The following is a 72,089-nucleotide window of genomic DNA, read 5'->3' as shown; positions in this document are numbered from 1 at the left end:
AAGATTGACTTGAGATCTGGGTATCATCAGTTGAGAGTCCGTGATCAGGACGTAGCCAAGACTGCATTCCGTACTCGCTATGGGCATTACGAGTTCCTAGTGATGCCATTTGGTTTGACTTATGCACCGGCTATATTCATGAATCTGATGAACCGTGTCTTCAGGGAGTATTTGGACAAGTTTGTCGTGGTCTTCATTGACGAAATCTTGGTGTATTCGCGTAATATGGAAGAGCATGTTTCTCACTTACGGTTGGTACTGCAGACACTTCGAGATGAGCAATTGTACGCCAAGCTGAGCAAGTGTGAGTTCTGGATGGATAGAGTGGTCTTTCTTGGCCATATCATATCCAGGGAAGGGATTTCTGTTGATCCAAGCAAGATTGAAGCGGCACTTAATTGGTCGCGTCCGACGACGGTTGCTGAGATCCGTAGTTTTCTGGGTCTAGCAGGGTATTATCGTCGCTTCATTCTGAACTTCTCTCAGTTAGCTCGACCGTTGACGCAGCTTACCCGCAAGGGTGTGGATTTTGAGTGGTCCTCCGAGTGTGAGGAGAATTTCCTTGAGCTTCGACGGCGGTTGACTTCTGCGCCGGTGTTAGCATTACCGTCAGGATCTGGAGGGTATGTAGTTTACACGGATGCTTCTCTTCAGGGGTTAGGTTGTGTCCTGACTCAGAATGGACATGTAATCGCATATGCTTCTAGACAGCTGAAGCTTCACGAGGACAACTACCCAATCCATGATTTGGAGTTAGCAGCCATTGTGTTTGCTTTGAAGATCTGGCGTCATTATCTGTATGGCGAGAAATTTGAGATCTTCACCGACCATAAGAGTCTCAAGTATTTGTTCACTCAGGCAGAATTGAACATGAGACAGAGACGTTGGATGGACTTGCTTAAGGACTATGATTGCGAGATTAAGTACCATCCGGGAGCTGCTAATCTCACCGCTGATGCCTTGAGTCGCAAGGTGCGACAATCTGCACTTCAGACTTGTTCGATGTCTAGTGCGATCAGTGACTGTTGTACTTCAGGTTATACCTTCAAGCATAAGAAAGGTATGCAGAGTATCCAGATGTTTGCGATATTATCTGAGCCAGCCTTGTACTCGCGGCTCCGAGATGCTCAGATGTCTGATTCGAAGACCCAGCGTTTAGCTCGTCTAGCTAACGAGGGTAGCTCGTCTGGATTTCATTATCAGTCAGATGGCCTTCTGTGTTTGTCTGGTAGGCTTGTGATTCCACAGGATGAAGAGTTGCGAGAGGAGATTTTATCTCAGGCACATCGCACTAAGTTGAGTATTCATCCTGGGAGCAACAAGATGTACAAGGATCTACGTACTCATTTCTGGTGGAAGGGAATGAAACGCAGTGTTTATCAGTTTGTTTCGAGATGTTTGGTGTGTCAACAGGTCAAGGCAGAGCACCGACGACCTGGAGGATTGCTTCACAGTCTGCCTATTCCTGAATGGAAATGGGAGTTTATCACTATGGACTTTGTGACCCAATTGCCGGTATCCCCGAGGAACTGTGATGCTATCTGGGTTGTGGTGGACCGACTCACCAAGTCAGCGCATTTCATTGCCTATAGCCGAGAGTACTCTGTGGATCGCATGGCTCGGTTGTACATTCAGGAGATCGTTCGACTTCATGGAGTGCCTATGAGCATTGTCAGCGATCGGGACCCCAGGTTTACTTCAAGGTTCTGGGGGAGTGTTCAGCGTGCGATGGGTACTACTCTCAGTTTGAGTACAGCCTATCATCCGGAGACTGATGGTCAGTCAGAGCGCACCATCCGTACGTTAGAGGATATGCTTAGAGCGTGCGTCATGGATTTCGGTTCAGCCTGGCAGGATCATTTGCCGTTGATCGAGTTCGCTTACAACAACAGCTATCACACTAGTATTGGGATGGCACCTTTTGAGGCGTTGTATGGGCGACGTTGTCGTACTCCACTCTTCTGGGAAGAAGTGGGGGAGAGACAGGCTGAGGGACCGGAGTTTATCCAGCAGGCAATAGACATTGTTGATCAGATCAAGAAACGGATTAAGACTGCACAGGATCGTCAGGCCAGCTATGCTAATATTAAGCGTAGGCCTTTGCAGTTCGAGGTCGGGGAGAAAGTGTTTCTGAGAGTGTCACCTTTCCGCAAGATTCTCAGATTTGGCCTTAAGGGCAAGTTGTCTCCCAGATTTATCGGTCCGTTTGAGATCTTGGAGAGTATTGGCGATTTGTCTTATCGACTAGCATTGCCACCGCATCTATCCAGCATTCACGACGTGTTCCACGTATCTCTTGCGACGGTATGTGGCGGATGAATCTCATATTCTGCAGCGATCTGAGGTTCAGGTAGACAAGGATTTGACTTATGTTGAGAAACCTCTTCGCATCCTTGATTATAAGGATAAGGTTTTACGGAACAAAGTCATTCCTTTGGTTTTAGTTCAGTGGCAGCGCCGAGGCACTGAGGAAGCTACTTGGGAGCTTGAGGACAGGATGCGTAAAGACCATCCTGAGTTGTTTTGATTTCATTCTTTAAGTTGTATTCAGTTGCAAACTCTGTAAGCGTTTGATTTGAATAAAGAATGTTTCTGATTTCTGTATTTGCATTCGGTACTTAAGATCTGATTTCGAGGACGAAATATCTTAAGTGGGGGAGAATGTAGTAGCCCGTGCCCTAATTGAGTAATTAAAGGATTAATGCTAATTAATTGAATTAGGCATCGGACGGATCGGAAGCTCCGAAGGCACGATCGGAAGCTCCGATGAGCGATCGGAGGCACCGATGTTATTACGTCATGCATGACGTGTGGTTGGATCGGAAGCTCCGATCAGGACCGGAGGCTCCGATCACCCCTATCCGGAGTCAACAAGTGATATTTTGACACGTGGCAGATCAGGATCTTCGGAATCTCCGATGACAGGATCGGACGTTCCGATCGAGGTTCGGACGTTCCGATCAAGGATCGGAAGTTCCGATCGTTGTCTATAAATAGAAGGCCGAGACTTCACTTTCATTTGCCAATTCCGAGTTCTCCTTTCCTTTCTAGTCCTTTTGGAGCTGTTCTAGTCTTCTTGGGCTTGGTCCGGAGGTTGGCGAGGCGTTCGGTAGTCGTAGCGGAGTTGTGCCCAAGTTCTGGAGGCATCGACATCAAAGGGCTAACGACGGACGAAGGTATAGCTTTTGCTTCCTATAAATATTTAGGAGTATGCAATAGCTTAGTTAAGGCTTTTAGAGCACTTTAATGATAGTAGTATCATTTGGCAGTGTAGAGCAGACTATAGGCGTGGACCTAGAGTTGGTAGAGCTTTCACTGTTTTGAGGTACGAAAGTACTGTTCGAGATATCCTGACTGAGTATGCATGTATTATATGACTGCATGATTTATATGCCATGATATTATGCTGCATTCATTTGCCTCTTGCTGTATCTCCTTCGAGATGTCTGTTAGTAGGGTTGTACCCTATCCTGTTAGTGGATGGACTTCCATCGATTTGGGTCCGGCGTTTCCACGGTTATCTCGGTATGGGAGCCACCTTCTGAAGCGACGGCACAACGTGCTACATACCAGGGCCCGGTCTGTCTCTGTTATCTGATCCTTGACCTCGAGTCTATAGGGAGTTCACTTTGCATGCATGTATACTCATACTCTCGCACTGAGCGTTTTATGCTCACGTCTCGTACTCTGTATTTTCTGGACACCCTATTCCATGGGGCAGGTTTGCGATTGGACGAGGAGGGTGGATCCAGGAGGGGCTAGTCAGTGGTTGGCCAGCTGGAGCTTCGTCTAAGTTTTATTACTATTGTTTGGGTTTATACAGCTATTCGATTTGGTTGTATATTATCGGATAAATCACAGATTCCTTTACTTGGGATTGTATAATGTTATTGGTTTCCGCAGTTTTATTCTGATATCTGTTTTAATTAAGTTAATTGCATGCATAAGTTCTGTTTAGTAGGTGATCCGGGTAAGGGTCGCTACACTGCCAAATGATACTACTATCATTAAAGTGTTCTAAAAGCCTTAACTAAGCTATTGCATACTCCTAAATATTTATAGGAAGCAAAAGCTATACCTTCGTCCGTCGTTAGCCCTTTGATGTCGATGCCTCCAGAACTTGGGCACAACTCCGCTACGACTACCGAACGCCTCGACGACCTCCGGACCAAGCCTAAGAAGACTAGAACAGCTCCAAAAGGACTAGAATGGAAAGGAGAACTCGGAATTGGCAAATGAAAGTGAAGCCTCGGCCTTCTATTTATAGACAACGATCGGAACTTCCGATCCTTGATCGGAACGTCCGAACCTTGATCGGAACGTCCGATCCTGCGATCGGAGCTTTCGAAGATCCTGATCTGCCACGTGTCAAAATATCACTTGTTGTCTCCGGATAGGGGTGATCGGAGCTTCCGGTCCTGATCGGAGCTTCCGATCTTGCCACACATCATGCCTGACGTAATATCGATCGGAGCTTCCGATCCTGTTCGGAGCTTCCGATCCTGATCGGAGCTTCCGAACTCACCTTCGGAGCTTCCTAACTCTACCCAAGTTATTATGATTAATTCCTTAATTACTGATTTTGGTTACGGGTTACTACATTCTCCCCCACTTAAGATATTTCGTCCTCGAAATCAGATCTTAAGTACCGAATGCAAATACAGAAATCAGAAACATTCTTTATTCAAATCAAATGTTTACAGAGTTTGAAACTGAATACAACTTAAAGAATGAAATCAAAACAACTCATGATGGTCTTTACGCATCCTGTCCTCAAGTTCCCAAGTAGCTTCCTCAGTGCCTCGGCGCTGCCACTGAACTAAAACCAAAGGAATGACTTTGTTCCGTAAAACCTTATCCTTATAATCCAGGATACGAAGAGGTTTCTCAACATAAGTCAAATCCTTGTCTACCTGAACCTCAGACCGCTGCAGAATATGAGATTCATCTGCCACATACCGTCGCTACAGAGATACGTGGAACACGTCGTGAATACTGGATAGATGCGGTGGCAAAGCTAGTCGATAAGCCAAATCGCCAATGCTCTCCAAGATCTCAAACGGACCGATAAATCTGGGAGACAACTTGCCCTTAAGGCCAAATCTGAAATCTTGCGGAAAGGTGACACTCTCAGAAACACTTTCTCCCCGACCTCGAACTGCAAGGGCCTACGCTTGATATTAGCATAGCTGGCCTGACGATCCTGTGCAGTCTTAATCCATTTCTTGATTTGATCAACAATGTCTATCGCCTGCTGGATAAACTCCGGTCCCTCAGCCTATCTCTCCCCCACTTCTTCCCAGAAGAGTGGAGTACGACAACGTCGCCCATACAACGCCTCAAAAGGTGCCATCCCAATACTAGTATGATAGCTGTTGTTGTAAGAGAACTCGATCAACGGCAAATGATCCTGCCAGGATGAACCAAAGTCCATGACGCACGCTCTAAGCATATCCTCCAAAGTACGGATAGTGCGCTCTGACTGACCATCAGTCTCTGGATGATAGGCTGTACTCAAACTGAGAGTAGTACCCATCGCACGCTGAACACTCCCCTAGAATCTAGACGTAAACCTGGGGTCCCGATCGCTGACAATGCTCACAGGCACTCCATGAAGTCGAACGATCTCCTGAATGTACATCCGTGCCATGCGATCCAAAGAGTACTCTCGGCTATAGGCAATGAAATGCGCTGACTTGGTGAGTCGGTCCACCACAACCCAGATAGCATCACAGTTCCTCGGGGATACCGGCAAATGGGTCACAAAGTCCATTGTGATAAACTCCCATTTCCATTCAGGAATAGGCAGACTGTGAAGCAATCCTCCAGGTCGTCGATGCTCTGCCTTGACCTGTTGACATACCAAACATCTCGAAACAAACTGATAAACACTTTGTTTCATTCCCTTCCACCAGAAACGAGTACGTAGATCCTTGTACATCTTGTTTCTCCCAGGATGAATACTCAACTTAGTGCGATGCGCCTGAGACAAAATCTCCTCTCGCAACTCTTCATCCTGCGGAATCACAAGCCTACCAGACAAACACAGAAAGCCATCTGACTGATAATGAAATCCAGGCGAGCTACCCTCGTTAGCTAGACGAGCTAAACACTGGGTCTTCGAATCAGACATCTGAGCATCTCGGATCCGCGAATACAAGGTTGGCTCAGATAATATTGCAAACATCTGGATACTCTGCATACCTTTCTTATGCTTGATGGTATAACCTGAAGTACAACAATCACTGATCGCACTAGACATCGAACAAGTCTGAAGTGCGGATAGTCGCACCTTGAGACTCAAAGCATCAGCGGTGAGATTAGCAGCCCCCGGATGGTACTTAATCTCGCAATCATAGTCTTTAAGCAAGTCCATCCAACGTCTCTGCCTCATGTTCAACTCCACCTGAGTGAACAAATACTTGAGACTCTTATGGTCGGTGAAGATCTCAAATTTCTCGCCATACAGATAATGACGCCAGATCTTCAAAGCGAACACAATGGCTGCTAACTCCAAATCATGGACTGGGTAGTTGTCCTCGTGAAGCTTCAGCTGTCTAGAAGCGTATGCGATCACATGCCCATTCTGAGTCAGGACACAACCTAACCCCTGAAGAGAAGCATCCGTGTATACCACATACCCTCCAGATCCTGACGGTAATGCCAACACCGGCGCAGAAGTCAACCGCCGTCGAAGCTCACAGAAATTCTCCACACACTCAGAAGACCACTCAAAATCCACACCCTTGCGGGTAAGCTGCGTCAACGGTCGAGCTAACTGAGAGAAGTTCAGAATGAAGCGACGATAATACACTGCTAGACCCAGAAAACTACGGATCTCAGCAACTGTCGTCGGACGCGACCAATTAAGTACCGCTTCAATCTTGCTTGGATCAACAGAAATCCCCTCCCTGGATATGATATGGCCAAGAAAGACCACTCTATCCATCCAAAACTGACACTTACTCAGCTTAGCGTACAACTGCTCATCTCGAAGATTCTGCAGTACCAACCGCAAGTGAGAGACATGCTCTTCCGTATTACGCGAATACACCAAGATGTCGTCAATGAATACCACGAAAAACTTGTCCAAATACTCCCTGAAGACACGGTTCATCAAATCCATGAATATAGCCAGCGCATTAGTCAAACCAAATGGCATCACTAGGAACTCGTAATGCCCATAGCGAGTACGGAATGCAGTATTGGCTACGTCCTGATCACGGACTCTCAACTGATGATACACAGATCTCATGTCAATCTTGGAGTAAACTGATGTGCCCTGCAGCTGGTCAAACAAGTCATCAATACGAGGTAACGGATACTTGTTCTTCACAGTGACTCGATTCAGCTGCCTATAGTCAATTCACAGCCGCATCGACCCATCCTTCTTCTTCACGAAGAGAACAGGAGCTCCCCAAGAAGATACACTAGGACGAATGTACCCCTTGTCCAAAAGATCCTGTAGCTGATTCTTCAACTCACGCATCTCTGACGGAGCCAGACAATACGGTGCTCTAGAAATAGGCGAGGTACCCGGTATCAACTCTATGCCAAACTCGACTTCCCTAGAAGGAGGAAAACTCGGAATCTCATCAGGAAACATATCTGGAAATTCATCCACAACAGGAATGCTCTCTATCCCAATACTCTCAGCGGACAAATCAACTGCATAGATAAGGTAGCCTTCCCCGCCAGACTCTAGAGATCGACAGGCTCTCAAAGCTGATACCAAAGGCATCGGGGGTCGCGCTCCCTCACCATAGAAAAACCAGCTCTCACTCCCCTCCGGATGAAAGCGTACTAATCTCTGATAGCAGTCCACTGAAGCTCGATAGATAGTCAACATATCTATTCCTAGAATGCAATCAAAATCGTCCATCGCCAGGACCATGAGATTCACTAACAGAATGTTCCCTTCGAACTCTAAAGGGCAACCCATCACTAGACGCTTAGCCAAAGCAGATTGGCCCGTCGGAGTAGAAACAGACATCACTACATCTAGTGCAATGCATGGTAACTTATGCCTCTTAACAAAACGTGCAGAAATGAAGGAATGAGATGCACCAGTGTCAATAAGTACAAGAGCAGGTATACCATAAAACAAAAATGTACCTGCGATAATTTCTCATTCTCCACCACAGCCTGATCATGTCTCATGGCAAACACCTGGCCAGAAGCTCGTGGCCTCAAATGAGAACTCCCAGCAGACTGTCCTTGCGACCTCTGCTGTACGGTGGCCTGAGAACCCGATCCTGAACCAGTTCCAGAACCGCCTCCCCCAGAAAGTGGACAATCTCTCTGGATATGACCAGTCTCTACACAATGGAAACAAGCTCCAGAAGCTCTGCGGCACTTGTCGGATGGATGGTTCTTCCCATAGTGATCACACTTGTCCTTCTTACCGAAATGGACAACACCTCCAGAACCAGAGAAAGAAGAAGATCCAGACTTTTTAAAAGTTTGGGCATGGGGACCCAAAGAACTAGCAGGCCTCGACTGAGGGAAAGACCTTTTCCGCTGAATGCTGTCCTCCGCCTGGTGACAACGGCTCACCAAACCCTCGTAGGACATGTCGTCGCCAACCGCCACACGGTCATGGATCTCAGGGGTAAGGCCCTGAAGAAACAGATTATACTTCATCTCTGAGCTATCAGCAATCTCGGGGCAATAGGATAGCAGATCAAAGAACCTCTGCTGATACTCATCGATAGACATGGCTCCCTGTCGCAGACTCAGTAGCTCGCCTGCCTTTGACTAACGGAGTGCAGGAGGAAAATACCGCTTTTGGAAAGCTGTGCGGAACTCGGCCCAGGTGGCCACTCCTCTCGCCGCAACAAAAGGTGCAGAAGTAAACCTCCACCACCTGCGCGCACGCCCATCTAGAAGATAGCCAAAGGTCTCCACCTTCTGCTCCTCGGTGCATTGGAAAGTCTGAAAAGTCATCTCCATGCGGTCTAACCAGTTCTCCGCATCCTCCGGAGACTTACCTCCAACTAAGGGTTTAGGACCCATAGCTAAGAATCGATGCACAGTGAAACGCTCGTCGTCATGATGACGATGACGCCGTTCTCGACGAGGCTCCCGGTCGGCATCACCCCAACGCCCACCAACACTGCCATGAGAACTCCGGTCGTCATTATTTTCCATCTACAAAAATACCTCAAGATGAGACTAAATCCCAAGAATTCTTTTGCATGCTCTGATACCATAAATGTAGTGACCCTTACCCGGATCACCTACTAAACAGAACTTATGCATGCAATTAACTTAATTAAACAGATATCAGAATAAAACTGCGAAAACCAAAAATAATATACAATCCCAAGTAAAGGAATCTGTAATTTATCCAATAATATACAACCAAATCGAATAGCTGTATAAACCCAAACAACAGTAATAAAACCTAGACGAAGCTCCAGCTGTCCAACCACTGACTAGCCCTTCCTGGATCCACCCTCCTCGTCCAATCGCAAACCTGCCCCATGGAATAGGGTGTCCAGAAAATACAGAGTACGAGACGTGAGCATAAAACGCTCAGTGCGAGAGTATGAGTATACATGCATGCAAAGTGAACTCCCTATATACTCGAGGTCAAGGATCAGATAACAGAGACAGACCGGACCCTGGTATGTAGCACGCTGTGCCGTCGCTTCAGGAGGTGGCTCCCATACCGAGATAATCGTGGATACGCTGGACCCAAATCGATGGAAGTCCAGAGATACAGCAAGATGCAAATGAATGCAGCATAATATCATGGCATATAAATCATGCAGTCACATAATACATGCATACTCAGTCAGGATATCTCGAACAGTACTTTTGTACCTCAAAACGGTGCAAGCTCTACCAACTCTAGGTCCACGCCTATAGTCTGCTCTACACTGCCAAATGATACTACTATCATTAAAGTGCTCTAAAAGCCTTAACTAAGCTATTGCATACTCCTAAATATTTATAGGAAGCAAAAGCTATACCTTCGTCCGTCGTTAGCCCTTTGATGTCGATGCCTCCAGAACATGGGCACAACTCCGCTACGACTACCGAATGCCTCGCCGACCTTCGGACCAAGCCTAAGAAGACTAGAACAGCTCCAAAAGGACTAGAATGGAAAGGAGAACTCGGAATTGGCAAATGAAAGTGAAGCATCGGCCTTCTATTTATAGACAACGATTGGAACTTCCGATCCTTGATCGGAACGTCCGAACCTTGATCGGAACGTCCGATCCTGCCATCGGAGCTTCCGAAGATCCTGATCTGCCACATGTCAAAATATCACTTGTTGTCTTCGGATAGGGGTGATCGGAGCTTCCGGTCCTGATCGGAGCTTCCGATCTTGCCACACGTCATGCCTGACGTAATATCGATCGGAGCTTCCGATCCTGTTCGGAGCTTCCGATCCTGATCGGAGCTTCCGAACTCATCTTCGGAGCTTCCGGACTCTACCCAAGTTATTATGATTAATTCCTTAATTACTGATTTTGGTTACGGGTTACTACACCCGGCTTGCATTAGAGTTTGGCGGGGAAGGTTACCTTATTTACGCCATCGATGCATCCTTGGAGGGACCAGACATCCAGGAGATACCCGTAGTCCGTTAGTTTCCCGATGTGTTTTCGGAGGAGATTCCAGGCTTACCACCAGTGAGGGAGATCGAGTTTGGCAACGAGTTACTGCCAGGGACAACACCGATTTCTAGAGCTCCGTATCGATTAGCACCCACTGAGATGAGAGAGCTTCAGAAGTAGATTCAGGTTCTTCTTGATAAGGGCAACATTTGGCCTAGTGTTTTACCGTGGGGAGCCCCAGTCCTTTTTGTTAAGAAGAAACATGGGTCGATGCGTCTTTGCATAGACTATCGACAACTTAACTAAGCGATGGTGAAGAATAAGTTTCCCCTTCCGCGGATAATAATTTGTTCGATCATTTACAGGGTAGTTCTGTTTATTCAAAGATTGATCTGCGGTCGAGATATCATCAGTTGAGGGTTAGAGAGGAGGATATCTCCAAGACAACATTTCGTACGCGGTATGGTCACTACGAGTTCTTAGTAATGCCGTTTGGGTTGATCAATGCTCCAGCAGCCTTCATGGATTTGATGAACTAAGTATTTCGCGATTTTTTTGGATAAGTTCGTGGTAGTGTTCATCGATGATATCATGGTGTATTTGAAAGAGTGGGTGCCCGGTGAGCCAACTTGTGGCTAAGGGCTTTGATGACTCTTTGTATAAACAATCTTTTGTTTAATATAATTTACACTTTTATTAATGGCAATGACTTTATCTTTCTTCATATTGTTATATTGTGATATACTATTGTTGTTTTGATAAAGACCTTGAATATACTATAGTGTATGTAAGATGTGGTAGAACATGGGGATGTTTATCATGAAACACATCTTATAGTCACTGTATATTCTAAACTGTTCCTAGTCGATTGAGCCGTCCGATAATAAGGATAAGGATCGCTCGAGTATGAGACTAGCATTTGCGATGCAGAGTACCACGTTTCATTGGTAGGGAACATAGAGATGTTCGAAGCATGCAAATGGATATTCATATGATGAATGATCGAACTACCCTATCCGGACTTTCCAAGTGGTTATCACTTATCGAGTGGATAAAGTCCGCGGTTTTGGTTGTACACCATTAGTCCTTACTACTTGAGACATCATTGAGACTCTATATGCTAGTACTGTTGTAGTGACCCTTACCCGGATCACCTACTAAACAGAACTTAGGCATGCAATTAATTTAATAAAACAGATATCAGAATAAAACTGCGGAAACCAATAACATTATACAATCCCAAGTAAAGGAATCTGTAATTATCCAATATTATACAACCAAATCGAATAGCTGTATAAACCCAAACAACAGTAATAAAACCTAGACGAAGCTCCTGCGGGCCAACCACTGACTAGCCCCTCCTGGATCCACCCTCCTCGTCCAATCGCAAACCTGCCCCATGGAATAGGGTGTCCAGAAAATACAGAGTACGAGACGTGAGCATAAAACGCTCAGTGCGAGAGTATGAGTATACATGCATGCAAAGTGAACTCCCTATAGACTCGAGGTCAATGATCAGATAACAGAGACAGACCGGGCCCTGGTATGTAGCACGCTGTGCCGTCGCTTCAGGAGGTGGCTCCCATACCGAGATAACCGTGGAAACGCCGGACCCAAATCGATGGAAGTCCATCCACTAACAGGATAGGGTACAACCCTACTAACAGACATCTCGAAGGAGATACAGCAAGATGCAAATGAATGCAGCATAATATCATGGCATATAAATCATGCAGTCATATAATACATGCACACTCAGTCAGGATATCTCGAACAGTACTTTCGTACCTCAAAACAGTGAAAGCTCTACCAACTCTAGGTCCATGCCTATAGTCTGCTCTACACTGCCAAATGATACTACTATCATTAAAGTGCTCTAAAAGCCTTAACTAAGCTATTGCATACTCCTAAATATTTATAGGGAGCAAAAGCTATACCTTCGTCCGTCGTTAGCCCTTTGATGTCGATGCCTCCAGAACTTGGGCACGACTCCGCTACGACTACCGAACGCCTCTCCGACCTCCGGACCAAGCCTAAGAAGACTAGAACAGCTCCAAAAGGACTAGAAAGGAAAGGAGAACTCGGAATTGGCAAATGAAAGTGAAGTCTTGGCCTTCTATTTATAGACAACGATCGAAACTTCCGATCCTTGATCGGAACGTCCGAACCTCGATCGGAACGTCCGATCCTGCCATCGGAGCTTCCGAAGATCCTGATCTGCCACGTGTCAAAATATCACTTGATGACTCCGGATAGGGGTGATCGGAGCCTCCGGTCCTGATCGGAGCTTCCGATCCAACCACACGTCATGCCTGACGTAATAACATCGGTGCCTCCGATCGCTCATCAGAGCTTCCGATCCTGTTCGGAGCTTCCGATCGTGCCTTCGGAGCTTCCGATCCGTCCAATCCCCAATTTATTTAATTAGCATTAATCCTTTAATTACTCAATTAGGGTTCGGGCTACTACATTCTCCCCCACTTAAGATATTTCGTCCTCGAAATCAGATCTTAAGTACCGAATGCAAATACAGAAATCAGAAACATTCTTTATTCAATCAAACGTTTACAGACTTTGCAACTGAATACAACTTAAAGAATGAAATCAAAACAACTCAGGATGGTCTTTACGCATCCTGTCCTCAAGCTCCCAAGTAGCTTCTTCAGTGCCTCGGCGCTGCCACTGGACTAAAACCAAAGGAATGACTTTGTTCCGTAAAACCTTATCCTTATAATCCAGGATACGAAGAGGTTTCTCAACATATGTCAAATCCTTGTCTACCTGAACCTCAGATCGCTGCAGAATATGAGATTCATCTGCCACATATCGTCGCAACAGAGATATGTGGAACACGTCGTGAATACTGGATAGATGGGGTGGCAATGCTAGTCGATAAGCCAAATCGCCAATACTCTCCAAGATCTCAAACGGACCGATAAATCTGGGAGACAACTTGCCCTTAAGGCCAAATCTGAGAATCTTGCGGAAAGGTGACACTCTCAGAAACACTTTCTCCCCGACCTCGAACTGCAAAGGCCTACGCTTAATATTAGCATAGCTGGCCTGACGATCCTGTGCAGTCTTAATCTGTTTCTTGATCTGATCAACAATGTCTATCGCCTGCTGGATAAACTCCGGTCCTTCAGCCTGTCTCTCCCCCACTTCTTCCCAGAAGAGTGGAGTACGACAACGTCGCCCATACAACGCTTCAAAAGGTGCCATCCCAATACTAGTGTGATAGCTGTTGTTGTAAGCGAACTCGATCAACGGTAAATGATCCTGCCAGGCTGAACCAAAATCCAAGACGCACGCTCTAAGCATATCCTCTAACGTACGGATAGTGCGCTCTGACTGACCATCAGTCTCTGGATGATAGGCTGTACTCAAACTGAGAGTAGTACCCATCGCACGCTGAACACTCCCCCAGAATCTAGAAGTAAACCTGGGGTCCCGATCGCTGACAATGCTCACAGGCACTACATGAAGTCGGACGATCTCCTGAATGTACATCCGTGCCATGCGATCCACAGAGTACTCTCGGCTATAGGCAATGAAATGCGCTGACTTGGTGAGTCGGTCCACCACAACCCAGATAGCATCACAGTTCCTCGGGGATACCGGCAAATGGGTCACAAAGTCCATAGTGATAAACTCCCATTTCCATTCAGGAAAATAGGCAGACTGTGAAGCAAACCTCCAGGTCGTCGGTGCTCTGCCTTGACCTGTTGACACACCAAACATCTCGAAACAAACTGATAAACACTGCGTTTCATTCCCTTCCACCAGAAACGAGTACGTAGATCCTTGTACATCTTGTTGCTCCCAGGATGAATACTCAACTTAGTGCGATGTGCTTGAGACAAAATCTCCTCTCGCAACTCTTCATCCTGTGGAATCACAAGCCTACCAGACAAACACAGAAAGCCGTCTGACTGATAATGAAATCCAGACGAGCTACCCTCGTTAGCTAGACGAGCTAAACGCTGGGTCTTTGAATCAGACATCTGAGCATCTCGGATCCGCGAATACAAGGCTGGCTCAGATAATATCGCAAACATTTGGATACTCTGCATACCTTTCTTATGCTTGAAGGTATAACCTGAAGTACAACAGTCACTGATCGCACTAGACATCGAACAAGTCTGAAGTGCGGATAGTCGCACCTTGCGACTCAAAGCATCAGCGGTGAGATTAGCAGCTCCCGGATGGTACTTAATCTCGCAATCATAGTCCTTAAGCAAGTCCATCCAACGTCTCTGTCTCATGTTAAATTCTGCCTGAGTGAACAAATAATTGAGACTCTTATGGTCGGTGAAGATCTCAACTTTCTCGCCATAAAGATAATGACGCCAGATCTTCAAAGCGAACACAATGGCTGCTAACTCCAAATCATGGACTGGGTAGTTGTCCTCGTGAAGCTTCAGCTGTCTAGAAGCGTATGAGATCACATGCCCATTCTGAGTCAGGACACAACCTAACCCCTGAAGGGAAGTATCCGTGTAAACTACATACCCTCCAGATCCTGACGGTAATGATAACACCGGCGCAGAAGTCAACCGCCGTCGAAGCTCACGGAAATTCTCCTCACACTCGGAGGACCACTCAAAATCCACACCCTTGCGGGTAAGCTGCGTCAACGGTCGAGCTAACTGAGAGAAGTTCAGAATGAAGCGACGATAATACCCTGCTAGACCCAGAAAACTACGGATCTCAGCAACTGTCGTCGGACGCGACCAATTAAGTACCGCTTCAATCTTGCTTGGATCAACAGAAATCCCCTCCCTGGATATGATATGGCCAAGAAAGACCACTCTATCCATCCAGAACTCACACTTGCTCAGCTTGGCGTACAATTGCTCATCTCGAAGAGTCTGCAGTACCAACCGCAAGTGAGAAACATGCTCTTCCGTATTACGCGAATAAACCAGGATGTCGTCAATGAAGACCACGACAAACTTGTCCAAATACTCCCTGAAGATACGGTTCATCAGATCCATGAATATAGCCGGCGCATTAGTCAAACCAAATGGCATCACTAGGAACTCGTAATGCCCATAGCGAGTACGGAATGCAGTCTTGGCTACGTCCTGATCACGGACTCTCAACTGATGATACCCAGATCTCAAGTCAATCTTGGAGTAAATTGACGTGCCCTGCAGCTGATCAAACAAGTCATCAATGCAAGGTAACGGATACTTGTTCTTCACAGTAACTCGATTCAGCTGCCGATAGTCAATGCACAGCCGCATCGACCCATCCTTCTTCTTTACGAAGAGAACAGGAGCTCCCCAAGGAGATACACTAGGACGAATGTACCCCTTGTCCAAAAGATCCTGTAGCTGATTCTTTAACTCACGCATCTCTGACGGAGCCAGACGATACGGTGCTCTAGAAATAGGCGAAGTACCCGGCATCAACTCTATGCCAAACTCGACTTCCCTAGTAGGAGGAAAACCCGGAATCTCATCAGGAAACACATCTGGAAATTCATCCACAACAGGAATGCTCTCTATCCCAATACTCTCAGCGGACAAATCAACTGCATAGATAAGGTAGCCTTCCCCGCCAGACTCTAGAGCTCGACAGGCTCTCAAAGCTGATACCAAAGGCATCGGGGGTCGCGCTCCCTCACCATAGAAAAACCAACTCTCACTCCCTTCCGGATGAAAGCGTACTAATCTCTGATAGCAGTCCACTGAAGCTCGATAGGTAGTCAGCACATCTATTCCCAGAATGCAATCAAAGTCGTCCATCGCCAGGACCATGAGATTCGCCAACAGAACGTTCCCTTCGAACTCTAAAGGGCAACCCATCACTAGACGCTTAGCCAAAGCAGAATGGCCCGTCGGAGTAGAAACAGACATCACTACGTCTAGTGCAATGCATGGTAATTTATGCCTCTTAACAAAACGTGCAGAAATGAAGGAATGAGATGCACCAGTGTCAATAAGTACAAGAGCAGGTATACCATAAAGCATAAATGTACCTGCGATGACTTTCTCATTCTCCTCCACAGCCTGATCATGTCTCAGGGCAAACACCTGGCCAGAAGCTCGTTGCCTCAAATGAGAACTCCCAGCAGACTGTCCCTGCGACCTCTGCTGTACGGTAGCCTGAGAACCCGATCCTGAACCAGAACCAGAACCGCCTCCCCCAGACTGTGGACAATCCCTCCGGATATGACCAGTCTCTCCACAACGGAAACAAGCTCCAGAAGCTCTGCGGCACTTGTCGGATGGATGGTTCTTCCCACAGTGATCACACTTGTCCTTCTTACCGAAACGGACAACACCTCCAGAACCAGAGGAAGAAGAAGATCCAGACTTCTTGAAAGTTTGGGCACGGGGACCTAAAGAACTAGCAGGTCTCGACTGAGAGAAAGACCTATTCCGCCGAATGCTGTCCTCTGCCTGATGACAACGGCTCACCAAACCCTCGTAGGACATGTCGTCGCCAACCGCCACACGGTCATGGATCTCAGGGTTAAGGCCCTGAAGGAACAGATTATACTTCATCTCTGAGCTATCAGCAATCTCGGGGCAATAGGATAGCAGATCAAAGAACCTCTGATGATACTAATCGATAGACATGGCTCCCTGTCGCAGACTCAGTAGCTCGCCTGCCTTCGACTGTCGGAGTGCAGGAGGAAAATACCGCTTTTGGAAAGCTGTGCGAAACTCGGCCCAGGTGGCCATTCCTCTCGCCGCAAGAAAAGGTGTAGAAGTAAACCTCCACCACCTGCGCGCACGCCCATCCAGAAGATAGCCAAGGGTCTTCACCTTCTGCTCATCGGTGCATTGGAAAGTCTGAAAAGTCGTCTCCATGCGGTCTAACCAGTTCTCCGCATCCTCCGGAGACTCACCTCCAACTAAGGGCTTGGGACCCATAGCTAAGAATCGACGCACAGTGAAACGCTCGTCGTCATGGTGACGATGACGCCGTTCTCGACGAGGCTCCCGGTCGGCATCACCCCAACGCCCACCAACACTGCCATGAGAACTCTGGTCGTCACGATTTGACATCTACAAAAATACCTCAAGATGAGACTAAATCCCAAGAAATCTTTTGCATGCTCTGATACCATAAATGTAGTGACCCTTACCCGGATCACCTACTAAACAGAACTTAGGCATGCAATTAACTTAATAAAACAGATATCAGAATAAAACTGCGGAAACCAATAACATTATACAATCCCAAGTAAAGGAATCTGTAATTATCCAATATTATACAACCAAATAGAATAGCTGTATAAACCAAAACAACAGTAATAAAACCTAGACGAAGCTCCAGCTGGCCAACCACTGACTAGCCCCTCCTGGATCCACCCTCCTCGTCCAATCGCAAACCTGCCCCATGGAATAGGGTGTCCAGAAAATACAGAGTACGAGACGTGAGCATAAAACGCTCAGTGCGAGAGTATGAGTATACATGCATGCAAAGTGAACTCCCTATAGACTCGAGGTCAAGGATCAGATAACAGAGACAGACCGGGCCCTGGTATGTAGCACGCTGTGCCGTCGCTTCAGGAGGTGGCTCCCATACCGAGATAACCGTGGAAACGCCGGACCCAAATCGATGGAAGTCCATCCACTAACAGGATAGGGTACAACCCTACTAACAGACATCTCGAAGGAGATACAGCAAGATGCAAATGAATGCAGCATAATATCATGGCATATAAATCATGCAGTCATATAATACATGCACACTCAGTCAGGATATCTCGAACAGTACTTTCGTACCTCAAAACAGTGAAAGCTCTACCAACTCTAGGTCCATGCCTATAGTCTGCTCTACACTGCCAAATGATACTACTATCATTAAAGTGCTCTAAAAGCCTTAACTAAGCTATTGCATACTCCTAAATATTTATAGGGAGCAAAAGCTATACCTTCGTCCGTCGTTAGCCCTTTGATGTCGATGCCTCCAGAACTTGGGCACGACTCCGCTACGACTACCGAACGCCTCTCCGACCTCCGGACCAAGCCTAAGAAGACTAGAACAGCTCCAAAAGGACTAGAAAGGAAAGGAGAACTCGGAATTGGCAAATGAAAGTGAAGTCTCGGCCTTCTATTTATAGACAACGATTGGAACTTCCGATCCTTGATCGGAACGTCCGAACCTCGATCGGATCGTCCGATCCTGCCATCGGAGCTTCCGAAGATCCTGATCTGCCACGTGTCAAAATATCACTTGATGACTCCGGATAGGGGTGATCGGAGCCTCCGGTCCTGATCGGAGCTTCCGATCCAACCACACGTCATGCCTGACGTAATAACATCGGTGCCTCCGATCGCTCATCGGAGCTTCCGATCCTGTTCGTAGCTTCCGATCGTGCCTTCGGAGCTTCCGATCCGTCCAATCCCCAATTTATTTAATTAGCATTAATCCTTTAATTACTCAATTAGGGTTCGGGCTACTACAACTGTGCTTTGACTCGTTTACCGACTCTATTGGGGTCATCAGGTGTCGGGATTGGGTACAGTTACAACACATATAGGAGTCGATGCTTTGTTGTCAAGGATTCACCACATACTTGCGAGTGTGGATATCCTATGCGATCTGAGGATATATTAGTGTGACGAATCTCTGGCCAGAGTACATGATGTGTTTTAAGAAATGGTTTCTTAGTAGCACATGCGATGTCACTATTTGATCTTCAAGATGTATTGCATAGTTATCGAATCTCGAGCGACTCTCGACATACCAATGGTTGTTGATTCGATCGGGATATATGGATGAAGGGATCGTACTGTACGCTAACCAAAATCTATTGGTTCTTGTAGGCACTATCAGTGATACCTAGGGAATCATGGGGCGATGTTGCTAGACGCTCTTACCATGATTCGATGGGCAAGTCGGAAATTGTTGTTCCGAGTCACAAGGAGTTGTGAGCCCACGGCTAGCTGTATCCCTGAACCATTGAGGGTCACACAGTGTAATGGATTTTTAATCCCCGTTGAGATAGTTAAATTTAAAGAGTTAAATTTAATGAACAAAGAAGTTGGACTTCTTATTTAAGAGTAGAGGAGTAAGATTTCTTAAAATGACATAGGGATGGCCATTTTTGGAAATCACTGAATTCGGATTCAGAAAAATTTATCTTGACTTTAAAAGGTGCAGAAATGGTTTCTGTGCACATTGGTGAAATCGGTTTATCAATCGGAGTCACGATGAATTTTATATTAATTTCTGAACATGCGGGCTTTGCTTGTCGGGCTTGAACTTATGACTAATGGGCCCTAAGCTGTTAGTGGCCTACATTATGAATAAGTTATTGCAGTACAAAAATTACACACAACAGGTCACAAGGATTTTTCGAAAACCCTAGTTAATTTTCAAAAGGTGGCCGTCCCCCCCTCTCCCTCTACTCGAGAAAAATCCAGCCTGTGATTTTGAATTACAGTCTGGTTTAACGGATCAAATTCGTTAATTCTCTTCGTAGAAACTTCTGATAGATTTTCTAGTGCAATCTATCAGAGGGATTAAATATCCGTTCGTGGACCTGATTGAAGAACAGTTCGTCCATCAGTTCCAGGGATATACAACAAGAGCAGAGAAATCTGTTGGTGTCCAAAATCTCGATTCGAGATTAAAGGTAAAAATTTTATAATTGTTATTTAATTTTTACACACACAATTTAATCGTAAGGTTGATACCTATTATGGAATCGTTCCATACAAAATTTTTAAACTTCCGCTGCACCGGGTATCAATCCTAATTGATCTGATCGCCGTGTTCTCCAACAGTATTCTCACAGTATTGACAGGCATGTTTTCCATCTCCGTACAATATTGCAGATATTAAGAGAGAGGCAGTTGTATGCTAAGTTGAACAAGTGTGATTTCTGGATTGACCGAGTTGTTTTCCTTGGTCATGTGATTTCACGAGACGGTGTTTCAGTTTATCCTAGTAAGACTGAAGCCATTTTGAATTGGTCGCGTTCGAAAAGAGTTTCAGAGATTCGTAGTTTCCTTGGGATGGCAGGCTACAATCGAATATTCGTGAAGAACTTTTCTCAGATTGCTAAGCCTTTGACACAGCTGACGATGAAGTTGGCGAGCGTAAAGTCGAAGGTCCACAGATGATTCAGCAGATGACCGATGCAGTGGAGATGATCCATAAGAGGATAAGGCAGCCCAGGATCGACACGCTAGCTACGCTAAAACTCACCGCACACCGTTACATTTTGAGGTAGGAGAACATGAGTTCCTGCGAGTGTCGCCTTTTCTTAAGGTGATGAGATTTGGACTCAAGGGCAAGTTGTGGCTGAGATTTATCGGTCCGTTCAAGATTCTTGAGAAAGTTGGAGGTGTGGCTTGATTTTCCACCGTATCTTTCCAGTATCCATGATGTGAAAGAATGGGTGCCCGGTGAGCCAACTTGTGGCTAAGGGCTTTGATGACTCTATGTATAAACAATCTTTTTTTTAATATAATTTACTATTTTATAATGGCTTTTACTTTATCTTTTATCATATTATTATGTTGTGACATATTATAAGATGTTTAGATGAAGACCTTGAATATACTTTAGTTTATGTAAGATGTGGTGGCACATGGGGATGGCTATCATGAAACACATCTTATAGTCACTGTATATTCTAAACAGTTCCTAGTCGATTGAGCCGTCCGTTAAAAGGGATAAGGATCACTCGAGATTGAGACTAGAATTTGCGATGCCGAGTACCACGTTTCATTGGTATGGAACATAGAGATGTTCAAAGCATGCAAATGGATATTCATACGATGAACGATCGAACTACCCTATCCGGACTTTCCAAGTGGTTATCACTTATCGAGTGGATAAAGTTCGCGGTTTTGGTTGTACACCATTAGTCCTTACTACTTGAAACATCATTGAGACTCTATATGCTAGTACTGTACTTTGACTCGTTTACCGACTCTATTGGGGTCATCAGGTGTCGGGATTGGGTACAGTTACGACACATATAGGAGTCGATGCTTTGTTGTCAAGGATTCACCACATACTTGCGAGTGTGGATATCCTATGCAATCTGAGGAGATATTAGTGTGACGAATCTCTGGCCAGAGTACACGATGTGTTTTAAGAAATGGTTTCTTAGTAGCACATGCGATGTCACTATTTGATCTTCAAGATGCATTGCATAGTTATCGAATCTCGAACGACTCTCGATTTACCAATGGTTGTTGATTCGATCGGGATATATGGATGAAGGGACCGTACTGTACGCTAACCAAAATCTATTGGTTCTTGCAGGCACTATTAGTGATACCTAGGGAATCATGGGGCGATGTTGCTAGGCGCTCATACCATGATTCGATGGGCAAGTCGGAAATTGTTGTTTCGAGTCACAAGGAGTTGTGAGCCCACCGCTAGTTGTATCCCTGAACCATTGAGGGTCACACAAGTAATGGATTTTTAATCCCCGTTGAGATAGTTAAATTTAAATAATTAAATTAAATGAACAAAGAAGTAGGACTTCTTATATCAGAGTAGAAGAGTAAGATTTTCTAAAATGACATAGGGATGGGCATTTTTGGAAATCACTGAATTCGGATTCAGAAAATTTATCTTGACTTTAAAAGATGCAGAAATGGTTTCTGTGCACATTGGTGAAATTGATTTATCAATCTGAGTCACGATGAATTTTATATTAATTTCTAAACATGCGGGCTTTGATTGTCAAGCTTGAACTTATGACTAATGGGCCCTAAGCTATTAGCAGCCCACATTATAAATAAGTTATTGCAGTATAGAAATTAGACAACAGAGGCATAATTTTCGAAATTAACTAGGGTTTTCGAGACCTAGTGGCCGCCGCCCCCTCTCCCCTCTCTGCTCGAAAATTCCAGCCTGTGAATTTTGAATTTGCAGTCTGGTTTAACGGATCAAATTCGTTAATTCTTTTCGTAGAAACTTCTGATAGATTTTCTAGTGCAATCTATCAGAGGGATTAAACTTCTGTTCGTGGACCTGATTGAAGAATTGTTCGTCCATCAGTTCCTGGGATATACAACAAGAGCAGAGTAATTTGTTGGTGTCCATAATCTCGTTTTGAGATTCAAGGTAAAAATTTAATTGTTATTTAATTTTTACACGCACAATTTAATCGTAAAGTTTTGATACCCATGATATGAAATCGTTTCATATAAAATTTTTAAACTTCCGCTGCATCGGGTATCAATTCTGATTGATCTAAACACCGGTTATCCAACAGTGGTATCAGAGCCAGGTTGCTCAGATCAAGCGATTAAATTAATCGATTGTACAAAAATTTTTAAGCCTCGGTTTTTTGAAACTAAATAAATTTTTTTAAAAATAAAATTTTTTGACGGGCAAAACACAGGCGCTGCCCGGCCCGAGCCCCTTTTGGGGCGCGGGCTGCCCGGGATCGTCCCGGGCGGCCCGGGAAAATTAATTTTTATTTTTTTAATTAAAATTTTAATATGTTAAAATTCTATTTTTGGTCCGATCGAAAATTGTTTTTGATTGGTCCACGAGGCGTCGGATCGAATTGTTCGAGTCTGAAAATTTTAAAATTGGTTTTGGATAAATTTGAATTTTTGGAAAATTTATAGATTTTATCCGTTAAATCATATTTTATGAAATTAATTATTTTTGGTACAATTGATGATAAGATATGATCTTATGGAGATATTGAATAAAATATGATTTTATGTATAAAATTGGATTTTATATGTAAAATATGATTTTATTTGATAAAAAGATAAAATATGATTTTGTATGTAAAATAAGATTTTATATATGGAATATGATTTTATCCTTTTAAATTTAAATGTCATTGCATGTTATCCAATAAATTAATTTTGAATTAAATATTATTGGATAAGGATGATCGATTTCCATGACCAATTTTGTAGGTGTATGTTAGGGAATTTACATTTGTTTTTATTGTTGTTGGATTTATTAATGGGTCTGGTTTATGGTCCAATATGAATTGTCATATGTAATAAAAGTGGGCCTGGTTTATGGCTCGTTCCCACCCCTTAAAATGTATCCCCTACTTATCATAGTTATTTATTGTAAATACATTAGACTTAGTGGGAGATGAAGATTTGAAGACGGAGGTGGGCCCAGCAGACAATAAAGACTGAAGAAATGTAAATTGGAAGCTCAATGTAATAGGATTGCATTGCATACCTGCATATTACCTAGGATTGGACTTAGACTCGTGATTGGAAACCACGGGTCGATTAGAAATGGAATCGATCATCCTATATAATATGTGATATTATCGTTGTATGCATGTTTTAGACTAAATTGTATGAATCCCGCAAGCATACAAATTTTAAATGATGAGACAAATTTTTCAAAATTAAAATCCCTCATTTTAAATATGATTTAAAATTGATATCAAGATAAATAAAGGAAATTTAAATATTGTTTAAATGTTCCTACCTTCCATCAATGATCAATGTATGAGATGCTACCCGCGGATACGGTCCGGCTCATATTATTGGGGGGGCCCGTTCGTCGGAAAGTTGTACATTGGATCGACACATGTTGTAAGTTGGGTGGAACTCCCATGGGATCGGCTCATATTATTGGGGGATCCACATGGCGACCGTCCATCACAACTTAATATTGATGGGTCATCTTGACGTGTCATAATAAATGGCGTCATATTATTGGGCCCTTATTGGACATGAGGTAAAAACGTGGATGTTGCTTTGGAAGCAATTGGGATCTACCTTTTGAAAATTATGGTTGGCTGATATTATTCGGGACCATAGTTTGTCAATTGGACTCCATGTTCCCACTAAGAAAAACAGTTTCCCGTTTTCACTAGAGGGTAGTGAAATCGTTAAAATAGTTGAGATTCATAAAATAAATTTCGCCTATTTTATGTCTTAGTAAATTAATTAAACAATCACTGATTATTGTCTGTTTCTTTTCAGTATTTCATTAAGATGAATTCGCGCAATCCACTATTCTCTATTCTCGAACAAAATAAACTGACTAGCGCAAACTATACGGAATGGTTCCGTAAGTTGAAGATTGTCTTGACCTCGCAGAAGATGCTCTACGTGTTAGAAAAATCTCCTCCGAAGGATGCACCAGCTGACATAAGTCCGGAAGAGTTGGCCAAACTTGATACATGGTGGGACCATGATATCAAGGCCAAATGCTATATGCAAGCTTCGATGTCTGATGAACTCCAGAGGCGATTTGAGGATACCGTGAATGCTGCTGACATTCACGTACAACTCAAGGAACTTTTTGGGGCTCAATCGAGAGCTGAAAGGTTCGCTACTGTAAAAGAGCTAATGACGTGTCGCATGCGTGAAAGGACTTCGGTCCGTGATCATGGGGTACGCGTGATTTGGCTCATACAGAAGTTGGTAACACTTGATTTGGTGTTGGAGCATGAACTCAATTTGGACTTATTACTTCTCTCTCTTCCTTCATCGTTTGACGGTTTTGTGGTGAATTTCAATATGAACAAGATAGAGACCTCCCTTGAAGAGATGGTCAATATGCTTGTAACATATGAAGCCACTTTAAAGAAGGATAAACCAGTTCTCTTGGTGGGCTCCTCTTCTTCTGCTAAGAAGGGGCCAAGTACAAAGGGTAAGAAACGTTCTGCCCCACCCAAGAAAACCGGACCCGAGAAGAAGAACAAGACAAAGGCTTCAAACATGGAAAAGTCCAAGGATGTTTGCCATCACTACAAGAAACCCGGTCATTGGAAACGTAATTGCAAGGAATATCTAGAGCAGTTGCGAACTGCGAAGGGTATGTTCTATATTGAAATAAATGTTTCACTTAATACTACTTCTTGGGTATTGGATACCGGATGTGGATCTCACATTTGCAATGATTTGCAGGTGATGACAAGAAGTCGCAAGCTTAGAATGGGTGAGACCCAGCTGAGGCTCGGAAATGGTTCCAGAGTTGAAGCCAAAGCTGTGGGAGACGTTTATTTAATATTGCAGAACGATTTTAAGTTACTTTTGAGAGATGTTTTATTTGTTCCAGATTTGATTAAAAACATTATTTCTGTTTCTATGCTTGATAGAGATGGTTTTTCTTGCAATTTTGTGAATGGGATTTGCAATATTTACAAGAATGAATGTTTGATTGGAAATGGACAACTTGAAAACGATCTATATAACTTAAAATTAAAAGACGTTCCAATAAATTATGTTGATAAACCGGTAACAACAATTAAAAGGAAAAACGATAGTCAAAACCCGGCAAACCTTTGGCATGCTAGGCTAGGTCATATTTCCTCAAGGAGGATGAACAAGCTAGTAGGAGAGGGCATGTTTGATATGTCTGATATTAACTCTCTACCTACTTGTGAATCCTGCCTAAAGGGAAAAATGACTAAATCTCCTTTCAAAGGGAAACCTGAGCGTAGTCAAAATCTGTTGGATTTGATCCATACAGATGTTTGCGGTCCATTTAGGATTGGTACTAAATGTGGAAACACCTACTTCATTACCTTTACTGATGATTATTCTAGGTATGGGTATTTATATTTAATGAAATATAAGTTTGAAGCATTTGAAAAGTTCAAAGAATTCAAGGCTGAAGTAGAAAACAAGCTAGGTAAAAGTATTAAAGCACTTCGATCGGATCGAGGTGGAGAATACTTAAGTACCGATTTTTTGGACTATCTGAAAGAGAATGGGATTCTCTCTCAGTGGACTCCTCCTATGACACCTCAGCTGAATGGTGTATTGGAGCGTCGTAATCGAACTTTGTTGGGCATGGTTCGATCCATGATGAGCTTCACTGAGCTTCCACCTTCGTTTTGGGGCTACGTGCTTGAAACGGCGGTATTGTTGTTGAACAACGTCCACACCAAAGCAGTGGACAAAACACCATACGAGTTATGGAATGGCAAAGCTCCTAAGTATTCGTACTTGAGGATTTGGGGATGTCCAGCTTACGTGAAGCAGACAGTGGGAGATAAGTTGGATAGTCGGTCCAACTTATGTTATTTTGTAGGGTATCCGAAGAATTCAATCGGATATTATTTCTATCATCCTACTGAAACAAAAGTGTTTGTTTCAAGGAATGCCACCTTCTTGGAGAAGGAGTTCTTATTGGATAAGAAAGGCGAGATTATGGAACTCGAAGAAATTCGAGAAGAACCCGAAATACAAAATAATGATCCCATACCTCAAGAATCTTAAGAGGACACGCTTATACTTAGAAGATCCGAGAGGACTTCTAGACCTCCTATTCGATATGGTCTTCTTCTTGAAGGGGATCAAGATGAACCCGACGTTGGATGTGATCCAAGAAACTTCAAGGAAGCAATTTCTGATGCGGATTCAAATTTATGGCTTGAAGCTATGCAGTCGGAAATAGATTCGATGCATACAAACCAAGTTTGGTCTTTAGTAGATCCTCCCGATGGAATTGTCCCAATAGGGTGTAAATGGATCTACAAGAGAAAGTTTGGGCCTGATGGTAAGGTATTGACCTACAAGGCACGATTGGTGGCGAAAGGTTATACTCAAAGACAAGGAGTTGACTATGATGAAACCTTTTCACCAGTTGCAATGTTCAAGTCCATAAGAATCCTTATTTCCATAGCTGCTTGGTATGACTATGAGATATGGCAAATGGATGTGAAGACTGCATTTCTTAATGGAAACATTAAGGAAGAGATCTATATGACGCAGCCTGAGGGATACACATCCATGGGAAGCGAGCATAAGGTATGCAAGCTTCAAAGATCGATCTATGGTCTCAAACAAGCATCAAGAAGTTGGAACCAGAAATTTGATGAAACAAAATAGGATTTTGGTTTCATCAAGAACCCGGAGGAACCGTGCGTGTACAAGAATGTAGTTAAGGATGCTGTGACATTCTTAGTACTTTATGTTGATGACATCCTACTCATTGGGAATGATGTAGGGATGTTGCAGTCAACAAAGATATGGTTATCAGGTAGATTCTCGATGAAGGATTTGGGTGAGGCATCCTATATTCTAGGGATACAGATCTTTAGAGATAGATCTAAGAGAATGATAGGACTCACTCAATCAACTTACATCGAAACCATATTGAAAAGGTTTTCAATGGATGGGTCCAAGAGAGGACATCTACCTATGTGTCATGGAGTTTCTCTATCCAAGTCTATGTGTCCCAAGACTGATGAAGAGATGGAGAAAATGACACATGTACCATATGCGTCAGCCATTGGTAGTATCATGTATGGGATGATATCTACCAGACCGGATGTAGCATTTGCTCTGAGTGTCACAAGAAGATATCAAGCTACTCCCGGTCAAATGCATTGGAAAGCCGTGAAGGACATTCTTAAGTACTTACGAAGGATTAAGAATATGTTCATGGTATATGGTGGAAGAGAACTGAAATTGGAAGGCTATACCGACTCTAGCTTCCAAAGTGACGTGGATGACTCGAAGTCAACCTCTGGATTTGTGTTCATGCTCAATGGTGGTGCTGTCTCTTGGAAGAGTTCCAAGCAGGACACCACAGCGGATTCCACCACTGAGGCAGAATACATTGCGGCATCAGCTGCTGCTAAAGAGGCCGTTTGGATGAGGAATTTCGTCCAAGAGTTGGGCGTCATTCCTGAAGTTGTTGGTCCAGTCCCGGTGTACTGTGACAACACGGGTGCCGTTGCTCCGGCAAAGGAACCAAGGTCTCATCAAAGATCCAAACACGTACTGAGGAAATACCACATCATCCGGGAGATCGTGGAAAGAGGAGACATCACTGTCGAGAGAGTGGCCTCTGCAGACAATATCGTTGATCCACTTACTAAGCCCTTGCCAGGACCATTATTTGACAAACATTGTGAAGCAATGGGACTACGTAGTATGACTAGTTGGCTTTAGGGCAAGTGGGAGATTGAAAGAGTGGGTGCCCGGTTAGCCAACTTGTGGCTAAGGGCTTTGATGACTCTATGTATAAACAATCTTTTGTTTAATATAATTTACACTTTTATAATGGCGTTGACTTTATCTTTTATTATATTATTATTTTGTGACATATTATAAGATGTTTAGATGAAGACCTTGAATATACTATAGTGTATGTAAGATGTGGTGGCACATGGGGATGGTTATCATGAAACACATCTTATAGTCACTGTATATTCTAAACAGTTCCTAGTCGATTGAGCCGTCCGTTAAAAGGGATAAGGATCGCTCGAGATTGAGACTAGCATTTGCGATGACGAGTACCACGTTTCATTGGTATGGAACATAGAGATGTTCAAAGCATGCAAATGGATATTCATACGATGAATGATCGAACTACCCTATCCGGACTTTCCAAGTGGTTATCACTTATCGAGTGGATAAAGTCCGCGGTTTTGGTTGTACACCATTAGTCCTTACTACTTGAAACATCATTGAGATTCTATATGCTAGTACTGTACTTTGACTCATTTACCGACTCTATTGGGGTCATCAGGTGTCGGGATTGGGTACAGTTACGACACATATAGGAGTCGATGCTTTGTTGTCAAGGATTCACCACATACTTGCGAGTGTGGATATCCTATGCAATCTGAGGAGATATTAGTGTGACGAATCTCTGGCCAGAGTACATGATATGTTTTAAGAAGTGGTTTCTTAGTAGCACATGCGATGTCACTATTTGATCTTCAAGATGCATTGCATAGTTATCGAATCTCGAACGACTCTCGATTTATCAATGGTTGTTGATTCGATCGGGATATATGGATGAAGGGACCGTACTGTACGCTAACCAAAATCTATTGGTTCTTGCAGGCACTATTAGTGATACCTAGGGAATCATGGGGCGATGTTGCTAGGCGCTCTTACCATGATTCGATGGGCAAGTCGGAAATTGTTGTTCCGAGTCACAAGGAGTTGTGAGCCCACGGCTAGCTGTATCCCTGAACCATTGAGGGTCACACAAGTAATGGATTTTTAATCCCCGTTGAGATAGTTAAATTTAAAGAGTTAAATTTAATGAACAAAGAAGTAGGACTTCTTATATCAGAGTAGAAGAGTAAGATTTCCTAAAATGACATAAGGATGGGCATTTTTGGAAATCACTGAATTCGGATTCAGAAAATTTATCTTGACTTTAAAAGATGCAGAAATGGTTTCTGTGCACATTGGTGAAATTGGTTTATCAATCTGAGTCACGATGAATTTTATATTAATTTCTGAACATGCGGGCTTTTCTTGTCAGGCTTGAACTTATGACTAATGGGCCCTAAGCTGTTAGCAGCCCACATTATAAATAAGTTATTGCAGTACAAAAATTAGACAAAAGAGGCATAATTTTCGAAATTAACTAGGGTTTTTGAGACCTAGTGGCCGCCGCCCCCTCTCCCCTCTCTGCTCGAAAATTCCAGCCTGTGAATTTTGAATTTGCAGTCTGGTTTAACGGATCAAATTCGTTAATTCTCTTCGTAGAAACTTCTGATAGATTTTCTAGTGCAATCTATCAGAGGGATTAAACTTCTGTTCGTGGACCTGATTGAAGAATTGTTCGTCCATCAGTTCCTGGGATATACAACAAAAGCAGAGTAATTTGTTGGTGTCCATAATCTCGTTTTGAGATTCAAGGTAAAAATTTAATTGTTATTTAATTTTTACACGCACAATTTAATCGTAAAGTTTTGATACCCATGATATGGAATCGTTCCATATAAAATTTTTAAACTTCCGCTGCACCGGGTATCAATTCTGATTGATCTAAACACCGTTTTCCAACATGATGTGTTTCACGTGTCCTTGCTGAGGCAGTACGTGGCATATGAGTCGCACATCTTGTATCCAACTGAGGTGCGATTGGATCAGGATTTGTCCTACATGGAGAGACCCCTCAGGATTCTTGACAAGAAGGACAAGGTTCTTTGAAAAAAATGCATACCTCTAGTGATGGTGCAGTGGCAGCATAGGGGAACTGAAGAAGCAACTTGGGAGCTGGAGAGTCGGATGCGAGCAGAGCATCCAGAGTTGTCTTGATGTTTTCTTTACTTTTCTTTGTAAGGAAGATTTGTACTTTGTAATGTTAAGTTGTTTTAAAGAACATTGTTTGACTTTTCATGTTTTTCTCTAGACTTAAATTTCGAGGACAAAATTTCTTAAGTGGGGAGAATGTAGTAACCCGTAACCCAATGAAGTAACCCATAATTAATATTCATAATGTTCGAATGGCACGAGGAGAAGACCGGAGGATCCAAAGATGTTCAGACGATCCAAAGTGAAGTTCGGAGGCTTCGATCTTGTTCGGATGGTTCGTCAGGAGGTTCGGAGGATCTGAAAAGTGCTAGGGCTTACGTCAGCAAGGTGATGTCATTGCTTACGTGCGGATGGGACATCAAACGACCCGAAGTCAGGATCGGACGATCCGATCGTGTTCAGACGGTCCGAACTCTGCCTATAAATAGAGGAGTCGAGTTTCATTTTCGAGCACACCAAACTCCTCTCTTCTCTCAATTTCTTAGTCTTCTAACTCAGATCATAGAAATTCTAGGTGTCCTATGGGGAATCCGGAAGTGGAATAGCGAGTGACAACAAAGGGTTGACGACGAACGCTGACGCCGTAGTATGGACTAGTAGGCGTGGGATCTGTGGCCTAGTTTTGAGGCCAGCGACAAAAAGGGCTGACGACGGACGCCGATGCCATAGTGTGGACTAGTAGGCGTGAGATCTAGACCAGTGGTGCTAGGATTTGACCCATAGTGTTAAAGGTATGTAAGTACTGACCTAGATAGCCGGCATGATATATTTTCTTATATGTTGCATGAGTATGTGCTATGTGTTTTACCATGTTTTACGGCTTTAGCGCATGCATGTTTCTAACGGTAGACTGCATCTGGTATGATGTGAGTCATTTACAGTTTCCATCGGTGAGGGGTTACTCCTTATGGATTTGTGTCGGGGAGGGGAGACTCATCCCTTGGTTTTGCTATCACTAAGAGCGGCCACGACGGTGGGTTTTGACGCTATAGTTGATAGGAGAATATACGAGTACCCCACAGAGTCCCTCTCTTATCACGGTACTGTATATTCATGGCGCCCTGAGTAGAACTTTTTAACCAGTATTTTAAAGTCATTTGATTCCAGCATATTAGTTTATATATCATTTCTTTCGTATTGAGAGTTGTCTCTCATGCCCCTGTGTTTGGTATTTTTGGGTGCCTTGTGTCGGGAAAGGTTTAAGGCTGGACGGTCTAGGTCACTCGCAGTAGGGTTGAGGTTGTTACCTGTTGCAGCGAAAGTTTAGTGGTAGGGTTTGTTACCCTAATACTTTTGATTTGAATGTATAAAAGTATTTATACTCTTTTGTTATCGTCGGTTGTATTCTGCCGATTGGATTTTTTGTATTTTAAATTATCCACTCTTTACGCTTTAAGTATTTATTGAATGCGCAAATTAACTTTGATTAGGTAGTGGATCCGAGTAGGATCGCTAGAAATACTTAGCACATCATATTAGCCCAATATCTTTTTATTCTGGGCCATTTACTTACATCTATCCCAATAAATTATTCAGGACCATTAACACCTAGTCTGGCACATTATAATTCTTAACCCGACAAGACTTGGCTCAATAAATCTCATGGGCCACTTGGCCCATAAAAAATAATGGGCTGACTTAATTAATTAATTAAGCCCATGATATAAAATAATGGGCTCACTTAATTAATTAATTAATTAAAGTAATTCAAGCCCATTAAATTTCTAACTTAAACTCAAAATTAAAATTAAATTAAAATATCCGAGCTCGAACTAACATTACTGATGTGATCGTATTTTCTTATGTTTTATTGAGTTAATTTGTGTTGATTAGGTGTATTTTGATTGATTAAATTCATGTTATAGTTCATAATCATCGTATGTGATTTGATATAGGAAAAGAGTAGAAATGGAGCTAAAGATGGAAGGAAAGAGCTAGATAAGAGAAGAATTACGAAGCAGCAATGGTCATAAAATCAATTTTATTTTTAGAGAAATCAAAATCTGATGTCCACCGTTCAGAATAAAGTACAAGATGTTATGAAGCAGCTGTCCACATTTCAACTCAATCCGACGGCTAGATCTTTGGATATGAATTTTTCAAAATCACTGCTTGCTGGAAAAAAGTTGTTCTTGATCCTGCGAACTCGTGCGCCCTAGCGCGCCTATTGAAAAATCGGGACAGTAAGTTGGAGTTTTTTTTGTGCGCTCGATCCGCCCAACTCGTCAGATCGAGCGCGCGAGACAAAAAGTCGGGAGTTTATATTTTAAATAGGAAACTTTCTTGGGAAGGACTCTATACTTTAAATATCATCTAGAATTAGAAAATATAGGAGATTGGACGGCTTGGAACACGAAGAACGCTCTGGAGGCTAGGTTTTATCTTTCCAATTCTTAGATTAAGTTTCTTCTTCAACTCTTTCTTAGTTTTTGTACTTGGTTAAGGAAGACGAAACCCTTGATTTAATTATATTTGTGAGATTCAGTTTTTTAGTGTTTAATTCAATTTGAGTATCAAGAGTTGTTCTGATTTATTTCATGCTTGTGTGTTTGATTATTAGATTGATCACCTGATAATTCTTTCGTACAATCTACCGCTAAATTAGAATTCAAATCCGTAATTGTTTGAATCATCTGATTTGTGAAGCAACTACGTTTAATATTTTCTGCTGTTGAATTTGTTAAATCGTAGGAACAACAATTGACTAGGCTAAATACATCCGCTGGTTCATGTGTTGCCTAGATTCATCAGTTTCACTCAGATGAAAGCTACCTTAGATTTAAATCTAGATCGTTGGTATTTGGGTTGATTTATTGGTAAGGGCTAATCTAGAACGCTGGTGTCTAATTAACTAAGATTAAGGTGGAACAGGAATTAAATTTTCAATGGTGAATATTCAATGAAAATTAATTATTTTTAGAGAATCTATGATCGAGTGAATGATTCAAGGGTGTAGTCGACCGATACCAAGTCTTGTTAATTTATTGGTCTTCCTTATTTTAATTCTTGCATAGTAGTTTTTAAAATCTAAAATCTCCTTTAATTTAATTCCAGCATTTTTAAGAACACAAATAAATTTCACTTTCTCGTGGGAACGATCCCTACTCTCGCTACTACATGTTTATTTAGTTAATCTAAGTTGGGTTAATTTGGGCGTGATACGACTAACCGCTACCAAATTTTGGCACCGTTGCCGGAGAAAGGCGTTTAATTTTTTTCTGTTTTTGTTTTTGTTTTTTTTTATTTTTATTATTCCTCCTAGTGCTACTCTGGTTTGTTCGTGCGAGCAGGTGAATCTTTGGAAGATGAAAAATTTCCATACGACCCAAAGATAGAAAGAATTTTGCATAGGTGAAGGGGGATTCTTGCGGTGTAATACTTCGAGATGTTAAATCGACAAGTATTCACAAGTTTTACCCAGAAACACGGAGAACCATTCTATGCAGCATGGAAGAGATTCAAAGATTTGGAAACCATATTCCGGTATCATGATTTTTCTAACGATTCTCTCCTTACATATTTTCATAATGGTTTGGATGCAGTGACAAGAAGATGGGTAATTGTTGGAGCTTTCACAATCGGTGTATCAATATTTTGCCGAGATGATGATACCATGAGACGCCTGTTGGATGATATGGCAGAGTTTGACTATTACCGGTATTCGCAATCTCAATACCCGGATTTTACAGACCAACCATTTGAGCTTCAAAAGGAGGAGGGAAGTTGTTTTAAGTTGATCTTACATCCACTAGAGGATATAATGAGCAAGCTTGTGGCATCGACTGAGGAAGTTATAGAAGATCTAAAAAATTCTAGATGTCACCTTATGGAGCACATAGAGAATATCAAGAGATCAATTCCCCAGGAACACCAAGAACATGAAGTGAAGCAAGATACTCAAGCAGTGACCAACCTGATTTGATTCGATGATGATGACTCAGAGAACCAGGATTGGGAGTGCGAATCAAATCATGCTGAAGATTTAGGGGTGTTTGAGTCTTTTCTTCTTATTGAACCGCAGTCGGAAGATGTTCTGGAAGAAATTTTGTATGATGGAAATATGTTACCACTCAAGTTTGAGGATGACGGAGTTCAAGAGTCTATCGATATGAGCTCATCGATAGTATTATCATACACACATCCCCAAGATATTTCCTTTCCACTAGTACAAGTTTCAAAAGATGTTAGCTTCCGAGAGCCCGCACAGATGTTCTCTTCCCATGTTTATCAGCTACTTTGGAGTGTTGTTGAGGTGACGAGCTTGAACTGTATACATCTAGCCAAGCTTGAGGGCACATGGAACAAATACCCATTTGTGTTGTCATATGACACTTATTTTGGGCGTCAGCCGCTCTTTGAGCAGTGCTTTTGAGGGTCAAGCTGAAGACAAAAAAACAAGTGCTGCTTGGGAGGCAACCCAAGGGGAGTATTTTCTTCCATATCTTTTATTTGTTTTTCTTTAGTTTTTGTTTTTATTTTGCTTTTTTACTTACATTGGGGACAATGTAAGATTCTAAGTATGGGGGAGAGGACTTAGTCAGTTAGTTGGAGCATTTAGCCGTAGGACTTAGCCAGTCAGTTAGAGCATTTAGCCGTATTTTTGAAAAATTTTAGAGCTCATAGTTAGCAATGAATATCACCGATGAAATTCACTAGCCTATGACGATGAAGTTTTGTAAAATTATTTTTGCTGAAAATTTTTACTCTTGATTGGATATGAGAAACTTGAGGTTGAGTAGTGAATAATTTTAAACACACATGTTTGACCAGTGAACTGTAGTGATGCATTAGATGATGTTTGTGTCTGTTGGACCATTGCACGAAAATAGGTGTTTGTGGAGCCTAATAGTGTTTTGTTGAAACTTGATGATTTTTTTTTACTTGGCATAAACGATCTTGGGAGCACCTAGAGAAAAAATATTTTACAACTCCATCCGGGCCTAGAAAGGATTGAAATCCTAATCCTAAATTATTAAATTCAAGGATAAGTATGTGGATTAAATGAGGTTGATGCTCCATTCGGGCTATAGACGAGGGGATTGAAATTCTAATCCTGTCTTAGTTATAGCTAAGTTTGCGGGTAATTATTGGGGCTAAAGCAATACCGGGTGAAAAATCCGGAAGTGTGTAATTTTATCTCAAGAGAGTTGTGTTTTTGTTTGAAGATTGTTGGGTGGAAAGGGCTCTTGATGGGGATACTCACACTGATTTGTCATAGGTTGGCGAACAATCTTAAAACTAACTCTTTTGAAGTTTCATGTACCTGGAATAACATGACACACACACACATGTTTCACGCTAGACTGATAGTGTATTATGGAAAATAGAGAGTATTCATAATTTTGTTTTGTATTTGAAAACTATTTTGAGGCTGTGATTTCATCATTCATTTGTTTTTATGTTTTGTGTTGCTCCAGGGCGAGCAAGGTTTAAGTAGGGGGGAGTTTGATGTGATGGTATTTTCCTATGTTTTATTGAGTTAATTTGTGATGATTAGTTGTATTTTTATTGATTCAATTCATGTTATAGTTCCTTATCATTGTATGTGATTTGATATAGGAAAACAGAAGAAATGGAGCTAAAGATGGAAGGAAAGAGCCAGATAAGAGAAGAATTACGAAGCAACAATGGTCAGAAAATCATTTTTATTTTTAGAGAAATTCAAATCTGATCTCCACTGTTCAGAATAAAGCTCAAGATGGTTTTAAAGCAGATGTCCAAATTTCAGCTCAATCCGACGGCTAGATCTTCGGATATGAATTTTTCAAAATCGCTGCTCGATGGAAAAAAGTCGTGCTCGATCCTGCGAACTCGTGCGCCCTAGCGCGCCTATTGAAAAATCGGGACAGTAAGTTGGAGTTTTTTTTTGCTCTCGATCCGCCCAACTCGTCAGATCGAGCACGCGAGACGAATAGTCTGGAGTTTATATTTTAAATAGGAAACTTTCTTGGGAAGGACTCTATACTTTAAATATCAGAATTCGAAAATATAGGAAATTGAACGGCTTGGAACGTGAAGAACGCTCTGGCGGCTAGGTTTTATCTTTCCAATTCTTAGATTTAGTTTCTTCTTCAACTCTTTCTTAGTTTTTGTACTTGGTTAAGGAAGGCGAAACCCTTGATTTTATTATATTTGTGAGATTCAGTTTTTTAGTGTTTAATTCAATTTGAGTATCAAGAGTTGTTCTGATTTATTTCATTCTTGTGTGTTTGATTATTAGATTGATCACCTGATAATTCTTCCGTACAATCTACCGTTAAATTAGAATTTAAATCCATAATTGTTTGAATCATCAGATTTGTGAAGCAACTACTGTTGGAGAACGCGGCGATCAGATCAATCAGAATTGATACCCGGTGCAGCGGAAGATTAAAAATTTTATATGGAACGATTCCATAATGGGTATCAAAACTTTACGATTAAATTGTGTGTGTAAAAATTAAATAACAATTATAAATTTTTACCTCCAATATCGAATCGAGATTATGGACACCAACAGATTGCTCTACTCTTGTTGTATCTCCCAGGAACTGATGGACGAACTGTTCTTCAATCAGGTCCACGAACAGAGATTTAATCCCTCAGATAGATTGCAATAGAAAATCTATCAGAAGTTTCTACGAAGAGAATTAACGAATTTGATCCGTTAAACCAGACTGTAATTCAAAATTCACAGGCTGGATTTTCCCGAGTAGAGAGGTAGGGGGGGCGGCCACTTTAGAGAGAAAATAACTAGGTTTTCAAAAATTGTGACCTGTTGTATGTAGTTTCTGTACTGCAATAACTTATTTATAATGTAGGCCGCTAACAGCTTAGGGCCCATTAGTCATAAGTTCAAGCCCGACAAGCAAAGCCCGCATGTTCAGAAATTAATATAAAATTCATCATGACTCCGATTGATAAACCGATTTCACCAATGTGCACAGAAACCATTTCTGCACCTTTTAAAGTAAAGATAATTTTTTCTGAATCCGAATTCAGTGATTTCCAAAAATTCCCATCCCTATGTCATTTTAGGAAATCTTACTCCTCTACTCTTAATTAAGAAGTCCAACTTCTTTGTTCATTAAATTTAACTCTTCAAATTTAACTATCTCAACGGGGATTAAAAATCCATTACTCTGTGTGACCCTCAATGGTTCAGGGATACAGCTAGCCGTGGGCTCACAACTCCTTGTGACTCGGAACAACAATTTCCGACTTGCCCATCGAATCATGGTAAGAGCGCCTAGCAACATCGCCCCATGATTCCCTAGGTATCACTGATAGTGCCTGCAAGAAACAATAGATTTTGGTTAGCGTACAGTACGGTCCCTTCATCCATATATCCCGATCGAATCAACAACCATTGGTAAATCGAGAGTCGTTCGAGATTCGATAACTATGCAATACATCCTGAAGATCAAATAGTGACATCGCATGTGTTACTAAGAAACCATTTCTTAAAACGCATCATGTACTCTGGCTAGAGATTCGTCACACTAATATCTCCTCAGATCGCATAGGATATCCACACTCGCAAGTATGTGGTGAATCCTTGACAACAAAGCATCGACTCCTATATCTGTTTTAACTGTACCCAATCCCGACACCTGATGACCCCAATAGAGTCGGTAAACGAGTCAAAGCACAGTACTAGCATATAGAGTCTCAATGATATTTCAAGTAGTAAGAACTAATGGTGTACAACCAAAACCGCGGACTTTATCCACTCGATAAGTGATAACCACTTGGAAAGTCCGGATAGGGTAGTTCGATCATTCATCATATGAATATACATTTTCATGCTTCGAACATCTCTATGTTCCCTACCAATGAAACGTGGTACTCTGCATCGCAAATGCTAGTCTCAAACTCGAGCGATCCTTATCCTTATTATCGGACGACTCAATCGACTAGGAACAGTTTAGAATATACAGTGACTATAAGATGTGTTTGATGATAGACATCTCCATGTTCTACCACATCTTACATACACTATAGTATATTCAAGGTCTTTCTCAAAACAACAATAGTATATAACAATATAACAATATGAAGAAAGATAAAGTCATTGCCATAAATAAAAGTGTAAATTATATTAAACAAAAGATTGTTTATACAAAGAGTCATCAAAGCCCTTAGCCACAAGTTGGCTCATCGGGCACCCACTCTTTCAATCTCCCACTTGCCCTAAACCCAACTAGTCATACTACGTAGACCCATTGCTTCGCGATGTTTGTCAAATAATGGTCCTGTCAAGGGCTTAGTAAGTGGATCAGCGATATTGTCTGCAGAGGCCACTCTTTCGACAGTGATGTCTCCTCTTTCCACAATCTACCGGATGATGTGGTATTTCCTCAGTACGTGTTTGGATCTTTGATGAGACCTTGGTTCATTTGCCTGAGCAACGGCACCCGTGTTGTCACAGTACACCGGGACTGGACCAACAACTTTAGGAATGACGCCCAAGACTTGGACGAAATTCCTCATCCAAACGGCCTCTTTAGCAGCAGCTGATGCTGCAATGTATTCTGCCTCAGTGGTGAAATCCGTTGTGGTGTCCTTCTTGGAACTCTTCCAAGAGACATCACCGCCATTGAGCATGAACACAAATCCAGAGGTTGACTTCGAGTCATCCACGTCACTTTGGAAGCTAGAGTCGGTATAGTCTTCCAATTTTAGTTCTCTTCCTCCATATACCATGAACATATTCTTAGTCCTTCGTAAGTACTTAAGAATGTCCTTCACGGCTTTCCAATGCATTTGACCGGGATTAGCTTGATATCTGCTCGTGACACTCAGAGAAAATGCTACATCCGGTCTGGTAGATATCATCCCATACATGATACTACCTATGGCTGACGCATATGGTACATGTGTCATTTTCTCTATCTCTTCATCAGTCTTGGGACACATAGACTTGGATAGAGAAACTCCATGACACATCGGTAGATGTCCTCTCTTGGACCCATCCATTGAAAACCGTTTCAATATGGTGTCGATGTAGGTTGATTGAGTGAGTCCTATCATTCTCTTAGATCTATCTCTATAGATCTGTATCCCTAGAATATAGGATGCCTCACCCAAATCCTTCATCGAGAATCTACCTGATAACCATATTTTTGTTGACTGCAACATCCCTACGTCATTCCCAATGAGTAGGATGTCATCAACATAAAGTACTAAGAATGTCACAGCATCCTTAACTACTTTCTTGTACACGCATGATTCCTCCGGGTTCTTGATGAAACCAAAATCCTTTATTGTTTCATCAAATTTCTGGTTCCAACTTCTTGATGCTTCTTTTAGACCATAAATTGATCTATGAAGCTTGCATACCTTATGCTCGCTTCCCATGGATGTGTACCCCTCAGGCTGCTTCATATAGATTTCTTCCTTAATGTCTCCATTAAGAAAAGCAGTCTTCACATCCATTTGCCATATCTCATAGTCATACCAAGCAGCTATGGCAATAAGGATTCTTATGGACTTGAACATTGCAACTGGTGAAAAGGTTTCATCATAGTCAACTCCTTGTCTTTGAGTATAACCTTTCGCCACCAATCGCGCCTTGTAGGTCAATACCTTACCTTCAGGCCCAAGCTTTCTCTTGTAGATCCATTTACACCCTATTGGAACAATTCCATCGGGAGGATCTACTAAAGACCAAACTTGGTTTGTATGCATTGAATCTATTTCCGACTGCATAGCTTCAAGCCATATATTTGAATCCGCATCAGAAATTGCTTCCTTGAAGTTTCTTGGATCACATCCAACGTCGGGTTCATCTTGATCCCCTTCAAGAAGAAGACCATATCGAATAGGAGGTCTAGAAGTCCTCTCGGATCTTCTAGGTACAGGCGTGTCTATCAATGGTTCCTGAGGTGTAGGATCGTTATTTTGTATTTCGGGTTCTTCTCGAATTTCTTCGAGTTCCATCATCTCGCCTTTCTTATCCAATAAGAACTCCTTCTCCAAGAATGTGGCATTCCTTGAAACAAACACCTTTGTTTCAATAAGATGATAGAAATAATATCCGATTGAATTCTTCGGATACCCTACAAAATAACATAAGGTGGATCGACTATCCAACTTATCTCCCACTGTCTGCTTCACGTAAGCAGGACATCCCCAAATCCTCAAGTACAAATACTTAGGAGCTTTGCCATTCCATAACTCGTATGGTGTTTTTTCCACTGCTTTAGTGTGGACGTTTTTCAACAACAACACCGCCGTTTCAAGCGCGTAGCCCCAAAACGAAGGTGGAAGCTCAGTGAAGCTCATCATGGATCGAACCATGTCCAACAAAATTCGATTACGGCGCTCCGATACACCATTCAGCTGTGGTGTCATAGGAGGAGTCCACTGAGAGAGAATCCCATTCTCTTTCAGATAGTCCAAAAACTCGGTACTCAAGTATTCTCCACCTCGATCTGATTGAAGTGCTTTAATACTTTTACCTAGCTTGTTTTCTACTTCAGCCTTGAATTCTTTGAACTTTTCAAATGCTTCAGACTTATATTTCATTAAATATAAATACCCATACCTAGAATAATCATCAGTAAAGGTAATGAAGTAGGTGTGGCCATATTGAGTACCAACTCTAAATGGACCACAAACATCTGTATGGATCAAATCCAACAGATTTTGACTACGCTCAGGTTTCCCCTTAAAAGGAGATTTAGTCATTTTTCCTTTCAAGCAGGATTCACAAGTAGGTAGAGAGTTAATATCAGACATATCAAACATGCCCTCTCCCACTAGCTTGTTCATCCTCCTTGAGAAAATATGACCTAACCTAGCATGCCAAAGGTTTTCCGGGTTTTGGCTATCGATTTTCCTTTTGTTTGTTGTTGCCGGTTTATCAACATAATTTATTGGAACGTCTTTTAGTTTTAAGTTATATAGATCATTTTCAAGTTGTCTATTTCCAATCAAACATTCATTCTTGTAAATATTGCAAATCCCATTCACAAAATTGCAAGAATAACCATCTCTATCAAGCATAGAAACAGAAATAATGTTTTTAATCAAATCCGGAACAAATAAAACATCTCTCAAAAGTAACTTAAAACCGTTCTGTAAAATTAAATAAATATCTCCCACAGCTTTAGCTTCAACTCTGGAACCATTTCCGAGCCTCAGCTGGGTCTCACCCATTCTAAGCCTGCGACTTCTTGTCATCACCTGCAAATCATTGCAAATGTGAGATCCACATCCGGTATCCAATACCCAAGAAGTAGTATTAAGTGAAACATTTATTTCAATATAGAACATACCCTTCGCAGTTCGCAACTGCTCTAGATATTCTTTGCAGTTACGCTTCCAATGACCGGGCTTCTTGCAGTAATGGCAAACATCCTTGGACTTTTCCATGTTTGAAGCCTTTGTCTTGTACTTCTTCTCGGGTTCGATTTTCTTGGGTGGGGCAGAACGTTTCTTACCCTTTGTACTTGGCCCCTTCTTAGCAGAAGAAGAGGAGCCCACCAAGAAAGCCGGTTTATCCTTATTTAAAGTGGATTCATATGTCACAAGCATATTAACCATCTCTTCAAGGGAGGCCTCTATCTTGTTCATATTGAAATTCACCACAAATCCGTCAAACGAAGAAGTAAGAGATAGAAGTAGTAAGTCCATGTTGAGTTCATGCTCCAACACCAAATCAAGGGTTACCAACTTCTGTATGAGCCAAATCACTCGTACCCCATGATCACGGACCGAAGTCCCTTCACGCATGCGACACGTCATTAGCTCCTTTAAAGTAGCGAACCTTTCAGCCCTCGATTGAGCCCCAAAAAGTTCCTTGAGTTGTATGTGAATGTCAGCAGCATTCACGGTATCCTCAAATCACCTCTGGAGTTCATCAGACATCGAGGTTTGCATATAGCATTTGGCCTTGATATCATGGTCCCACCATGTATCAAGTTTGGCTAACTCTTCCGGACTTATGTCAGCTGGTGCTTCCTTCGGAGGAGATTTTTCTAACACGTAGAGCATCTTCTCCGAAGTCAAGACAATCTTCAACTTACGGAACCATTCCGTATAGTTTGCGCCAGTCAATTTATTTTGTTCGAGGATCGAGAAGAGTGGATTATGCGAATTCATCTTTATGAAATACTGAAAAGAAAAAGACAAATATCAGTGATTGTTTAATTAATTTAGTAAGACATAAAATAGGCGAAATTTATTTTATGAATCTCACTCCCACTATTTTAACGATTCCACTACCCTCTAGTGAAAACGGGAAACTATTTCCTTAGTGAGAACATGGAGTCCAATTGACAAACTATGGTCCCGAATAATATCAGCCAACCATAATTTTCAAAAGGTAGAGCCCAATTGCTTCCAAAGCAACCTCCACGTTTTTACCTCATGTCCAATAAGGGCCCAATAATATGACGCCGTTTATTGTGACATGTCAAGATGACCCATCAATATTAAGTTGTGATGGACGGTCGCCATGTGGATCCCCCAATAATATGAGCCGATCCCATGGGAGTTCCACCCAACTTACAACATGTGTCGATCCAATGTACAGCTTTCCGACGAATGGCCCCCCCCCCCCCCAATAATATGAGCCGGACCGTATCCGCGGGTAGCATCTCATACATTGATCGTTGATGGAAGGTAGGAACATTTAAACAAATTTAAATTTCCTTTATTTATCTTTATATCAATTTTAAATCATATTTAAAATGAGGGATTTTAATTTTGAAAATTTGTCTCATCATTTTAAAATTTTTGTATGCTTGTTGGATTCGCACAATTTTGTCTAAAACATGCATACAACAATAATATCACATATTATATAGGATGATCGATTCCATTTCTAATCGACCCGTGGTTGCCAATCACGAGTCTTAGTCCAATCCTAGGTAATATGCAGTATGCAATACAATCTTATTACATTGAGCTTCCAATTTACATTTATTCTGTCTTTATTGTCTGCTGGGCCCACCTCCATCTTCAAATCTTCATCTCCCACTAAATCTAATGTATTTACAATAAATAACAATGACAAGTAGGGGATACATTTTAAAGGGGTGGGAACGGGTCATAAACCAAGCCCACTTTTATTACATATGACAATTCATATTGGGCCATAAACCAGGCCCATTAATAAATCCAACAACAATAAAAACAAATGTAAATTCCTAACATACACCTACAAAATTGGTCATGGCAATCGATCATCCTTATCCAATAACATTTAATTCAAAATTAATTTATTGGATAACATGCAATGGCAATTTAAATTTAAAAGGATAAAATCATATTCCATATATAAAATCTTATTTTACATACAAAATCATATTTTATCTTTCTATCAAATAAAATCATATTTTATCTATAAAATCCAATTTTATACATAAAATCATATTTTACTCAATATATCCATAAGATCATATCTTATCATCAATTGTACCAAAAATAATTAATTTCAAAATTCAATTTAACGGATAAAATATTTAAATTTTTCAAAAATTCAAATTTATCCAAAAATCAATTTTAAAATTTTCGATCGGACCAAAAATAGAATTTTAACATATTAAAATTTTAATTTAAAAATTAAAAATAATTTTTCGCGGGCCGCCCGAGACGTTCCCGGGCTGCCCGAGCCCCAAAGGGCTCGGGCCGGGCAGCGATCCCGGGTTTTGCCCGGAAAAAAAAAATCGACAAGTATTCACAAGTTTTACCCAGAAACACGGAGAACCATTCTATGCAGCATGGAAGAGATTCAAAGATTTGGAAACCATATTCCGGTATCATGATTTTTCTAACGATTCTCTCCTTACATATTTTCATAATGGTTTGGATGCAGTGACAAGAAGATGGGTAATTGTTGGAGCTTTCACAATCGGTGTATCAATATTTTGCCGAGATGATGATACCATGAGACGCCTGTTGGATGATATGGCAGAGTTTGACTATTACCGGTATTCGCAATCTCAATACCCGGATTTTACAGACCAACCATTTGAGCTTCAAAAGGAGGAGGGAAGTTGTTTGAAGTTGATCTTACATCCACTAGAGGATAAAATGAGCAAGCTTGTGGCATCGACTGAGGAAGTTATAGAAGATCTAAAAAATTCTAGATGTCACCTTATGGAGCACATAGAGAATATCAAGAGATCAATTCCCCAGGAACACCAAGAACATGAAGTGAAGCAAGATACTCAAGCAGTGACCAACCTGATTTGATTCGATGATGATGACTCAGAGAACCAGGATTGGGAGTGCGAATCAAATCATGCTGAAGATTTAGGGGTGTTTGAGTCTTTTCTTCTTATTGAACCGCAGTCGGAAGATGTTCTGGAAGAAATTTTGTATGATGGAAATATGTTACCACTCAAGTTTGAGGATGACGGAGTTCAAGAGTCTATCGATATGAGCTCATCGATAGTATTATCATACACACATCCCCAAGATATTTCCTTTCCACTAGTACAAGTTTCAAAAGATGTTAGCTTCCGAGAGCCCGCACAGATGTTCTCTTCCCATGTTTATCAGCTACTTTGGAGTGTTGTGGAGGTGACGAGCTTGAACTGTATACATCTAGCCAAGCTTGAGGGCACATGGAACAAATACCCATTTGTGTTGTCATATGACACTTATTTTGGGCGTCAGCCGCTCTTTGAGCAGTGCTTTTGAGGGTCAAGCTGAAGACAAAAAAACAAGTGCTGCTTGGGAGGCAACCCAAGGGGAGTATTTTCTTCCATATCTTTTATTTGTTTTTCTTTAGTTTTTGTTTTTATTTTGCTTTTTTACTTACATTGGGGACAATGTAAGATTCTAAGTATGGGGGAGAGGACTTAGTCAGTTAGTTGGAGCATTTAGCCGTAGGACTTAGCCAGTCAGTTAGAGCATTTAGCCGTATTTTTGAAAAATTTTAGAGCTCATAGTTAGCAATGAATATCACTGATGAAATTCACTAGCCTATGACGATGAAGTTTTGTAAAATTATTTCTGCTGAAAATTTTTACTCTTGATTGGATATGAGAAACTTGAGGTTGAGTAGTGAATAATTTTAAACACACATGTTTGACCAGTGAACTGTAGTGATGCATTAGATGATGTTTGTGTCTGTTGGACCATTGCACGAAAATAGGTGTTTGTGCAGCCTAATAGTGTTTTGTTGAAACTTGATGATTTTTTTTTACTTGGCATAAACGATCTTGGGAGCACCTAGAGAAAAAATATTTTACAACTCCATCCGGGCCTAGAAAGGATTGAAATCCTAATCCTAAATTATTAAATTCAAGGATAAGTATGTGGATTAAATGAGGTTGATGCTCCATTCGGGCTATAGACGAGGGGATTGAAATTCTAATCCTGTCTTAGTTATAGCTAAGTTTGCGGGTAATTATTGGGGCTAAAGCAATACCGGGTGAAAAATCCGGAAGTGTGTAATTTTATCTCAAGAGAGTTGTGTTTTTGTTTGAAGATTGTTGGGTGGAAAGGGCTCTTGATGGGGATACTCACACTGATTTGTCATAGGTTGGCGAACAATCTTAAAACTAACTCTTTTGAAGTTTCATGTACCTGGAATAACATGACACACACACACATGTTTCACGCTAGACTGATAGTGTATTATGGAAAATAGAGAGTATTCATAATTTTGTTTTGTATTTGAAAACTTGTTTGAGGCTGTGATTTCATCATTCATTTGTTTTTATGTTTTGTGTTGCTCTAGGGCGAGCAAGGTTTAAGTAGGGGGGAGTTTGATGTGATGGTATTTTCCTATGTTTTATTGAGTTAATTTGTGATGATTAGTTGTATTTTTATTGATTCAATTCATGTTATAGTTCCTTATCATTGTATGTGATTTGATATAGGAAAACAGAAGAAATGGAGCTAAAGATGGAAGGAAAGAGCCAGATAAGAGAAGAATTACGAAGCAACAATGGTCAGAAAATCATTTTTATCTTTAGAAAAATTCAAATCTGATCTCCACGGTTCAGAATAAAGCTCAAGATGGTTTTAAAGCAGATGTCCAAATTTCAGCTCAATCCGACAGCTAGATCTTCGGATATGAATTTTTCAAAATCGCTGCTCGATGGAAAAAAGTCGTGCTCGATCCTGCAAACTCGTGCGCCCTAGCGCGCCTATTGAAAAATCGAGAAAGTAAGTTGGAGTTTTTTTTTGCTCTCGATCCGCCCAACTCGTCAGATCGAGCACGCGAGACGAATAGTCTGGAGTTTATATTTTAAATAGGAAACTTTCTTGGGAAGGACTCTATACTTTAAATATCAGAATTTGAAAATATAGGAAATTGAACGGCTTGGAACGTGAAGAACGCTCTGGCGGCTAGGTTTTATCTTTCCAATTCTTAGATTTAGTTTCTTCTTCAACTCTTTCTTAGTTTTTGTACTTGGTTAAGGAAGGCGAAACCCTTGATTTTATTATATTTTTGAGATTCAGTTTTTTAGTGTTTAATTCAATTTGAGTATCAAGAGTTGTTCTGATTTATTTCATTCTTGTGTGTTTGATTATTAGATTGATCACCTGATAATTCTTCCGTACAATCTACCGTTAAATTAGAATTTAAATCCATAATTGTTTGAATCATCAGATTTGTGAAGCAACTACTGTTGGAGAACGCGGCGATCAGATCAATCAGAATTGATACCCGGTGCAGCGGAAGATTAAAAATTTTATATGGAACGATTCCATAATGGGTATCAAAACTTTACGATTAAATTGTGTGTGTAAAAATTAAATAACAATTATAAATTTTTACCTCCAATCTCGAATCGAGATTATGGACACCAACAGATTGCTCTACTCTTGTTGTATCTCCCAGGAACTGATGGACGAACTGTTCTTCAATCAGGTCCACGAACAGAGATTTAATCCCTCTGATAGATTGCAATAGAAAATCTATCAGAAGTTTCTACGAAGAGAATTAACGAATTTGATCCGTTAAACCAGACTGTAATTCAAAATTCACAGGCTGGATTTTCCCGAGTAGAGAGGTAGGGGGGGCGGCCACTTTAGAGAGAAAATAACTAGGTTTTCAAAAATTGTGACCTGTTGTATGTAGTTTCTGTACTGCAATAACTTATTTATAATGTAGGCCGCTAACAGCTTAGGGCCCATTAGTCATAAGTTCAAGCCTGACAAGCAAAGCCCGCATGTTCAGAAATTAATATAAAATTCATCATGACTCCGATTGATAAACCGATTTCACCAATGTGCACAGAAACCATTTCTGCACCTTTTAAAGTAAAGATAATTTTTTCTGAATCCGAATTCAGTGATTTCCAAAAATGCCCATCCCTATGTCATTTTAGGAAATCTTACTCCTCTACTCTTAATTAAGAAGTCCAACTTCTTTGTTCATTAAATTTAACTCTTCAAATTTAACTATCTCAACGGGGATTAAAAATCCATTACTCTGTGTGACCCTCAATGGTTCAGGGATACAGCTAGCCGTGGGCTCACAACTCCTTGTGACTCGGAACAACAATTTCCGACTTGCCCATCGAATCATGGTAAGAGCGCCTAGAAACATCGCCCCATGATTCCCTAGGTATCACTGATAGTGCCTGCAAGAAACAATAGATTTTGGTTAGCGTACAGTACGGTCCCTTCATCCATATATCCCGATCGAATCAACAACCATTGGTAAATCGAGAGTCGTTCGAGATTCGATAACTATGCAATACATCCTGAAGATCAAATAGTGACATCGCATGTGTTACTAAGAAACCATTTCTTAAAACGCATCATGTACTCTGGCTAGAGATTCGTCACACTAATATCTCCTCAGATCGCATAGGATATCCACACTCGCAAGTATGTGGTGAATCCTTGACAACAAAGCATCGACTCCTATATCTGTTTTAACTGTACCCAATCCCGACACCTGATGACCCCAATAGAGTCGGTAAACGAGTCAAAGCACAGTACTAGCATATAGAGTCTCAATGATATTTCAAGTAGTAAGGACTAATGGTGTACAACCAAAACCGCGGACTTTATCCACTCGATAAGTGATAACCACTTGGAAAGTCCGGATAGGGTAGTTCGATCATTCATCATATGAATATACATTTTCATGCTTCGAACATCTCTATGTTCCCTACCAATGAAACGTGGTACTCTGCATCGCAAATGCTAGTCTCAAACTCGAGCGATCCTTATCCTTATTATCGGACGGCTCAATCGACTAGGAACAGTTTAGAATATACAGTGACTATAAGATGTGTTTGATGATAGACATCTCCCTGTTCTACCACATCTTACATACACTATAGTATATTCAAGGTCTTTCTCAAAACAACAATAGTATATAACAATATAACAATATGAAGAAAGATAAAGTCATTGCCATAAATAAAAGTGTAAATTATATTAAACAAAAGATTGTTTATACAAAGAGTCATCAAAGCCCTTAGCCACAAGTTGGCTCATCGGGCACCCACTCTTTCAATCTCCCACTTGCCCTAAACCCAACTAGTCATACTACGTAGACCCATTGCTTCGCGATGTTTGTCAAATAATGGTCCTGTCAAGGGCTTAGTAAGTGGATCAGCGATATTGTCTGCAGAGGCCACTCTTTCGACAGTTATGTCTCCTCTTTCCACAATCTACCAGATGATGTGGTATTTCCTCAGTACGTGTTTGGATCTTTGATGAGACCTTGGTTCATTTGCCTGAGCAACGGCACCCGTGTTGTCACAGTACACCGGGACTGGACCAACAACTTTAGGAATGACGCCCAACTCTTGGACGAAATTCCTCATCCAAACGGCCTCTTTAGCAGCAGCTGATGCTGCAATGTATTCTGCCTCAGTGGTGAAATCCGCTGTGGTGTCCTTCTTGGAACTCTTCCAAGAGACATCACCGCCATTGAGCATGAACACAAATCCAGAGGTTGACTTCGAGTCATCCACGTCACTTTGGAAGCTAGAGTCGGTATAGCCTTCCAATTTTAGTTCTCTTCCTCCATATACCATGAACATATTCTTAGTCCTTCGTAAGTACTTAAGAATGTCCTTCACGGCTTTCCAATGCATTTGACCGGGATTAGCTTGATATCTGCTCGTGACACTCAGAGAAAATGTTACATCCGGTCTGGTAGATATCATCCCATACATGATACTACCTATGGCTGACGCATATGGTACATGTGTCATTTTCTCTATCTCTTCATCAGTCTTGGGACACATAGACTTGGATAGAGAAACTCCATGACACATCGGTAGATGTCCTCTCTTGGACCCATCCATTGAAAACCGTTTCAATATGGTGTCGATGTAGGTTGATTGAGTGAGTCCTATCATTCTCTTAGATCTATCTCTATAGATCTGTATCCCTAGAATATAGGATGCCTCACCCAAATCCTTCATCGAGAATCTACCTGATAACCATATTTTTGTTGACTGCAACATCCCTACGTCATTCCCAATGAGTAGGATGTCATCAACATAAAGTACTAAGAATGTCACAGCATCCTTAACTACTTTCTTGTACACGCATGATTCCTCCGGGTTCTTGATGAAACCAAAATCCTTTATTGTTTCATCAAATTTCTGGTTCCAACTTCTTGATGCTTCTTTTAGACCATAAATTGATCTCTGAAGCTTGCATACCTTATGCTCGCTTCCCATGGATGTGTACCCCTCAGGCTGCTTCATATAGATTTCTTCCTTAATGTCTCCATTAAGAAAAGCAGTCTTCACATCCATTTGCCATATCTCATAGTCATACCAAGTAGCTATGGCAATAAGGATTCTTATGGACTTGAACATTGCAACTGGTGAAAAGGTTTCATCATAGTCAACTCCTTGTCTTTGAGTATAACCTTTCGCCACCAATCGCGCCTTGTAGGTCAATACCTTACCATCAGGCCCAAGATTTCTCTTGTAGATCCATTTACACCCTATTGGAACAATTCCATCAAGAGGATCTACTAAAGACCAAACTTGGTTTGTATGCATTGAATCTATTTCCGACTGCATAGCTTCAAGCCATATATTTGAATCCGCATCAGAAATTGCTTCCTTGAAGTTTCTTGGATCACATCCAACGTCGGGTTCATCTTGATCCCCTTCAAGAAGAAGACCATATCGAATAGGAGGTCTAGAAGTCCTCTCGGATCTTCTAGGTACAGGCGTGTCTATCAATGGTTCCTGAGGTGTAGGATCGTTATTTTGTATTTCGGGTTCTTCTCGAATTTCTTCGAGTTCCATCATCTCGCCTTTCTTATCCAATAAGAACTCCTTCTCCAAGAAGGTGGCATTCCTTGAAACAAACACCTTTGTTTCAGTAGGATGATAGAAATAATATCCGATTGAATTCTTCGGATACCCTACAAAATAACATAAGGTGGATCGACTATCCAACTTATCTACCACTGTCTGCTTCACGTAAGCAGGACATCCCCAAATCCTCAAGTACAAATACTTAGGAGCTTTGCCATTCCATAACTCGTATGGTGTTTTTTCCACTGCTTTAGTGTGGACGTTTTTCAACAACAACACCGCCGTTTCAAGCGCGTAGCCCCAAAACGAAGGTGGAAGCTCAGTGAAGCTCATCATGGATCGAACCATGTCCAACAAAGTTCGATTACGGCGCTCCGATACACCATTCAGCTGTGGTGTCATAGGAGGAGTCCACTGAGAGAGAATCCCATTCTCTTTCAGATAGTCCAAAAACTCGGTACTCAAGTATTCTCCACCTCGATCTGATTGAAGTGCTTTAATACTTTTACCTAGCTTGTTTTCTACTTCAGCCTTGAATTCTTTGAACTTTTCAAATGCTTCAGACTTATATTTCATTAAATATAAATACCCATACCTAGAATAATCATCAGTAAAGGTAATGAAGTAGGTGTGGCCATATTGAGTACCAACTCTAAATGGACCACAAACATCTGTATGGATCAAATCCAACAGATTTTGACTACGCTCAGGTTTCCCCTTAAAAGGAGATTTAGTCATTTTTCCTTTCAGGCAGGATTCACAAGTAGGTAGAGAGTTAATATCAGACATATCAAACATGCCCTCTCCCACTAGCTTGTTCATCCTCCTTGAGAAAATATGACCTAACCTAGCATACCAAAGGTTTTCCGGGTTTTGGCTATCGATTTTCCTTTTGTTTGTTGTTGCCGGTTTATCAACATAATTTATTGGAACGTCTTTTAGTTTTAAGTTATATAGATCATTTTCAAGTTGTCTATTTCCAATCAAACATTCATTCTTGTAAATATTGCAAATCCCATTCACAAAATTGCAAGAATAACCATCTCTATCAAGCATAGAAACAGAAATAATGTTTTTAATCAAATCCGGAACAAATAAAACATCTCTCAAAAGTAACTTAAAACCGTTCTGTAAAATTAAATAAATATCTCCCACAGCTTTAGCTTCAACTCTGGAACCATTTCCGAGCCTCAGCTGGGTCTCACCCATTCTAAGCCTGCGACTTCTTGTCATCACCTGCAAATCATTGCAAATGTGAGATCCACATCCGGTATCCAATACCCAAGAAGTAGTATTAAGTGAAACATTTATTTCAATATAGAACATACCCTTCGCAGTTCGCAACTGCTCTAGATATTCCTTGCAGTTACGCTTCCAATGACCGGGCTTCTTGCAGTAATGGCAAACATCCTTGGACTTTTCCATGTTTGAAGCCTTTGCCTTGTACTTCTTCTCGGGTTCGATTTTCTTGGGTGGGGCAGAACGTTTCTTACCCTTTGTACTTGGCCCCTTCTTAGCAGAAGAAGAGGAGCCCACCAAGAAAGCCGGTTTATCCTTATTTAAAGTGGATTCATATGTCACAAGCATATTAACCATCTCTTCAAGGGAGGCCTCTATCTTGTTCATATTGAAATTCACCACAAATCCGTCAAACGAAGAAGTAAGAGATAGAAGTAGTAAGTCCACGTTGAGTTCATGCTCCAACACCAAATCAAGGGTTACCAACTTCTGTATGAGCCAAATCACTCGTACCCCATGATCACGGACCGAAGTCCCTTCACGCATGCGACACGTCATTAGCTCCTTTACAGTAGCGAACCTTTCAGCCCTCGATTGTGCCCCAAAAAGTTCCTTGAGTTGTATGTGAATGTCAGCAGCATTCACGGTATCCTCAAATCACCTTTGGAGTTCATCAGACATCGAGGTTTGCATATAGCATTTGGCCTTGATATCATGGTCCCACCATGTATCAAGTTTGGCTAACTCTTCCGGACTTATGTCAGCTGGTGCTTCCTTCGGAGGAGATTTTTCTAACACGTAGAGCATCTTCTCCGAAGTCAAGACAATCTTCAACTTACGGAACCATTCCGTATAGTTTGCGCCAGTCAATTTATTTTGTTCGAGGATCGAGAAGAGTGGATTACGCGAATTCATCTTTATGAAATACTGAAAAGAAACAGACAAATATCAGTGATTGTTTAATTAATTTAGTAAGACATAAAATAGGCGAAATTTATTTTATGAATCTCACTCCCACTATTTTAACGATTCCACTACCCTCTAGTGAAAACGGGAAACTATTTCCTTAGTGAGAACATGGAGTCCAATTGACAAACTATGGTCCCGAATAATATCAGCCAACCATAATTTTCAAAAGGTAGAGCCCAATTGCTTCCAAAGCAACCTCCACGTTTTTACCTCATGTCCAATAAGGGCCCAATAATATGACGCCGTTTATTGTGACATGTCAAGATGACCCATCAATATTAAGTTGTGATGGACGGTCGCCATGTGGATCCCCCAATAATATGAGCCGATCCCATGGGAGTTCCACCCAACTTACAACATGTGTTGATCCAATGTACAGCTTTCCGACGAATGGCCCCCCCCAATAATATGAGCCGGACCGTATCCGCGGGTAGCATCTCATACATTGATCGTTGATGGAAGGTAGGAACATTTAAACAAATTTAAATTTCCTTTATTTATTTTGATATCAATTTTAAATCATATTTAAAATGAGGGATTTTAATTTTGAAAATTTGTCTCATCATTTTAAAATTTTTGTATGCTTGTTGGATTCGCACAATTTTGTCTAAAACATGCATACAACAATAATATCACATATTATATAGGATGATCGATTCCATTTCTAATCGACCCGTGGTTGCCAATCACGAGTCTTAGTCCAATCCTAGGTAATATGCAGTATGCAATGCAATCTTATTACATTGAGCTTCCAATTTACATTTATTCTGTCTTTATTGTCTGCTGGGCCCACCTCCATCTTCAAATCTTCATCTCCCACTAAATCTAATGTATTTACAATAAATAACAATGACAAGTAGGGGATACATTTTAAAGGGGTGGGAACGGGCCATAAACCAAGCCCACTTTTATTACATATGACAATTCATATTGGGCCATAAACCAGGCTCATTAATAAATCCAACAACAATAAAAACAAATGTAAATTCCTAACATACACCTACAAAATTGGTCATGGCAATCGATCATCCTTATCCAATAACATTTAATTCAAAATTAATTTATTGGATAACATGCAATGGCAATTTAAATTTAAAAGGATAAAATCATATTCCATATATAAAATCTTATTTTACATACAAAATCATATTTTATCTTTCTATCAAATAAAATCATATTTTATCTATAAAATCCAATTTTATACATAAAATCATATTTTACTCAATATATCCATAAGATCATATCTTATCATCAATTGTACCAAAAATAATTAATTTCAAAATTCAATTTAACGGATAAAATATTTAAATTTTTCAAAAATTCAAATTTATCCAAAAATCAATTTTAAAATTTTCGATCGGACCAAAAATATAATTTTAACATATTAAAATTTTAATTTAAAAATTAAAAATAATTTTTCGCGGGCCGCCCGAGACGTTCCCGGGCTGCCCGAGCCCCAAAGGGCTCGGGCCGGGCAGCCCGGCTGCCCCTAGGGCAGCGATCCCGGGTTTTGCCTGGAAAAAAAAAATTTATTTTTAAAATATTTATTTTGTTTCAAAAAACCGAGGCTTAAAAATTTTTGTACAATCGATTAATTTAATCGCTTGATCTGAGCAACCTGGCTCTGATACCACTGTTGGAGAACGCGGCGATCAGATCAATCAGAATTGATACCCGGTGCAGCGGAAGTTTAAAAATTTTATATGGAACGATTCCATAATGTGTATCAAAACTTTACGATTAAATTGTGTGTGTAAAAATTAAATAACAATTATAAATTTTTACCTCCAATCTCGAATCGAGATTATGGACACCAACAGATTGCTCTGCACTTGTTGTATCTCCCAGGAACTGATGGACGAACTGTTCTTCAATCAGGTCCACGAACAGAGATTTAATCCCTCTGATAGATTGCACTAAAAAATCTATCAAAAGTTTCTACGAAGAGAATTAACGAATTTAATCCGTTAAACCAGACTGTAATTCAAAATTCACAGGTTGGATTTTTCCGAGTAGAGAGGTAGGGGGGGGGGCCACTTTAGAGAGAAAATAACTAGGTTTTCGAAAATTGTGACCTGTTGTATGTAATTTCTGTACTGCAATAACTTATTTATAATGTAGGCCGCTAACAGCTAAGGGCCCATTAGTCATAAGTTCAAGCCCGACAAGCAAAGCCCGCATGTTCAGAAATTAATATAAAATTCATCATGACTCCGATTGATAAACCGATTTCACCAATGTGCACAGAAACCATTTCTGCACCTTTTAAAGTCAAGATAAATTTTTTTGAATCCGAATTAAGTGATTTCCAAAAATGCCCATCCCTATGTCATTTTAGGAAATCTTACTCCTCTACTCTTAATTAAGAAGTCCAACTTCTTTGTTCATTAAATTTAACTCTTTAAATTTAACTATCTCAACGGGGATTAAAAATCCATTACTCTGTGTGACCCTCAATGGTTCAGGGATACAGCTAGCCGTGGGCTCACAACTCCTTGTGACTCGAAACAACAATTTCCGACTTGCCCATCGAATCATGGTAAGAGCGCCTAGCAACATCGCCCCATGATTCCCTAGGTATCACTGATAGTGCCTGCAAGAACCAATAGATTTTGGTTAGCGTACAGTACGGTCCCTTCATCCATATATCCCGATCGAATCAACAACCATTGGTAAATCGAGAGTCGTTCGAGATTCGATAACTATGCAATACATCTTGAAGATCAAATAGTGACATCGCATGTGTTACTAAGAAACCATTTCTTAAAACACATCATGTACTCTGGCCAGATATTCGTCACACTAATATCTCCTCAGGTCGCATAGGATATCCACACTCGCAAGTATGTGGTGAATCCTTGACAACAAAGCATCGACTCCTATATGTGTTGTAACTGTACCCAATCCCAACACCTGATGACCCCAATAGAGTCGGTAAACGAGTCAAAGCACAGTACTAGCATATAGAGTCTCAATGATGTTTCAAGTAGTAAGGACTAATGGTGTACAACCAAAACCGCGGACTTTATCCACTCGATGAGTGATAACCACTTGGAAAGTTCGGAAGTTATAGAAGATCTAAAAAATTCTAGATGTCACCTTATGGAGCACATAGAGAATATCAAGAGATCAATTCCCCAGGAACACCAAGAACATGAAGTGAAGCAAGATACTCAAGCAGTGACCAACCTGATTTGGTTCAATGATGATGACTTAGAGAACCGGGATTGGGAGTGCGAATCAAATCATGGTGAAGATTTAGGGGCGTTTGAGTCTTTTCTTCTTATTGAACCACAGTCGGAAGATGTTCTGGAAGAAATTTCGTATGATGGAAATATGTTACCACTCAAGTTTGAGGATGACGGAGTTCAAGAGTCTATCGATATGAGCTCATCGATAGTATTATCATACACACATCCCCATGATATTTCCTTTCCACTAGTACAAGTTTCAAAAGATGTTAGCTTCCGAGAGCCCGCACAGATGTTCTCTTCCCATGTTTATCAGCTACTTTGGAGTGTTGTTGAGGTGACGAGCTTGAACTGTATACATCTAGCCAAGCTTGAGGGCACATGGAACAAATACCCATTTGTGGTGTCATATGACACTTATTTTGGGCGTCAGCCACTCTTTGAGCAGTGCTTTTGAGGGTCAAGCTGAAGACAAAAAAACAAGTGTTGCTTGGGAGGCAACCCAAGGGGAGTATTTTCTTCCATATCTTTTATTTGTTTTTCTTTAGTTTTTGTTTTTATTTTGCTTTTTTACTTACATTTGGGACAATGTAAGATTCTAAGTATGGGGGAGAGGACTTAGTCAGTTAGTTAGAGCATTTAGCCGTAGGACTTAGCCAGTCAGTTAGAGAATTTAGCCGTATTTTTTAAAAATTTTAGAGCTCATAGTTAGCAATGAATATCACTGATGAAATTCACTAGCTTATGACGATGAAGTTTTGCAAAATTATTTTTGCTGAAAATTTTTACTCTTGATTGGATATGAGAAACTTGAGGTTGAGTAGTGAATAATTTTAAACACACATGTTTGACCAGTGAACTGTAGTGATGCATTAGATGATGTTTGTGTATATTGGACCATTGCACGAAAATAGGTGTTTGTGGAGCCTAATAGTGTTTTGTTAAAACTTGATGATTTTTTTTTACTTGGCATAAACGATCTTGGGAGCACCTAGAGAAAAAAAATTTTACAACTCCATCCGGGCCTAGAAAGGATTGAAATCCTAATCCTAAAAGATTAAATTCAAGGCTAAGTATGTGGATTAAATGAGGTTGATGCTCCATCCGGGCTATAGACGAGGGGATTGAAATTCTAATTCTGTCTTAGTTATAGCTAAGTTTGCGGGTAATTATTGGGGCTAAAGCAATACCGGGTGCAAAATCCGGAAGTGTGTAATTTTATCTCAAGAGAGTTGTGTTTTTGTTTGAAGATTGTTGGGTGGAAAGGGCTCTTGATGGGGATACTCACACTGATTTGTCATAGGTTGGCGAACAATCTTAAAATTGACTCTTTTGAAGTTTCATGTACCTGGAATAACATGACACACACACACATGTTTCACGCTTGACTGATAGTGTATTATGGAAAATAGAGAGTATTCATAACTTTGTTTTGTATTTGAAAACTTGTTTGAGGCTGTGATTTCATCATTCATTTGTGTTTATGTTTTGTGTTGCTCCAGGGCGAGCAAGGTTTAAGTAGGGGGGAGTTTGATGTGATGGTATTTTCCTATGTTTTATTGAGTTAATTTGGGATGATTAGTTGTATTTTGATTGATTCAATTCATGTTATAGTTCCTTATCATTGTATGTGATTTGATATAGGAAAACATATGAAATGGAGCTAAAGATGGAAGGAAAGAGCCAGATAAGAGAAGAATTACGAAGCAAAAATGGTCAGAAAATCATTTTTATTTTTAGAGAAATTCAAATCCGATCTCCACTGTTCAGAATAAAGCTCAAGATGGTTTTAAAGCAGATTTCCAAATTTCAGCTCAATCCGACTGCTAGATCTTCGGATATGAATTTTTCAAAATCGCTGCTCGATGGAAAAAAGTCGTGCTCGATCCTGCGAACTCGTGCGCCCTAGCGCGCCTATTGAAAAATCGGGACAGTAAGTTGGAGTTTTTTTGTGCGCTCGATCCGCCCAACTCGTCAGATCGAGCACGCGAGACGAATAGTCTGGAGTTCATATTTTAAATAGGAAACTTTCTTGGGAAGGACTCTATACTTTAAATATCAGAATTCGAAAATATAGGAAATTGAACGGCTTGGAACGCGAAGAACGCTCTGGCGGCTAGGTTTTATCTTTCCAATTCTTAGATTTAGTTTCTTCTTCAACTCTTTCTTAGTTTTTGTACTTGGTTAAGGAAGGCGAAACCCTTGATTTTATTATATTTGTGAGATTCAGTTTTTTAGTGTTTAATTCAATTTGAGTATCAAGAGTTGTTCTGATTTATTTCATGCTTGTGTGTTTGATTATTAGATGGATCGCCTGATAATTCTTCCGTACAATCTACCGTTAAATTAGAATTCAAATCCGTAATTGTTTGAATCATCAGATTTGTGAAGCAACTACTGTTGGAGAACGCGGCGATCAGATCAATCAGAATTGATATCCGGTGCAGCGAAAGTTTAAAAATTTTATATGGAACGATTCCATAATGGGTATCAAAACTTTACGATTAAATTGTGTGTGTAAAAATTAAATAACAATTATAAATTTTTACCTCCAATCTCAAATCGAGATTATGGACACCAACAGATTGCTCTGCTCTTGTTGTATCTACCAGGAACTGATGGACGAACTGTTCTTCAATCAGGTCCACGAACAGAGATTTAATCCCTCTGATAGATTGCACTAGAAAATCTATCAGAAGTTTCTACGAAGAGAATTAACGAATTTGATCCGTTAAACCAGACTGTAATTCAAAATTCACAGGCTGGATTTTCCCGAGTAGAGAGGTAGGGGGGCCGGCCACTTTAGAGAGAAAATAACTAGGTTTTCGATAATTGTGACCTGTTGTATGTAATTTCTGTACTGCAATAACTTATTTATAATGTAGGCCGCTAACAGCTTAGGGCCCATTAGTCATAAGTTCAAGCCCGACAAGCAAAGCCCGCATGTTCTGAAATTAATATAAAATTCATCGTGACTCCGATTGATAAACCGATTTCACCAATGTGCACAGAAACCATTTCTGCACCTTTTAAAGTAAAGATAAATTTTTCTGAATCCGAATTCAGTGATTTCCAAAAATGCCCATCCCTATGTCATTTTAGGAAATCTTACTCCTCTACTCTTAATTAAGAAGTCCAACTTCTTTGTTCATTAAATTTAAATCTTTAAATTTAACTATCTCAATGGGGATTAAAAATCCATTACTCTGTGTGACCCTCAATGGTTCAGGGATACAGCTAGCCGTGGGCTCACAACTCCTTGTGACTCGGAACAACAATTTCCGACTTGCCCATCGAATCATGGTAAGAGCGCCTAGCAACATCGCCCCATGATTCCCTAGGTATCACTGATAGTGCTTGCAAGAACCAATAGATTTTGGTTAGCGTACAGTACGGTCCCTTCATCCATATATCCCGATCGAATCAACAACCATTGGTAAATCGAGAGTCGTTCGAGATTCGATAACTATGCAATACATCTTGAAGATCAAATAGTGACATCGCATGTGTTACTAAGAAACCATTTCTTAAAACACATCATGTACTCTGGCCATAGATTCGTCACACTAATATCTCCTCAGATCGCATAGGATATCCACACTCGCAAGTATGTGGTGAATCCTTGACAACAAAGCATCGACTCCTATATGTGTTGTAACTGTACCCAATCCCGACACCTGATGACCCCAATAGAGTCGGTAAACGAGTCAAAGCACAGTACTAGCATATAGAGTCTCAATGATGTTTCAAGTAGTAAGGACTAATGGTGTACAACCAAAACCGCGGACTTTATCCACTCGATAAGTGATAACCACTTGGAAAGTCCGGATAGGGTAGTTTGATCATTCATCATATGAATATCCATTTGCATGCTTCGAACATCTCTATGTTCCCTACCAATGAAACGTGGTACTCTGCATCGCAAATGCTAGTCTCAAACTCGAGCGATCCTTATTATCGGACGGCTCAATCAACTAGGAACAGTTTAGAATATACAGTGACTATAAGATGTGTTTCATGATAGACATCTCTATGTTCTAACACATCTTACATACACTATAGTATATCACAATATAACAATATGAAGAAAGATAAAGTCATTGCCATAAATAAAAGTGTAAATTATATTAAACAAAAGATTGTTTATACAAAGAGTCATCAAAGCCCTTAGCCCCAAGTTGGCTCACCGGGCACCCACTCTTTCAACTACGTTTAATATTTTCTGCTTTTGAATTTGTTAAATCGTAGAAACAACAATTGACTAGGCTAAATACATCCGCTGGTGCATGTGTTGTGTAGATTCATCAGTTTCACTCATATGAATGCTACCTTAGATTTAAATCTAGATCGCTGGTATTTGGGTTGATTTATTGGCAAGGGTTAATCTAGAACGCTGGTGTTCAATTAACTAAGATTAAGGTGGAACATGAATTAAATTTTCAATGGTGAATATTCAATGAAAATTAATTATTTTTAGAGAATTGATGATCGAGTGAATGATTCAAGGGTGAATTCGACCGATACCAAGTCTCGTTAATTTATTGATCTTCCTTATTTTAATTCTTGCATAGTAGTTTTTAAAATCTAAAATCTTCATTACTTTAATTCCAGTATTTTTAAGAACACAAATAAATTTCACTTTTCTCGTGGGAACGATCCCTACTCTCGCTACTAAATGTTTATTTAGTTAATCTGAGTTGGGTTAATTTGGGCGTGATACGAGTAAACGCTACCAAATTTTGGCGCCGTTGCCGGGGAAAGGCGTTTAATTTAAATGGGTTTTTGTTTTTGTTTTTTTTTCATTTTTATTATTCCTCCTAGTGCTACTCTGGTTTGTTCGTGCGTGCAAGTGAATCTTCGGAATAAGAAAAATTTCCATAAGACCCAGAGATAGAAAGAATTTCGCATAGGTAAACGGGATTCTTGCGGTGTAATACTTCGAGATGTCAAATCGACATGTATTCACATGTTTTACCCAGCAACACGGAGAACCATTCTGTAACACCTAGTATTTTAATACGTAAATTCGCATGCATAATTAGGAAATTCATTTATTTAAAATTTTAGATTATGGGTTAAATATTTATGTGAATTACTTGTGCATGATTTAATTGATTTTCAAGCATTTAACCCATAATTAGAGATTTTCATGATTTATGGTAATTGAATTATTTTATCGCGTTGACGGGACCGTGGACGGACGAGATGACAACTTTCTATCCAATTTATTTCATGAGCATTTTAGAGCCCAAAAATATTATTTTGAGTTTTATTTCCTCAAAATTATTAGTATTTAATTTTATATAATTTTAGGAGTCCATTTTTATCCAAAATAAGCCAAAATAATGACTTTTTAGTATCTTTAAAAATCCCTTAATTATTTATTTCGGGATTTTTAAATTAGTTATCAGATTTTAATTATTAGTTAGAGCTTTTAAGTTATATATTTCATAATTAAAAATCCTTATTAATATTTTATTATCCTAAAAACCTATTTTTAATTAAAACCTTACCCTAAACCTACCCAACCCTCACGCCTCCAAGCTCTCAGCCGACACCTCCACCTCTCCTTCATCTTCTTCATCGATCAGCAGGCTCTAGGACTCCATAGCCAATTTTCTTCGAAGCTTCAAGGTTGCTCGTCGTCCCGTCGTCCCGGATTCGTTCTACACGCTCCTATCTCTTCTTTTAACGGTGCAAGGCATGTCCCTTTTCATTTTAACGTGCTATATCAGTGTTTATGCATGTGTGTGTGCGTGAGCATCAGTTTCCTTAAAGAATTTTCAGAAAAACGAGATTTGTTATGGTTTTATGCGTTTGTTCTTGTGATTCTTGATCATCTTCATGATTTTCTTAGCCATGGTTCGTGCCACTGCTGGTCGAAGGGATGTAGGGTGTGTGAGGGTTGCCTAGACTCGAATGGCTCGAGTGGCTCGAGCCAAATGAGCCCAGGAAAGCCACAAAGTCGGACTGCCTTCCATGGTGCGTAGAATAGGGTTCACGGAAAGGTCTTGGTTCGGCTAGGGGCTGGGCTACATGGTTTGGGTTCAGGGGCTAGGTTCGAACCGCCCAGACGTGGGCTACGTGTTGGAGAACGCGGCGATCAGATCAATCAGGATTGATACCCGGTGCAGCGGAAGTTTAAAAATTTTATATGGAACGATTCCATAATGGGTATCAAAACCTTACGATTAAATTGTGTGTGTAAAAATTAAATAACAATTATAAATTTTTACCTTCAATCTCGAATCGAGATTTTGGACACCAACAGATTGCTCTGCTCTTGTTGTATATCCCTGGAACTGATGGACGAACTGTTCTTCAATCAGGTCCACGAACGGATATTTAATCCCTCTGATAGATTGCACTAGAAAATCTATCAGAAGTATCTACGAAGAGATTAACGAATTTGATCCGTTAAACCAGACTGTAATTCAAAATTCACAGACTGGATTTTGCCGAGCAGAGGGGGAAGGGGGGCGGCCACTACTGAGATAAAATCACTAGGTTTTCGAAAATTTGTGACCTGTTGTATGTAATTTCTGTACTGCAATAACTTATTTATAATGTAGGCCGCTAACAGCTTAGGGCCCATTAGTCATAAGTTCAAGCCCGACAAGCAAAGCCCGCATGTTCAGAAATTAATATAAAATTCATCATGACTCCGATTGATAAACCGATTTCACCAATGTGCACAGAAACCATTTCTGCACCTTTTAAAGTCAAGATAAATTTTTCTGAATCCGAATTCAGTGATTTCCAAAAATGTCCATCCCTATGTCATTTTAGGAAATCTTACTCCTCTACTCATAATTAAGAAGTCCAACTTCTTTGTTCATTAAATTTAACTCTTTAAATTTAACTATCTCAACGGGGATTAAAAATCCATTACTCTGTGTGACCCTCAATGGTTCAGGGATACAGCTAGCCGTGGGCTCACAACTCATTGTGACTCGGAACAACAATTTCCGACTTGCCCATCGAATCATGGTAAGAGCGTCTAGCAGCATCGCCCCATGATTCCCTAGGTATCACTGATAGTGCCTACAAGAACCAATAGATTTTGGTTAGCGTACAGTACGGTCCCTTCATCCATATATCCCGATCGAATCAACAACCATTGGTATATCGAGAGTCGTTCGAGATTCGATAACTATGCAATACATCTTGAAGATCAAATAGTGACATCGCATGTGTTACTAAGAAACTATTTCTTAAAACACATCATGTACTCTGGCCAGAGATTCGTCACACTAATATCTCCTCAGATCGCATAGGATATCCACACTCGCAAGTATGTGGTGAATCCTTGACAACAAAGCATCGACTCCTATATGTGTTGTAACTGTACCCAATCCCGACACCTGATGACCCCAATAGAGTCGGTAAACGAGTCAAAGCACAGTACTAGCATATAGAGTCTCAATGATGTTTCAAGTAGTAAGGACTAATGGTGTACAACCAAAACCGCGGACTTTATCCACTCGATAAGTGATAACCACTTGGAAAGTCCGGATAGCGTAGTTCGATCATTCATCGTATGAATATCCATTTGCATGCTTCGAACATCTCTATGTTCCTTACCAATGAAACGTGGTACTCTGTATCGCAAATGCTAGTCTCAAACTCGAGCGATCCTTATCCTTATTATCGGACGGCTCAATCGACTAGGAACAGTTTAGAATATACAGTGACTATAAGATGTGTTTAATGATAGACATCTCCATGTTCTACCACATCTTACATACACTATAGTATATTCTAGGTCTTTATCAAAACAACAATAGTATATCACAATATAACAATATGAAGAAAGATAAAGTCATTGCCATTAATAAAAGTGTAAATTATATTAAACAAAAGATTGTTTATACAAAGAGTCATCAAAGCCCTTAGCCACAAGTTGGCTCACCGGGCACCCACTCTTTCAATCTCCCACTTGCCCTATAGCCAACTAGTCATACTATGTAGTGACCCTTACCCGGATCACCTACTGAACAGACACTTAGGCATGCAATTAACTTAATTAAAACAGATATCAGAATAAAACTGCGGAATCCATAAACATTATACAATCCCAAGTAAAGGAATCTGTAATTTATCCCAATAATATACAACCAAATCGAATAGCTGTATAAACCCAAACAATAGTAATAAAAACTAGACGAAGCTCCAGCTGGCCAACCACTGACTAGCCCCTCCTAGATCCACCCTCCTCGTCCAATCGCAAACCTGCCCCATGGAATAGGGTGTCCAGAAACACAGAGTACGAGACGTGAGCATAAAACGCTCAGTGCGAGAGTATGAGTATACATGCATGCAAAGTGAACCCCCTATAGACTCGAGGTCAAGGATCAGTTAACAGAGACAGACCGAGCCCTGGTATGTAGCACGCTGTGCCGTCGCTTCAGGAGGTGGCTCCCATACCGAGATAACCGTGGATACGCCGGACCCAAATCGATGGAAGTCCATCCACTAACAGGATAGGGTACAACCCTACTACAGACATCTCGAAGGAGATACAGCAAGATTCAAATGAATGCAGCATAATATCATGGCATATAAATCATGCAGTCACATAATACATGCATACTCAGTCAGGATATCTCGAACAGTACTTTCGTACCTCAATACAGTGCAAGCTCTACCAACTCTAGGTCCACGCCTATAGTCTGCTCTACACTGCCAAATGATACTACTATCATCAAAGTGCTCTAAAAGCCTTAACTAAGCTATTGCATACTCCTAAATATTTATAGGGAGCAAAAGCTATACCTTCGTCCGTCGTTAGCCCTTTGATGTCGATGCCTCCAGAACTTGGGCACAACTCCGCTACGACTACCGAACGCCTCTCCGACCTCCGGACCAAGCCTAAGAAGACTAGAACAGCTCCAAAAGGACTAGAAAGGAAAGGAGAACTCGGAATTGGCAAATGAAAGTGAAGTCTCGGCCTTCTATTTATAGACAACGATCGGAACTTCCGATCCTTGATCGGAACGTCCGAACCTCGATCGGAACGTCCGATCCTGTCATCGGAGCTTCCGAAGATCCTGATCTGCCACGTGTCAAAATATCACTTGATGACTCCGGATAGGGGTGATCGGAGCCTCCGGTCCTGATCGGAGCTTCCGATCCAACCACACGTCATGCCTGACGTAATATCGATCGGTGCCTCCGATCGCTCATCGGAGCTTCCGATCCTGTTCGGAGCTTCCGATCGTGCCTTCGGAGCTTCCGATCCGTCCAATACCCAATTCAATTAATTAGCATTAATCCTTTGATTACTCAATTAGGGCACGGGCTACTACATTCTCCCCCACTTAAGATATTTCATCCTCGAAATCAGATCTTAAGTACCGAACGCAAATACAGAAATCAGAAACATTCTTTATTCAAATCAAACGCTTACAGAGTTTGCAACTGAATAAAACTTAAAGAATGAAATCAAAACAACTCAGGATTGTCTTTACGCATCCTGTCCTCAAGCTCCCAAGTAGCTTCCTCAGTGCCTCGGCGCTGCCACTGAACTAAAACCAAAGGAATGACTTTGTTCCGTAAAACCTTATCCTTATAATCAAGGATGCGAAGAGGTTTCTCAACATAAGTCAAATCCTTGTCTACCTGAACCTCAGATCGCTGCAGAATATGAGATTCATCCGCCACATACCGTCGCAACAGAGATACGTGGAACACGTCGTGAATGCTGGATAGATGCGGTGGCAATGCTAGTCGATAAGCCAAATCGCCAATACTCTCCAAGATCTCAAACGGACCGATAAATCTGGGAGACAACTTGCCCTTAAGGCCAAATCTGAGAATCTTGCGGAAAGGTGACACTCTCAGAAATACTTTCTCCCCGACCTCGAACTGCAAAGGCCTACGCTTAATATTAGCATAGCTGGCCTGACGATCCTGTGCAGTCTTAATCCGTTTCTTGATCTGATCAACAATGTCTATCGCCTGCTGGATAAACTCCGGTCCCTCAGCCTGTCTCTCCCCCACTTCTTCCCAGAAGAGTGGAGTACGACAACGTCGCCCATACAACGCTTCAAAAGGTGCCATCCCAATACTAGTGTGATAGCTGTTGTTGTAAGCGAACTCGATCAACGACAAATGATCCTGCCAGGGTGAACCAAAATCCATGACGCACGCTCTAAGCATATCCTCTAACGTACGGATAGTGCGCTCTGACTGACCATCAGTCTCCGGATGATAGGCTGTACTCAAACTGAGAGTAGTACCTATCGCACGCTGAACACTCCCCCAGAACCTAGAAGTAAACCTGGGGTCCCGATCGCTGACAATGCTCACAGGCACTCCATGAAGTCGAACGATCTCCTGAATGTACAACCGAGCCATGCGATCCACAGAGTACTCTCGGCTATAGGCAATGAAATGCGCTGACTTGGTGAGTCGGTCTACCACAACTCAGATAGCATCACAGTTCCTCGGGGATACCGACAAATGGGTCACAAAGTCCATAGTGATAAACTCCCATTTCCATTCAGGAATAGGCAGACTGTGAAGCAATCCTCCAGGTCGTCGGTGCTCTGCCTTGACCTGTTGACACACCAAACATCTCGAAACAAACTGATAAACACTGCGTTTCATTCCCTTCCACCAGAAACAAGTACGTAGATCCTTGTACATCTTGTTGCTCCCAGGATGAATACTCAACTTAGTGCGATGTGCCTGAGATAAAATCTCCTCTCGCAACTCTTCATCCTGTGGAATCACAAGCCTACCAGACAAACACAGAAAGCCATCTGACTGATAATGAAATCCAGATGAGCTACCCTCGTTATCTAGACGAGCTAAATGCTGGGTCTTCGAATCAGACATCTGAGCATCTCGGATCCGCGAGTACAAGTCTGGCTCAGATAATATCGCAAACATCTGGATACTCTGCATACCTTTCTTATGCTTGAAGGTATAACCTGAAGTACAACAGTCACTGATCGCACTAGACATCGAACAAGTCTGAAGTGCGGATAGTCGCACCTTGCGACTCAAGGCATCAGTGGTGAGATTAGCAGCTCCCGGATGGTACTTAATCTCGCAATCATAGTCCTTAAGCAAGTCCATCCAACGTCTCTGTCTCATGTTCAATTCTGCCTGAGTGAACAAATACTTGAGACTCTTATGGTCGGTGAAGATCTCAAATTTCTCGCCATACTGATAATGACGCCAGATCTTCAAAGCGAACACAATGACTGCTAACTCCAAATCATGGACTAGGTAGTTATCCTCGTGAAGCTTCAGCTGTCTAGAAGCATATGCGATTACATGCCCATTCTGAGTCAGGACACAACCTAACCCCTGAAGAGAAGCATCCGTGTAAACTACATACCCTTCAGATCCTGACGGTAATGCTAACACCGGCGCAGAAGTCAACCGCCGTCGAAGCTCACGGAAATTCTCCTCACACTCGGAGGACCACTCAAAATCCACACCCTTGCGGGTAAGCTGCGTCAACGGTCGAGCTAACTGAGAGAAGTTCAGAATGAAACGACGATAATACCCTGCTAGACCCAGAAAACTACGGATCTCAGCAACTGTCGTCGGACGCGACCAATTAAGTACCGCTTCAATCTTGCTTGGATCAACAGAAATCCCCTCCCTGGATATGATATGGCCAAGAAAGACCACTCTATCCATCAAGAACTCACACTTGCTCAGCTTGGCGTACAACTGCTCATCTCGAAGAGTCTGTAGTACCAACCGCAAGTGAGAAACATGCTCTTTCGTATTACGCGAATACACCAAGATGTCGTCAATGAAGACCACGACAAACTTGTCCAAATACTCCCTGAAGACACGGTTCATCAAATCCATGAATATAGCCGGCGCATTAGTCAAACCAAATGGCATCACTAGAAACTCGTAATGCCCATAGCGAGTACGGAATGCAGTCTTGGCTACGTCCTGATCACGGACTCTCAACTGATGATACCCAGATCTCAAGTCAATCTTGGAGTAAATTGATGTGCCCTGCAGCTGGTCAAACAAGTCATCAACACGAGGCAACGGATACTTGTTCTTCACAGTGGCTCGATTCAGCTGCCGATAGTCAATGCACAGCCGCATCGACCCATCCTTCTTCTTCACGAAGAGAACAGGAGCTCCCCAAGGAGATACACTAGGACGAATGTACCCCTTGTCCAAAAGATCCTGTAGTTGATTCTTCAACTCACGCATCTCTGACGGAGCCAGACGATACGGTGCTCTAGAAATAGGCGAAGTACCCGGCATCAACTCTATGCCAAACTCGACTTCCCTAGCAGGAGGAATACCCGGAATCTCATCAGGAAACACATCTGGAAATTCATCCACAACAGGAATTCTCTCTATCCCAATACTCTCAGCGGACAAATCAACTGCATAGATAAGGTAGCCTTCCCCGCCAAACTCTAGAGCTCGACAGGCTCTCAAACCTGATACCAAAGGCATCGGGGGTCGCGCTCCCTCACCATAGAAAAACCAACTCTCACTCCCTTCCGGATGAAAGCGTACTAATCTCTGATAGCAGTCCACTGAAGCTCGATAGGTAGTCAGCACATCTATTCCCAGAATGCAATCAAAGTCGTCCATCGCCAGGACCATGAGATTCGCCAACAGAACGTTCCCTTCAAACTCTAAAGGGCAACCCATCACTAGATGCTTAGCCAAAGCAGATTGGCCCGTCGGAGTAGAAACAGACATCACTACGTCTAGTGCAATGCATGGTAACTTATGCCTCTTAACAAAACGTGCAGAAATGAAGGAATGAGATGCACCAGTGTCAATAAGTACAAGAGCAGGTATACCATAAAGCATAAATGTACCTGCGATGACTTTCTCATTCTCCTCCACTGCCTGATCATGTCTCAGGGCAAACACCTGGCCAGAAGCTCGTGGCCTCAAATGAGAACTCCCAGCAGACTGTCCCTGCGACCTCTGCTGAACGGTAGCCTGAGAACCCGATCCTGAACCAGAACCAGAACCACCTCCCCCAGACATTGGACAATCTCTCCGGATATGACCAGTCTCTCCACAACGGAAACAAGCTCCAGAAGCTCTACAGCACTTGTCGGATGGATGGTTCTTACCGAAACGGACAATACTTCCAGAACCAGAGGAAGAAGAAGATCCAGACTTCTTGAAAGTTTGGGCACGGGGACCCAAAGAACTAGCAGGTCTCGACTGAGAGAAAGACATGTTCCGCCGAATGCTGTCCTCCGCCTTGTGACAACGGCTCACCAAGCCCTCATAGGACATGTCGTCACCAACCGCCACACGGTCATGGATCTCAGGGTTAAGGCCCTGAAGGAACAGATTATACTTCATCTTTGAGCTATCAGCAATCTCGGGGCAATAGGATAGCAGATCAAAGAACCTCTGCTGATACTCATCAATAGACATGGTTCCCTATCGCAGACTCAGTAGCTCGCCTGCCTTCGACTGTCGGAGTGCAGGAGGAAAATACCGCTTTTGAAAAGCTGTGCGAAACTCGGCCCAGGTGGCCACTCCTCTCGCCGCAACAAAAGGTGTAGAAGTAAACCTCCACCACCTGCGCGCACGCCCATCCAGAAGATAGCCAAGGGTCTCCACCTTCTGCTCATCGGTGCATTGGAAAGTCTGAAAAGTCGTCTCCATGCGGTCTAACCAGTTCTCCGCATCCTCCGGAGACTCACCTCCAACTAAGGGCTTGGGACCCATAGCTAAGAATCGACGCACAGTGAAACGCTCGTCGTCATGGTGACGATGACGCCGTTCTCGACGAGGCTCCCGGTCGGCATCACCCCAACGCCCACCAACACTCCCATGAGTACTTTGGTCGTCACGATTTGACATCTACAAAAATACCTCAAGATGAGACTAAATCCCAAGAAATCTTTTCCATGCTCTGATACCATAAATGTAGTGACCCTTACCCGGACCACCTACTGAACAGACACTTAGGCATGCAATTAACTTAATTAAAACAAATATCTGAATAAAACTGCGGAATCCATAAACATTATACAATCCCAAGTAAAGGAATCTATAATTTATCCCAATAATATACAACCAAATCGAATAGCTGTATAAACCCAAACAATAGTAATAAAACCTAGACGAAGCTCCAGCTGGCCAACCACTGACTAGCCCCTCCTGGATCCACCCTCCTCGTCCAATCGCAAACCTGCCCCATGGAATAGGGTGTCCAGAAACACAGAGTACGAGACGTGAGCATAAAACGCTCAGTGCGAGAGTATGAGTATACATGCATGCAAAGTGAACTCCCTATAGACTCGAGGTCAAGGATCAGATAACAGAGACAGACCGGGCCCTGGTATGTAGCACGCTGTGCCGTCGCTTCAGGAGGTGGCTCCCATACCAAGATAACCGTGGATACGCCGGACCCAAATCGATGGAAGTCCATCCACTAACAGGATAGGGTACAACCCTACTACATACATCTCGAAGGAGATACAGCAAGATGCAAATGAATGCAGCATAATATCATGGCATATAAATCCTGCAGTCACATAATACATGCATACTCAGTCAGGATATCTCGAACAGTACTTTCGTACCTCAATACAGTGCAAGCTCTACCAACTCTAGGTCCACGCCTATAGTCTGCTCTACACTGCCAAATGATACTACTATCATCAAAGTGCTCTAAAAGCCTTAACTAAGCTATTGCATACTCCTAAATATTTATAGGGAGCAAAAGCTATACCTTCGTCCGTTGTTAGCCCTTTGATGTCGATGCCTCCAGAACTTGGGCACAACTCCGCTACGACTACCGAACGCCTCTCCGACCTCCGGACCAAGCCTAAGAAGACTAGAACAGCTCCAAAAGGACTAGAAAGGAAAGGAGAACTCGGAATTGGCAAATGAAAGTGAAGTCTCGGCCTTCTATTTATAGACAACGATCGGAACTTCCGATCCTTGATCGGAACGTCCGAACCTCGATCGGAACGTCCGATCCTGTCATCAGAGCTTCCGAAGATCCTGATCTGCCACGTGTCAAAATATCACTTGATGACTCCGGATAGGGGTGATCGGAGCCTCCGGTCCTGATCGGAGCTTCCGATCCAACCACACGTCATGCCTGACGTAATATCGATCGGTGCCTCCGATCGCTCATCGGAGTTCCGATCCTGTTCGGAGCTTCCGATTGTGCCTTCGGAGCTTTCGATCCGTCCAATACCCAATTCAATTAATTAGAATTAATCCTTTGATTACTCAATTAGGGCACGGGCTACTACATACTACGTAGACCCATTGCTTCGCGATGTTTGTCAAATAATGGTCCTGGCAAGGGCTTAGTAAGTGGATCAGCGATATTGTCTGCAGAGGCCACTCTTTCGACAGTGATGTCTCCTCTTTCCACAATCTCCCGGATGATGTGGTATTTCCTTAGTACGTGTTTGGATCTTTGATGAGACCTTGGTTCCTTTGCCTGAGCAATGGCACCCGTGTTGTCACAGTACACCGGGACTGGACCAACAACTTCAGGAATGACGCCCAACTCTTGGACGAAATTCCTCATCCAAACGGCCTCTTTAGCAGCAGCTGATGCTACAATGTATTCTGCCTCAGTGGTGGAATCCGCTGTGGTGTCCTGCTTGGAACTCTTCCAAGAGACAGCACCGCCATTGAGCATGAACACAAATCCAGAGGTTGACTTCGAGTCATCCACGTCACTTTGGAAGCTAGAGTCGGTATAACCTTCCAATTTTAGTTCTCTTCCTCCATATACCATGAACATATTCTTAGTCCTTCGTAAGTACTTAAGAATGCCCTTCACGGCTTTCCAATGCATTTGACCGGGATTAGCTTGATATCTGCTCGTGACACTCAGAGCAAATGCTACATCCGGTCTGGTAGATATCATCCCATACATGATACTACCTATGGCTGACGCATATGGTACATGTGTCATTTTCTCTATCTCTTCATCCGTCTTGGGACACATAGACTTGGATAGAGAAACTCCATGACACATGGGTA

At 41.6% G+C, this 72,089-nt stretch overlaps 2 non-coding genes across 2 annotated transcripts; both read right to left on the bottom strand.

The window, feature by feature from the left end:
- Positions 1-33,901: 33,901 nt before the first annotated feature.
- Positions 33,902-34,006, bottom strand: LOC140876822 (small nucleolar RNA R71). The gene has a single exon (XR_012149054.1). It is a non-coding gene; the product is annotated as a small nucleolar RNA R71 (small nucleolar RNA).
- A 10,156-nt stretch (positions 34,007-44,162) lies between these two features.
- On the bottom strand, positions 44,163-44,268 carry LOC140876785 (small nucleolar RNA R71). The gene has a single exon (XR_012149018.1). It is a non-coding gene; the product is annotated as a small nucleolar RNA R71 (small nucleolar RNA).
- Between the last annotated feature and the right edge of the window lie 27,821 nt (positions 44,269-72,089).

Source organism: Henckelia pumila, chromosome 1 (assembly GCF_033568475.1).
Source record: "Henckelia pumila isolate YLH828 chromosome 1, ASM3356847v2, whole genome shotgun sequence".
Taxonomy (NCBI): domain Eukaryota; kingdom Viridiplantae; phylum Streptophyta; class Magnoliopsida; order Lamiales; family Gesneriaceae; genus Henckelia; species Henckelia pumila.
This window is presented reverse-complemented; position numbering and strand designations above follow the sequence as displayed.